Source organism: Diadema antillarum, unplaced genomic scaffold (genome assembly GCF_040938485.1).
Source record: "Diadema antillarum isolate AM-2024a unplaced genomic scaffold, OU_Dant_1.0 seq00000297_RagTag, whole genome shotgun sequence".
NCBI classification, from domain to species: Eukaryota; Metazoa; Echinodermata; class Echinoidea; order Diadematoida; family Diadematidae; genus Diadema; species Diadema antillarum.
This window is the reverse complement of record NW_027271320.1, coordinates 665,228-726,175: the sequence shown is the minus strand read 5'-3', so window position 1 is coordinate 726,175 and position 60,948 is coordinate 665,228. Positions and strand designations below refer to the sequence as shown.

The window sequence follows — 60,948 nt, the reverse complement described above, 5'->3', positions numbered from 1 at the left end:
ACGCATACATTTTCTTCCATCGGAACTTGCCATACAAACTGCTATAAAATCATAGAGCAAGTTAACCTTAGGTATTATTCTGTTGTCAGCCGCGCCGTCCGGAGGAACACTACTTCACCTACCCCGTCTCAGCTCCCGAATCAGCATCAGCCAATTTTGCCTGACACTTTTCGGATCTCGAGAAGTCCCAATTTTGCCAACATGAAGTCCATCGTCGCAGTCCTTTTCATCGTCTCCATGGCAGCTGCCGCGCCCACGCACCAGACGTCGGATGACCAGCACCAACAGCAGCAGGCAAGTCACATGGCCGAGTCCGTCCCGATGCTGCAGAGTATCGGCCACATGGCAGTGGTCGAAACGCTTTCCCCCCTCTACCTGGCCATTTCTACTCTCCAGGCAAAGGTACGTCTACCACGCACTCGTATTTTCTTTGAATGTGTATTATGACATGAACAATTTTTGCTGTAAACCACAAAGCAAAAATTGCTCCCAAGACTTCAACATTAATGAAACCTGTTTGATTTAACATGTTTCCAACATACCGTTGAATTAAAATGCATGTTCTGTTATAGAGAAAAAAAAAATCTAGACTCACAGACGTTCATTTATCCCTATTCCTAATTTGCCTTGATTTACTCAACTCCAGTTTACACTAGTTTATCATTCTATTGCTATTATAGACTATAATAACTCGTTATCTGGGACTTTCTTTTTCCTTTGGGCTTTCTTCCAAAGCTTCGGAATGTCCTTGCGACTAGAATCTAGCAGATGGAGTACATCGCTACTAATCTACGAAGTATTTACAAACTGGATTTAATTCAATCCCGATTTGTAAATTACTTCGTTGAAAGAAAAAGATGGAATTTTTAGTGAGAAACTTGAGATTAAACGTGCCATGAACGTGCCAATGCGGCGTGGAATGGGGCATTCCAATCAAAGGTATGACAATGTTCTAAACTAGTCGATCCAGTGTTAATAAATTTGGATTGATCATCAGTAAATTTATCCACAATCCATTTTTTTTTTTAATTCTGTGCAATAAAAGATTTTGATAACGTGGTATTCAGCTAAGTCTATCAAATTGAAACGGAAGTGATTTAAATTTAAAGCTTTTAGAATGTCCAGTGACAACCAAAGCGGAAGAAAACGGTACGTTCCGATTCTGTATCGTGTAATTGACATTTGTGAGTGAAAGCCGAATAAATGATAACTTAATGAAATTGATAATTGTAATGGTAATAGGGTTTCAAGACAAGACGATGATGCTGCTTTGAATTTTATCTAGGTGGGAACGTACCAGGCCCAATGAGAGAGTATCTCGAAATTTGACGCGATTTCACTTCTCCTCTTACAGATCAACATCCTACAGTCGTCCGCTGCTAAGCAACAGATCGACATCCCACAAATTGATGTACCCCAAGGTGTGTATCGATTCCTTGTGTATCGGATTCCTTGTAAGAATGTGTAAATCTAAACGCGACTCCATGATTCCCCGTTTTCAATCATTCGCATACTCAATTCTGAAATCCCCATACACTTAGACTAGTACACAGGCCACCAGTAACCCGGTTAAACTTGGTGAATTGTTTGGCCTTAAACCTTGAAGCTTCACAATAGAAGGAAACTTGTTAATATGATTTCATGGAGATTATTTCGATCTCGTCACGTCCAAATTTCAATTTTGCATCTTTAGTCACTGGAAATTACGTCAATACTGGCATATTGCTGAATACTTATGGCTCGAAATTTTGCTCACGCATAAGTTTACTGTGCGATAGGCTAGCTTGTACACTATTAATTGTCGGACGCAAACCCAAGTGTACCGATTGCACTTGCTCTTTTTACCTTGCAAGTTTAATCTAGCTATAGTTTGAAGAATTACATTGCACTTCCCATTTTTATCATCCTCCAGTTGACCTTAGCCACGTGTTCTCCTGCCAGAGCCAGGCCGTGCCAAAGTTTGCCATCGCCCTCCAGTACATTGCCCAGAAGAGCACCGACCTGCAGGCCAAGCAACAGCAGGCCATGCGTCTGGCCAACGGACTGGACTACGTCATCCAGAAGGTCAACCAGAAGGACATCGATAACGGTACGAGTTGAGAAACTTTTCATAAACGAGTACCTTTTGCAGCTAGGTTAACTTGGTTGTGGACTGATAATCTGTGATATCGTTGACCTGTGTAGTGCCTGGACAGTTATTTTGCCCAAAAATAATGTAATCCTAAGGCTGCGTTCGCATAGAAGTATTCGGTATTCGGTATTCGGGCACAGAGTACACCATCACCCGCACCGTCAACTCACCGTCCCATGCAGTGAGGATTTCTTCCTCCCACATCCCAGCAAATCTTATTAACAATTTCTAAACTGCATCAGAATGTCAGTCTATATGCTTATTTTTGCTAAAGGGCAAATCCAGACCAAAAGTGTCATTATTTCATAAACGAGAGACGGTATACGCTGCAAGGAAATCGAACAAGCTCGATTCCCACTTTGCTATACTATTCGCAGCTATTCGGTACTTTCGAATAGTGCCCTCTTATGTGAACCGGTGTGAGGAAATCCTATCGTTCGATTCAAGCTATTCGCGCGCCCTCGAAAAACGAGCCCGAATACCCGAATAGTATACTTCTATGTGAACGCAGCCTAATGTAATGATCCATTCCCACAAACTGAATCAAAATACTCACGACGGTTTGGCAATACGTGTCGACGCATAGGCATTATTCTTAGTAATGCATCAAAACAAGCACTGATCGAGCTACAAAACTAACCAGTCCAATCAAATGTACTTGATAATGATACGTTTCCTAAATCAGATCCGGAATGAAGCAAGCTTTTGAACATTCAAATCGTTAACACCTACATAATTATGGAAACTATACAGTCGGGGAGTGATAATCTTTCACATTGCCTCTTTGACCTCGTACATTGTTCGGGACATCTTTGAAAAGTGGGCAAATTTATCCACCTCAAATGCAATTGTCAAGTACAAATGCAATTTGTCTTGCAACTCAAATTAAAATTTGTCTTGCATCCCATATTAAAGTTTGTCTTGCATCCCAAATTAAAATTTGTCTTGCATCCCAAATTGAAATTTGTCTTGCATCCCAAATTGAAATTTGTCTTGCATCCCAAAATTAAAATTTGTCTTGCATCCCAAATTGAAATTTGTCTTGCATCCCAAATTGAAATTTGTCTTGCATCCCAAATTGAAATTTGTCTTGCATCCCAAATTGAAATTTGTCTTGCATCCCAAATTGAAATTTGTCTTGCATCCCAAATTGAAATTTGTCTTGCATCCCAAATTGAAATTTGTCTTGCATCCCAAATTGAAATTTGTCTTGCATCCCAAATTGAAATTTGTCTTGCATCCCAAATTGAAATTTGTCTTGCATCCCAAATTGAAATTTGTCTTGCATCCCAAATTGAAATTTGTCTTGCATCCCAAATTGAAATTTGTCTTGCATCCCAAATTGAAATTTGTCTTGCATCCCAAATTGAAATTTGTCTTGCATCCCAAATTAAAAACTGAAAATTGAAAGCCGTTTAAAACTTAGATTCTTCCCATGGGTGAATTTTTGGGTAAAGTGAGGGGTTGTGATTGGAATTTCATTTAGTACACGATGGTTTTGCTCAAAGACTGAAACCACATCTTTCACACTAAGACGAAACCATGCGAGTGGATAGGTCATGGAGAAAAGGATGGTATCTTACCCTGTCATGTTTTCTAACCACTTCTCCCTCTCCCATAGATACCTTGCAAGCCGTGGCTACCAAACTGAACCAGTTCCTCAACAGCTACGCCTCCATCCTCTCAGACGCTGTGAACGCCATCTGCAATACCAGCCAATTTCAACAAACCCAGTGAGTTGTCGTGTCGTGTCGTGTTGGAATTGACGTTAGCTAGTGGTCCGGGGCCACTAAAGATCGTGTCCGGCAAACAATTTTCCCAAATGGATTTTGGTGTCTTAAGTTTCAATCCGTATTGGATTGATACGTTAACTTTTTTTTTGCCAGAAATTTCATCATCTAATAGTTATGTCGGTAGCAACAACAAGCCAACAGGGAAGTATCGGCTTTATCTCAAATGGGCACACCTTTGCTCGTCAAATCTACCAATAAGGGTTTCATTACTTGCACACCAAAAGATGGCTTTTTGACCTATCTCCACCACTTAAACCTCTCTCACAATTATATAGCCATTTGGAACTGTTTTCTTCTTATTTAACAGGAGCGACATGGAATCGCCACTATCCGTCTTCTACAGAGGGTGAGCCCTTCCACCATTTCTTCAGAAAAGAGTTTTCTCGCAAAACAGTTCCATCGTCACAGTTGGGCATTTGAAATTACGAGGTCCCGTTGCATTACACTATATTTGGAATTGTGATTAGTAAAAAAAAAAAAATCAATTTTCTTATTTTGGATGTGAGCAGCTATGAGCACAAATATATCCAAGTCTCAGCTCGTTTTGCAATAAAATTCATTAGTTGAAACTCGGAAGACTGACACAGGCAGTGTGCGGTCGATTCAAAGTATAAGAGGTTTTCGATTGAATGGCTAAAATTGACTACTTTGCTGCGTCGACACGTTCGATATTTAGATTCATTGAAAACAGTGTAACCTAGGAAATGTACTAAAACAAAAAACACCCGACAAGAATCTGCCATTATAATTATGATCAAATTTCGACCACAAAATTTGTATTTGCAGCAACCGACATGGTCGGCATGAAAGACAAGTGGCATTTTGAAACCCGGTTTATAGCTTTACCTAAACAAACCGTGATAGAAATATTGTACAAACAGAATGTTCAGTAGTGAAAAAAGATATATAAATGCTCGACAATAACCTTGAAGGACATGCAGACTATAAAGTCCTTGAATCATTTGATTGATTAAATGCATTTTGTTTTTGTCATGTGCAGGTGCCCATGGGGAGGAGCGGTGAGTACAATTATCTTTTTCTCGCTATTTGTTCATGTCGGCTAATGGGTCAAGTGTCCAAATGGTCCTATCAAACTGCTGGTGCTACAATATTTTGTTGACGTAGAAGCAAGATGTTGTTCGATGCTGCAGCAAATCTTCAATAACTGAAATTACTGTATTTATAGGCAAAGCTATATGTTAATTTATTCTTGAATTTGATATGAAACTAATTTTTGGCGCTATCGGCACACGGGAGTGTCTGTACATTATGAAACATCTCCTCAAAGCCAATAAATCTAAACGACTGTAAATTAAAGACGATATGTATGTTGTCGAAGTATCACTGCCTAAAAATCCCCGTTTGTGTTGAACATAGCATGACTGTTTTGTGTGTGTGTGTGTGTGTGTTTGTGTGTTTGCTTCCTTCATCAACCTCCAATCAAGCTTGCATTTCATGGATCAATCCTTTGAACAATGACTTCTGTCCAAAAACCTGTCTTATCGAAATTGTTTACTTCTATTTTTTCCCGTCACTTGATGAGTGTAGGGTTCTATAAAGTTTGACGTCTCCTAAACACATTTGCCATTTCTCATTGCTTCGTAGGTCTGCTGATTTTGGTAGAATTGGCGGGGTGGTCATTCTGACGTGATGCACTCTTGGTGCCAACCGCGACATATCTGCACTCGCCACCCTGCCGAGGTCAGACCTTTGCCGGTTTGTTTTAACGGATGTCGACCACGTCGAATCGTCGCACCGGTTTTATTTGTGTTCAACATAGATTAATGAATGTCTACCAGTTTCTTACTTGAGGAGTCCCCTCCCCGTCTCTTCCACATGGAATATTTCGTTTAATAAACGAAGTTCTTGAATTTGCTCTAAATCCTTCTGTGCTCTTGTTTTGGTACTAAATACAGCAGTGGTCATGTAGTTCAGTTTTGACCCTAAAGAAGAGTTGCGTGGTGGTGTTGTGTGTGCGTGTTCGTGCGTGTGTGTGTGTGTGTGTGCGTGTGTGCGTGCGTGAGGTGAGGAATGACGACATCTTCCGGTAGTACTAATGCATGAATGGTGCACACGCAGCCTTTCGTTTCAAACGAAGAAAATTTTGACCTATCTGTACTCTTTATGTGCCCGGGCGTAACCCATCCCCCTCCCCCCGTGTGCCACATTATTCTGAAACGGTAGTCATACTTTTCGAAATCATCTGTTTTCAAGTCAAAGGAACTTTTAGATTTGTGTTACCCTGGAAATATAATTCGCATAGATTTAGAAAAGAAATGAAGCTTTGCTTTGATTTATTTTTCTTTCACTAGTTGCTTCATTATAGGGCATGACTTTTGCACACAACAGTGGAAGAAACTGGAGATTTACTTGCAATTCCAGTAGTGAACACCGCTCGATAGTCGAATCACCACATAAAATACTTTCTCTAGGCAAGAATTGAATCGCTAGAAATGTATGTTGTGGGCAATTGGCGATTTATCGATCATTTTAGTCGGGTTTGTGGTTTTCAATAGAATATGCGAACGTGACATATAAAGGTTAATGCAGGAAGTTGGTGCCTGCATCCAAGTTTGGCTGTCCCGTAAACGTTAGATAACATAAAAAACCAAATCCGTGCATGCAAAGAAAGTTTAATACAATTCGTAGGGGAAAAATGTAGACCTGTGAAACCATACAGAAGCCCCTTCAACCTGATCGGACTCGTGCTACTTAATCGCACTTAAAAAAGTGTATAAATATTTGAAGAGCTTGCTTCTGAAAGGTGACAAATCTATTAGCCCCTTTTGGAAGCAAGCTCTTCACACACAGACACAGACACACACACACACACACACACACACACACACACACACACACACGAAATATCTAGCACACTCTCATATCAACATATGCATACTATGGTTGGGCCCAACGATGTTGCTAGATCAATTGTGACCCTGCACCTCAAAACAAACAAAAAGTCGCCAGACATGAATTTTTAGTTAACACCATATTCTGAAAGAGCAGACTTTAAGCTTTAAAATAATGTATAACTCAAATCAAATGGACTCTCCTAACCTAACTAAATATTGGAAAGAAAGCACAAACTCAGGAAAAGTGTGAACTGAGAAAAGAGGCTCTGAAGTACAGTGTCTATTCAAGCGCTTAATCTTTACCAAACCGTGCTGGCTGTGCGATGAATGGGACAAAAAACAGGAAGTAAACCACCAGAGTAACAACAATGAAGAGATTATCAGATTAAACTGAAATTAAGCATGCCACAGCACATTTTGTCCATAATTAATGCCAACTTTCAAAGCAGTAGCACTATCCTTTCAAAAGTTATTAGAGTTGAAAGTGAAGAGTGTGGACAAGGTTTTTCAGAAATGAAAAAGGGGTTCTAAAGACACACCTAATCACACTATTCTACCAAAAATGTTCAAGATAAACTGCTAAAATAACACACTTTCCTGTCCGTTGTATGATACCAAATTTTAGCATAATGTAAAAGAAGACCCACTCTTTCAGAAAATATGAAAAAGTCAAGTTCGGCTAGGTTGACCCATTTCACTTATTTTCAGTCCTCACACAAAATCAGTGTGTGCGACTTTATGTTCGTTTTGAGGTGCACAGTCACAATTAAGAATAAGAAGAAAATAAGAAAGGAATAGGATACAAGAAACAAGATCGTACATAGCAAACGAGAAGAAGAAATTGTAAGAAAAATGAGGGAAGAAATAGTAACATCGAAGAAAAAAATAAATGTACATTGACCCTTTTCAGTGCCGACAAGTCAAATGTGCAGAAATTACACACACGAACTTACGGATAGAAAATAAACGTGGCATGATACAGGGTTAAAGGGATGATATAGTATTGGTGTAGATGAGAATTTTTGTTGCTGGGTGGGTTTTTTTTTCTACTTTTGTGAGATACCGAGAAACTACTTATTAAATGGTACAGAGTATGTAATTCTAAAAGGAATTCAAAGTTTGATGCAAATCGGTTTAAGAATGGCGGAGACATCCAAAAACAAAGTAAAACAAAATGTTCGTAATAAAAGTGGGTCCCACCTCATGAGGATTGCTCTATTTTGCGTATCCCAGCCATTTCGGATTCCACTTGGAATTACATGCTCTTTCGTTATTAATTCATAAGAGGTTTCTCAGTATCTCACCCAAAAATGTTAGAAACTGAAGTGAGGTCCCAAACAAAACTATACGCTCCCTTTAACGTTGAAAGGCACATGATATGAGAAAGAAAATGGATGTAATCATTTTAAAAGGTCTCGCAAGCAAGTACTTAATTTGCCTAAAGCATGTTCGATCAATGCTTGAATGGCTTGGGATAATGATAAATAGTCCATGGGCCAGGCCAGATATTGGTACCATCTGAGGTGGCAAAACCTTTTTGGTGTCATTTTGTTTGTCGGGCGTAGATATGCTTATCAAGCTATGATAGCATTTCCAAATGAGTAGCTTAGTCATAGTAAATGAATTTTTAACCAATTTGGTCTCGTTGTTATATCCCTATACTTCTGAATCGAAACTAACCGCTATACAAAGAAGAGCACTGTCTTCTGTATGTTCCATAGAGCTGTAAAATGCAGCTCTATGGTATGTTCACAGGTGTTCTGTTGTAAACGCGGTGCGCTTAGTCTTTATTCAAGGCAGCGAAGGGAATATCCAAAGGTTATGATGTCCACAGCGCTTAGTCTTTATTCTAGACGGCGAAGGGAATATCCAAAGCGTATGATACAGTGTATATCCTTTTATCTAAAACAACAACAACAACAAAAGCAATTCCTCGTGAATTTTACCGTATCTTTCAATCATTTACCATTTTCCGGCGAAAACGCTACGGTGAAAACGCTGATACCACGCCAATGTCGCTTTATTTCCCTCCAACAATATAAGATAATGCAAAAACAATGTACCGGTACACTACGATACATTATAATGAATGATATTGTAAATGAACAGAGTGATTTTTGTTTAAAACTGATGTATTTGTTGATAGCGTAGTATAAAAACAGTATAGATAATCCCTTTTATGAGGAACTTTAGATATGATAACGGTACATTAGTCTAAATAAAGACTAAGCGCACCGCGTGACAGCTGTGGACATCATAACCCTTTGGATATTCCCTTCGCTGCCTTGAATAAAGACTAAGCGCACCGCGTTTACAACAGAACACCTGTGGACATACAGAAGGCAGTGCTCTTCTTTGTACAGCGGTTTAGTTTCGATTCAGAAGTATAGGGATATAAAAACGAGACCAAATTGGTTAGAAATTCATTTATTATGACTAAGCTAGTCATTTGGGAATGCTATCATAACTTGATAAGCATATCTATGCCCGACAAACAACCTGACACCAAAAAGGTTGTGCCACCTCAGATGGTACCAACAACCCATTTTTCGGGTCTTGGCCCATGGACTAAAAGGGGAAAATGCGATCAATCATAAATTGAAGCACCATGACAAGGCCTCATTTTCCTATGAATAAGCATGGGATGAGCAAACAATGAGAGCTTTTCAATCTATCAAATGGATGCAGATATCACAAACAACTATGTCTGTATGTGGAAATTGTTGTGCCTGTGTGTGATCCTTTTTGTGTGTGCGGGGGTATTTGTTTTGGACCTCGTTCTTCTTTTCCCGAATCATCATCATAAAAGGGTAACCTGCATACTCTCATACCCATACAGGAACAAATTTCACAATAAAAAAAGACAACTTGCATATATCAGATTGCGCAGTCTTGCAATGTTACACCTGCACACACATACTCTCACATGAAGTCCACGATATCTATAGCGATTTCATCTAAAAAAACACCGAATTGAAAACACACCTCAACTGCTGCTTTACACACGTCAACAAGAAAATATCATTTCACAGTTTGTCATCGCCACTTGCTGAGGTTGATTCATAGCGCGAACGTATAAAGGACCTATTATGTAGTGGTATAGTCATGTAGTCACTACAGAAGATGGCACCCAACGAAGTCAACATCTGCTTATATGTAGCTATGATGTTTTCGCCCTTGCTATCGTATGATTACAGTATGCGCTGTCGCTTTTTTTTCATAAACTAGGAATTCTATAACGTTTTGTTTAGGGACAGTGCTGTTACTATATTTACAATTTTAACACAAAGCAACCTAAATCTTTTGCTTTTATGTTTTGCATAGTAATATTGTCCTTTCCTGATTTGAATGGTATATTTCGCAGAAAATAAAAACAAATCGACTTTTCGTATTGTAAAATCTTCATTGATCCGGCAATCATTTGTTTTTTATCTATCTATTTATCTATCTATCTATCTATCTATCTATCTATCTATCTATTTCTGTCTAATTATCTAGTCTTGCAAGTGATCATTCAATATGACCAGGACATGCCGGTTTTCCGCGTTAATGGCCAGGAATACCAATTAAGGAATGGAAAATTGCAATTACAGCAATGACCGCCGCCTTTCCTGATCATTAAGCATGAAATGAATTGTGACAACAGCATTTTAATTCTGAAAAAAGTCACAAAATTACGGACAAATGAGCGAACGTGGCACAAGAGATATGTCTGTGCATGTCTGTGCGTGTGTGTATTTGTTCGTGTGTGCGCGAGTACAGATATTCTAATTTGATTGGTCAGCTAGGCAACAGCCCAACAAAATAGATAAACAAACAAGTAGCATTATCACCAATGTCGGAATAGGTCACTGAATATGTTTTCCTCATGAAGAAAGATCTTAGTAGCTTTTGCGTGCTTGAAAGTGGAGAAAAGACCTCACAACCACGTGTGAGCACGTTCGTCTTTGTACACGACACAATCACTTCCATCATCCCGGTGAATTGTGGATTCGATGTGTCCTCAATCTCATCACAGTCAGCCGACGTGAGAAAATTCCGTTGCACCTGTTTTTTTTTTTTTCTTCTTTTTTTTCGAGCTCAGCCTCTGACAGCACGCGGTATAATTTGCCTAGTCGTTATCCAGCCTCAGTTGCAGTCGATGAGCAAAGGAAGTACAAAAGGTGAGAAAACAACAACGGGTAAAGGAGGCGAGTAATTCTTTGCCAAAGAGGAAACTGACCATGCTGACAGGCGAATCTTCTGGAAAGAACGTTCATGCCATTCAGTTCAGTAGGATTTCGTTTTATAGTTCAACTAATTTTGCAAACAACTTGCGTATGGGTTTTGTAGTGTTCTTTATTTAAATCATACATCTATGATTTACATTAACACTAAAGCTTAATGTCAGGTTATCGTGTTTATGCACAATCAAAAGCGCATCGAAAACGATTTTTTTTATCCATACAGTGACGCAAAATAGCAATGAAGTACAGCTTCAATTCAAAACGTTAGGTCAGGCGTCCGGACACTTTCTGTAACTCTTACCGCTATATTGATAATGGAGGACAGCCCTTCATAATAATTTGTACACCCTAACATGAGAGAATGAATGTTTCCGTCCATAGTTTTCTATCATTTATGCCAGTTACAAGTAATTACAGTCTCTGACTATAATGTCATGATTGCATTTCATTTCTTTAAAGTCGGTGTTAAAGCCATGTTTGGGAAAAGTAGAGAATTGCTTGCACTATATTCTCAAGATAAGAGAGTAAAAGTTCGAAATTTGGCATGGGGGTCAAATCCCCCCCCCCCGCCCCCCCCCCCAAAAAAAAGTCTTAATGTGTAAAAAAAATATATATATCAACGTTCTATGATATATAATCTTATGCTATATCTATGGATCGAATATATTGTAATGATGATACAAATATCGTGTAGCCATACCATACAAAAAAAAAAAATGTAACGCACAACATTCAGAAACACACGATGCCTTTCCTTCTGCTCCACGATAGCTCCATTGATCTGTGCAGCCTGACAGGATTAGGAAGGTCCTTTTTGGAAAGACGAAATAGACCCTGTTACTGAGTTCTCCCTGTAGCTTTTCTTTAAGTATTGTAATTCTGTTCTCTGTCTATATACGTTGTTATTTGGAAATTGTTATAACTTTTATTATCGTCCTCATCAGTATGATTCCCCTGTACTGTTGTCAATGTTATTGTATTACATGATACATGATAATACAACCCTTTCAATCCATGTTTAATTTGTGCTACAGATTATTGTCTGACTATACAGGGCCCATTCAGGGCTGTTTGCTTTGGCAACCGAGAAATTCCACAAACGGACAAATTTCTAAAATCGAGCTGGAACCCAAGGTTGCCACGGGGATGTGAAGCTCTTATGTGCTCTACCCGATCAGAGATTTGCCGTCTAATAGATATTCAATGTTCAATATTTGAATAGTTTGTTAATTTCCATCATCAAAAAAACAAGAAAAAAATACACCATTCAAAGCAGTACAAGTTGTCGATCTGTCTTTCACTCATCTGATAAAGACAGTTCTCTGTTTTTTCGAATACAATATAAAGTATATGCACGAATGATGTCATAAAAAAGGAAACATGTAAACTTTGTCATGGTAACAAAAAATAGGTGTAGGAAGCCGCTCCCTGATTGGCAACGAATACCTGTCTCACGAATAACTAGAGAGGGGCCGTCAAAGGCGGCAGACCCACGCCTTGTACAAAGTCGGGGTAAACATACTGTGCATTCGGTCATCTACCAGAATTCGGTCACTTAATTGCCAGTGTCCTTTATTACCAGCCAGTGCGTTCTACCAAAGATCGTACACTGAAGTGTACGATCTTTGGTTCTACAGTCACATCACACGCAAATCACATCATTTCACATACGGTAACACTCATTCACCACAGGAAAGTCCTTTAGTCTCCTCCAAAAATCCATCGAAAATCCCAAATTCCACCGTCAAAAGTGCAGATTCGGAACTTTTCCAAGCGCGCGCGAATTAAGTCCAGTTTTAAGAGTATTGTCTACGCGACGGGTCGCCGAAAAAGCGCTAAAAATCGAGAAATACGCCGTTTTCTTGCGGGATATTTTGCTTATAGCAAGCCGAGAGTGTGTTGATATCAAAGGTCGTATGAGTGTACGATCTTTGATGGTATCCACAAAAGCGCAAAAGAAAAACAAAATGTACGTACCCCCTAGGCAATTACCCCTATGATTAGTGTCTACGGGAATTATTCAATGCAAGGGTTAAATGCAAATGTCTACTGCACCAGTATTCGGTCACCAGCGAGCGCCGCAACATCCCCGATGCTATTTTGCACCAACAGGGTAGAGCGCGATGCATTTTCAGCGGCCTTGCGCACGCATTGACATTGAGCGCGCATATCGTGCAGTGTGACTGCGACCGAGCAAATGCTCCTCCAACGAAAAAAACAGTCAATTTTAATTTGAAAAATCATCAAAATACGGGCCAGTTTGTGACGACGGAGAACGAACTTTCATAAATCCAGAAGGACATAGTCCTTCAAATAGGCCTAAACGTAAATTTCGGAATTCTTACGAACATTTGAGCAGCGAAGTCCGATCGTTTGGGAGTTTATGTTTTCGTATGGTAGCGGAAAATCGCAAAGTGAGAAACGGGAAATTTTCGGAGTGGTCACTATACCATGGGGTCAAAACTTAAAGGTCGCACATAATTTGCAAGGGTCAACCGATTATCACCAAAATCTAATCGATTCTTTCCTGTCATTATCCAGACATCCCCTGAACATTTCGTGCAAATCCGTTTACCCGTTCTCTTGTTATCTTGTACACAAACAAACAAACAAACAAACAAACAAACAAACACACAAACAAACAAACAAACAAACAAAACAAAAAAAAACAAACAAACAAACAAACATACGGAACCCTTTACATAACCCCCTGCCGATTTTCATCGGCGTGGGTAATAATGTCTCTTATTACTAGGTCTGGGGTCGTGAGACGCGTTTTGAACTTGAGAGTTCGCATTACATCGTACGATCCATGATTCACAGGCGATCTCGACGTAATACTGCACTTAAAGTTAGAGACATGCAAACGCCAGTGGCGCAAGTTTCGAGTACTATAATTATATACGCGAGGCCGGTGAGTTGGCTCAGTCGGTATATTGCGTGTCTGCCTCACGATCCTAAGGGCCCGGGTTCGAATCCGAGTCTGGACTGAGCAATGTTGTGTGTATTTTCCCCTTTTAGCATGCCGTTCCTTTTAGCAAGAGGCAAAACACTCTGTCAATCGGATAGAACGTAAGATGGAGGTCCCGTGTATGAGAGGGTAACAACTCTTATGTAAGTAAAAGATCCCTCTTTATTCATTCATTCATTGCAAAGAGCAGGGTGTTTAACCCGGTGAAGTGGTCCAACATCACATCCAAATGGACCCCATGGAAGACCAGCTTAACGTAGCTGAATATGGGCTATCAAGCCATCTTCTGAGTTGGAATGAACAAACGAACATACAAACAACACGCCATAATTTCGCGAGATTTTCATTTTCGAGAATTTAAAAACACGCGAATTATTACACCTTATTACGGGCGGGGGGGGGGGGGTAGCCCCCCTCCAACACGACGGAGCTGTTGCATTTTTAGAATTGAAATAAAATCTTATGCACTCCTTTTGTGGAATATTCTGAAAATTGTCAATCCCCAAAGTGTACCCGAGTCCTATGTAGGGAGACCAATCAAAGGGAGGAGCGGAAGGGGCCGGAGTATCCCCTTCCCATTTGAGGGAGCTTTTGCACGAGGATAGGTTTAGAATTGAAATTTAACGATCTGGTGTCATCTATGGAGAGACCAAGCGGGGAAGACCAAGCAGACGGCTGAGCGAGGCATTTTGAGAGCAAACATGACCCAAACTCGGGTATGGTCGGTACGACGCTGGGATCAAGGGTTTTCACACCCCCGTTTTTCTTTAGACTCGGAGGTTCGATTTTGAAATAATCCAACCTTTAAGTAGGAAATTCACGCAACAGCGACAGTTTTGTTTTTCTCCGATTTTCTAATTGCATCCGTCTCGCCTGTAGATACACATGGAATTATCGTGATATCTGTCCCCACTCCATTCACAGCCGTTTATTTTGTCATTTCCGGTGAGTGCTATCCATCTTCAGAGACCTAATGCGTAGTGAAGACGCACCAAGAGGAGATAGATACACATAGATTTACCCACTCACTTATTCAGCATATATTTATCTCTTACTTTTCTGATTGAATTAATTACCCAATATTCCATGCACGGTGTGCAGCATGATAGATTATAGTCGAATTCAAATTCTATTATAATGCAAAAGCTTCCTTCTGCTGGAGGGGTATGCCCTCTCCCTCCCCAAGCCCCCTCTTGCTCCGTCGCTGCGCTTACATACAGTGTATCACATCTTCAAATAAACAGATCTAAAGTAAAAGCACGTCATAACAATAACGCTAGTTTGTTTTGGTGGGTTTTGTTTCTAGCAATTAGAATATGTAACCAATGTATCCTCTGACTTTTCTCTTTGAAAATTTTCCGAATGCTCCACCAAAGTGTGCACTAAGTCGTTGAACTTCAATTCTAAAAATTCCAATGCTCCCCCATCCCCACCCTCCCCTATCAACTCCACCCCAATAGGCCACTGCACTTAAAGCGGAGGTCACATTATCCCGGAAATGAGCAGAAATGTTCTAATGCGGCTCTGATTGTATGAACTTTATTTTATTCGTGAGAGCATTCAGCCATCGGATTATGACAGCCGATGGGAGTTTGTCAGGCAGCCTTTTCCTGCAGAAATTTCGTGAGCAGCGACAAGATTTTTGGCTAGCCAAAAACAAACAAAAAACTAGAGAGGGGCCGTCAAAGGCGGCAGACCCACGCCTGAAGTACAAAGTAGGGGTAAACATAATGTGCATTCGGTCATCTACCAGAATTCGGTCACTTAATTGCCAGTGTGCTTTATCACCAGCCAGTGAGTTCTACCAAAGATCGTACACTATGAGGTGTACGATCTTTGGTTCTACAGTCACATCACACGCAAAGTCACATCATTTCACATACGGTAACACTCATTCACAATAGGAAAGTCCTTTAGTCTCCTCCAAAAATCCATCGAATATCCCAAATTCCACCGTCAAAAGTGCAGAATCGGAACTTTTCCAAGCGCACGCGAATTAAGTCCAGTTTTAAGAGTATTGTCTACGCAACGGGTCGCCGAAAACGCGCTAAAAATCGAGAAATACGCAGTTTTCTTGCGGGATATTTTGATTATAGCAAGCCGAGAGTGTGATGATATCAAAGGTCGTATGAGTGTACGATCTTTGATGGTATCCACAAAAGCGCAAAAGAAAAACAAAATTTACGTACCACCCAGGCAATTACCCCTATGATCAGTGTCTACGGGAATTATTCAATGCAAGGGTTGAATGCAAATGTCTACTGCACCAGCATTCGGTCACTAACGAGCGCCGCAACGTCCCCGATGCAATTTTGCACCAACAGTGTAGAGCGCGATGCATTGTCAGCGGCCTTGCACACACATTGACATTGAGCGCGCATATCGTGCAGTGTGACTGCGACCGAGCAAATGCTCCTCCAACGAAAAAAACAATCAATGTTAATTTGAAAAATCATCAAAATACGGGCCAGTTTGTGACGACGGAGAACGAACTTTCATAAATCTAGAAGGACATAATCCCTCAAATAGGCCTAAACGTAAATTTCGGAATTCTTACGAACATTTGAGCAGCGAAGTCGGATCGTTTGGGAGTTTACGTTTTCGTATGGTAGCGGAAAATCGCAAAGTGAGAAACGGAAAATTTTCGGAGTGGTCACTACCATGGGGTCAAAACTTCAAGGTCACACAGAATTTCCAAGGGTCAACCGATTATCACCAAAATCTAATCGATTCTTTCCTGCCATTATCCAAACATCCCCTGAACATTTCGTGCAAATCCGTTTACCCGTTCTCTTGTTATCTTGTACACAAACAAACAAACAAACAAACAAACAAACAAACAAACAAACAAACAAACAAACATACGGAACCCTTTACATAACCCCCTGCCGATTTTCATCGGCGTGGGTAACAAACAATCAAACAACAAGTAGCCCGGAGACCTTTCAAATCGTCGGCGTTTTCACGAACCGACGCTATTTCGTTTTTGAGCGAAAATGCAGTTCTGAGAAAATCGCGTTTAAAGATCTCACAAGTTTTAGACAACGTTTTCAATGACTTTTCCTGTCTTGTGTGTGAAAATTTTGACAGGGTGATGAGAGTGGAAGTTGTTCTTCCTATCCATAGTGTAATTTTAGTGTGAATTCAAAAAATTTACGATATTTCTGTCTTCAAACTCACTGCGTCGGTTCGTAAATCCATCGTTTCTTGCGCGCACCATAGGTTATGTACTTAAGCGCGGGTCTCACGAACCGACGTAAGTTGTATTACGCCGGTTCGTGAGACCCGCGCTGTAGGGCCTGTACAATAGGTAACGTGCAATACGCGTGTATTTACGAACCGTCGCTATTTCATTTTCGTATGTGTTTACATACAAATACTATTAGGGCTATACCTGCTTATCAACAATAACCTTATTAATTGAAATTAATTGTCATGTAATGATTGTTGTGATGATTACAATACATTTAATGATAATTAAGATGATAATACAAGCCAGTTTCTCTTAATTGTTCTAAAAAGAGTGTTGTCATTGTTTTCATCTTCATTTAGTACACGCATGTATTGTTATTATAGCTGTGGTTGATCGTTCCAAAGATTTCTTTGCCCCCCCTTTTTTTTGTGGATATATTATTATTTAACACTTTTGCATTTGGACATCTATCATTTGGTAATACATGTATTCGGTATACTGTGTTTCATATTTTTTACTTTTTACTGTTTTTTTTTTTACTTAATTAACTTACTTTTTCATTTTTTCACATTATTTTTAATTCAAATTCAGTTCACTTCTTTCATAATAATTATGAATGTTTGTTCTAAGATGAAGGATACCGCTAAATCTTGGGAAAAAGACGTGCCAGTCAATAATAATTACTTGTATTTACTCATCTTTCATACTCATGCATGCACTCTGTTATTTCTTTCTCTGAAATAATATATTAATTTCTTTATTTCTTATTATTCCACATATTTGTGACATTTACTTTGTCACAATTTTTATCAGTGTCATTATTGTCATTTGGCTCGCATGCGAATTCACTCATAATTCCTCATTTTCCATCTTTCTCTTTCCTGCTCAATAGATTCTATGATAGCTGCACCTGATCATATAAAAACATAAACTCATCCTGCATGCACTCTTCGAAACTGATAAACTCCTAAAAATACATGAATATCGACACTATCAGAATTTCAAGCTTCATTTTAAATATAATATAATAATGGTCATGTTTTATTATGCCTTTTGCAGCAATATATTGAAGAGGTACATTATGTAATCGAAGAAACATAGGTCCTCAATAGAATATCAAATTTGAATTATTCAGAGATGAGTAATGACAATGGGAAGGATAACAATTGTGGAAGAGCTCCATAAATCAATACATATCTAATGGCAAATGGAGATGGAATCAAGATTCAAGAATATGTGTAATTCAAGTTCATTATTATATCAGTTCTTGTGTGTTCACAAAAAGAGAAACACAGTTCGAACATGCACACCAAATCTTACATCGTACATTTACATCTATAGAGTGCGGACGGAACATATACAAGAGAAAGAATAACATTCTCAAATTAATATATCAAGCATAACTACATGTATGTATATGACCACACAAAGATGTTGCTGCATATGCATGAAGCTTGAGAGTGCTGCAACACCCATATGCTCAGATAAAAACTTGATGTATATCATACAAAAGAGAAGAGGTACTGCATGTACATGTAGTTACACTATTCACAGGACAGTAGAGAAAAAGCACGAGAGAGAGAGGGAAATGGGTGTCTAAAATAGGTCGATGTAAGGAGTGCCAATCCAATTAAGTCTCTAATAGAAGTCATACATATATAAGGAAACAAATTAATCACAACATAAATGATCGTGCTCATGTTAACCAATAATTAGCATCTAAAAATGTGTGTAGAAAGCCCATAATATCAGCCTTTCGCCCCGAAGGCTTGTTACATATGAGAAAAGAGAAATTTTGGCCGACCCCCCCCCCCCCTCCCTGTGAATCCTTAATCCACCAGTACTATAAACACATTCTGAGAATGTGTTTTAGTACATGTACTAGCAAATTCACAAGAGGGTTGGGGAAATTCAGCCAAAATTGTGTGTGGCTAAAATAATTAAAAAGAAAGGTCATCAGCAAAACTACGGGGTGGATGCAGACGAATTTTCATGTGATGACTAAAAAATATGCAGCTAAAGGAAAAAAAAAAGACGGCGGAGAGGGGCCAAGGCTAATTTGACTCCCCTCCCTCCCCCCCCCCCACCAAAAAACAAACAAACAAACAAACACCACTGTTTTACAGCACCTTTAAAGGACTCTTAATTTTTTGTTTGTTAAAAACAAACGTCTCGAAGTAAAGAATTCCATATTGTAGGCGAAATGTAGACCGATACAGTGTATAAAGTGTACATCCCAAGCTATTAAAGAAAAAAAAACAGATTATGAATATCATTTAAAGTAAGAATTTCAGTGTGTTTAATCATCTTTAGTTGAGTTGCAAATGACATGTACATATTTAATAAGAGCAGTAAACTTCGAAGCGCCCCCAAGCCCTTCTATACTTAATTATTCATGTGTAAAGGTAGCGCCAGGGCACTCCGGTGGTCTAGTGGTTATGACGCTGGTCTAGTAATCCAGAGGTCGTGGTTCGAATCCTGCTTGGGCTGCCTGTGATTTTTTTTTTTCACAGCAGCCTACAAACTGCACACTGCAGTTGCGTGCGTTACTACGGATGGAGAAAAATGAATAATCTATTATTTTAATATACGATGTTTGACATCCTTATTGCAATCACTTTCTTTAATTGTAAATTTAGAGACATAATGAATTATTATTAAAAGAAATCAAATTTCTGTATTTTGTTGTGAGTTTGCGTGGGAACATACACGTATCATAATTTACAATTTTAGTTAGATAAAGAACATCTTATAACAGAACTGTCTAGTGATGGTTGAATAATTATGTCAATTTGTTATAAGTCCTATCATTTACATGGAGTGCATGTTCCCATGTTTATAAGAATCATACGTGACACATTCAAAGTGGGTTGAAGACAACAAAATAATAAATAAAAGAATACAGGAGAATAGAACTTAATCTGATTACAGCATCATCTAAATATTGCCAATGTGCACTTAGAAATCTATCAAGATTTATCACAAGGTTATGATTACCACACAAAACCTTCAAGATTTATTATCATGACATACATACCAATGAACACTTAAAAAAATCTAACATTCCATATCCACATGAAGCTTTCCTTGATATAAATGTCTCTCTGTAGTGTTATTAAAGTGTAGCAAAATTGTAATTACGACATCACAGAATGGAATGCCTTGTTTTCACCTTCAATCTTAGGATCTCCTTTCATGTTTCCACTTTACAATCACATTTCACTGTAGATATACCGTCCTTATGTTGTCGCCCTTCATCCCAATTTCTCCCTTCTATCCTATCTGTAGATTGTCTTCTTTCCTAAGCCATTGTATTCACATTCCTTGATGATCAGCACGATGCTGTACTTTTTTCTTCTTCTCTGAAACAGTCCAGCTCTTCGCTACTGCATGGCATCAGTCATCTGAAAGAAAAGACAGAAATTAAGAACTTTCAATTAAAATCAAACATCATGATACAAGATACAACTTTCATTTTGAGAAAAAGAAATCAGCCAACTAAACTGTAGTTGAAATTATTTTGCTCTATTTATATTAAACATAAAACAAAACGGTATACAGGATCAAAGAATGTCAAAAAAATACTGCTGTTTTTGATGCATATTCAAATTGTCTCGCCTTTTACATATTTTAATGATGCAAGATCTTATGTCTAGCACTTAGTAAGTCTCATGTAGAATTTAAATTATTATTCACATGAATAAATCTGCATGTCCTTGTAAACAAGGCATTGCTTTGAAAAAGCTGAATATTACTAATTGCATTTGGGAAAGAGTCTATGACAATCAAACTTGTTTATTATCAGAGACTTTAACATCTTAATTAGACCTAGACTCTACATTACCATTGTATTCACATCCGTTGGTGATGTACACGACCCTGTACTTTTCCTTTTCTTTTCTGAGACAGTCCAGTTCTTCGCTACTACATGGCACCAGTCATCTGAAAGAAAAGAAAGAAATTAAGAACTTTTGATTAAAATCAAACATCATGGCACAAGATACAACTTTAATTTTGAGAAGAAAAACAAAATCAGCCAACAAAACTGAAGTTGAAATTATTTTGCTCTATTTATATTAAACATAAAACAAAATGGTAGGCCTATGCAGGATCAAAGAATGTCAAAAAAATGCTGCTGTTCGTATTTGATGCATATTCAAATTGTCTCTTCATTTACACATTTTACTGATGCAAGATATTATGTTTAGCACTTGGTATGTCTCATGTAGAAATTGAATTATCATTCACATGAATATAAATCTACATGTATTTGTAAACAAGGCATTGCATTGAAATAGCTGAATATTACTACATGTACCTGCATTTGGGAAACAGTCTATGACAATCAAACCTGTTTCTTGTCAGAGACTGTAACATCTTAATTAGACCTAGACTCTACATTATCATTCAGCTTTTAAAGGTATTAACCATTCACCTATAAAACACTGGCATTGTCATGTGCATCATATTTCTTTGATACTGCACATATTTTCATGAAGTCTGCACAAGAATGCAAATGAAACACGTCTGCTGTTTGGTATTTATGAGAAAAAAAAATCACTAACCCGGAAGTCATTGGCCTTAGGAATAACACGTGGCGAGTTAGTAGGAATTGACGTTAAAATAGAATAAGAATAGATCTACTAAATAGGCCTTTGCCTCATGAATGTCTGGTCTAATTATAGACTAAGTGAAGTCTAGACCTTTCACTTTTGCAGTTACCAGTGGTTCACAAAATTTATATTATAGATCTAGACTACATCTAGATCTAGACATCTAATACTATTAGATCTTGGCAACTTTTGTCTTTGTGACACGAAATTAACACGTCACGGATGATATTGCGGCGATATCCAACAGGATGACAGTACCACTATTACTGACTCAGTAAGTTGACATAGATAACTAACATCAACTTGTTAACGTACGTTAGAGATGGCACCATATACAGTTGTACAATAACCGGTGACACTGACACTGACAGATCTAACGACTACGTTTAGACTAACGTTAAAGAGTTAGACTCGCCATCTCAGTAAGTCGGCCAAAGACAAAGTCAATACAGGGCTAAGTCAGTGTTACTGTTATGTTAGGCCTAACAAATGTTAACGGTTACTCGGTTAGGTTAGGTTTACCAGGACTCAAGAGTCCTGGTTAAATCAGTCGAGGGACATTTCTTAGAAGTCCTTCGATTCCAAGAATGAAAAGGGTGAAAGAACAAAGGGAAAAAAGGAAAGAAGAAAGGACAAAAGATTATGTATGGATGCTGTGGAAATCGACAGCGCTACTGTATCACTATCAATCACGCGTGAATATGTAAACGCCATTTGGTTGGGCCGCATTCACAAGTTTTAGGGAAAAAAAAAGCCCCACCGCTGTGCTTCAAAGGTACTCCACTCGAACTAACGTTAGACATAATGTCACATATCTACACACAGTACGGTACTAGGGCTGAATTCACAAGTATACTATAACACTGCACTGTACAGGAAAGCCTCCTAACCTGTAGAGTACTACTCGTAGTGTTTAGGTAGTATCACTAGACCACATACTGTCATAGATGACATCTACACCAACGCTGCACACTGGCACTGGTCCGATGGTCCCTGACCAGGAAAAATCACTGTTGGACACTGACCAGTAACTTTTTCAGGAATGTACAAGTAAAAATTGGGGGAAAAAATGGGTGGACTCTACCTACTATTACCACTAGTCTAGATGTAGATCTAGAGCTAGACTATAGACTCTGTGTTAATTTGACTTGGTCTTAGACTTCAGCTGATCTTAGTTTTAGTAACTGGCATTACAAGTAAAGTCTTAACTTAGACTTAATAGTTAAACTTGAAAGTTAAAGTCTAACATGTCTAACTTTATTCTTTACTCTTCCTTTGAGTTTTACTTTTAGACTTTTTACTTTTTTTTTAGTTTAGTAGGCCTACTTTGTCAATCTCATGATTTTATTTTCAACTCAAGTCAAGGCATAGCCATGAGTGTCTTCGAGACTTTGACATCTTGCATGTCTTGCACACAGACGTTACGACTACAGTACTCAGTAGTCTCAGAAGTAACGACATAAGTTGAAAAGAAACTATAAATAATATGATTTGGGATCTAATTTGAAATTGGATGGCGTTTACAGACTAGGCTTCATAAGCATCACGCGATTGAATACATGGGACTACACTCTACCGCAATTAATGGTTATGGTAGTCCAACTGAAACTGTTATTTTGAGCATGATTTTAATAGGATTATAGCTTACCATTCACTTCACTCGTGGACAGTGGGCTGGCTTAGGTCGTCATTCATCTTTCAGATGGTTTGGTTCTCACTCTGAGATCTGGATTAGGGCCAAAACCTAATTCTAGGCCAGTAAGTTGAACAAAGCTCAAAATAATGCAACTGCGACGGTTCGTAAAACCCGCATTGCTCTTCACCCTAGCAATTCGGGTTTCACGAACCGGCGTGTCTTTACTGCGTCGGTTCGTGAAACCCCTTTTTCTCAATTTATCGATATTTCGAGTACCGTCGTTTTTTTCTTTCTTTGATAAAATTAAGAATAATTAATTTTATGATCTAAAATTTTGGGATTTGGTAGAGTTTTGAAAGCACTTTCATTTGGTACCAATATCTCGATTTTGAAAATTTTGACCAAAATCGAAATAGCGTCGGTTCGTGAAAATGCCGACGAAATGTTCATTGATAAAGATTGCGTCCTTATAAGCTTTTCAGGGTGTCATGGCGTGACTTTCTGGAGGTATCCCATTTGCGTTGACTCTTGATTGGCGTTTAACCAAATTCGTGGCCAACTTCGTGCGATATCGAATATTTAATATTCGTTTGACAATCTTGTGTCCATTAAAAAAAAGAAAAAAGAATGTGACGCCATTCTCCCTGGGGGAGATGTCGCTGCGACTAGTAACGACAGGAACGACAAACACACAAACGCACACACACACTCACACACACATACACACATACACACAAACAAACAAACAAACAAACACAAACAGAAGAGAACAAAACATTTCAGTATAGGCACGAATAAGATCACATTTCTGTTCTTGCATGGCTAATGTATAGTCAAAACCAAACTATGGAATGGTAAAAGAAGGAAAAGAAAACAAAAATGTTTCTCTTTTTGTTTACGTTTGAAAACATACCCCTTTAGACCTATCGCAAAGGATGGTTTACTGGGAGGTCCCAATTCCAATCCACTTTTGTAAGATCGCTCCCATAAAACTCAAAGCTACGAGCCTGTTACAATGTGTTCATTATTTTGACAGGGTAATCTTTAAAACAACAACAGCAAAAACTACAAAAATCATGCGCTGCGGATTGTCAAAGATGGCTGCTTGTTTGCTGATTATCTTAGCAGGTAAGAGAACGAACTTTTGATGACGTTTGTTTCCCTCCTTTTATCGTTGTTCATGATTCACATGTGTCTTTTTTTCTGCGTGATAAAAAGGAGGTTATCATAGCCATTGTTCAGAAACTGTATAATCGGTCTTCATTTACGTCCATAAAGTATAATTTGTTGACCACTTGCAACAGGCTGCTTTATACTCATTACCACTTCTGCACCCATTATCACTTTTTTCAATCCCTTTTTGTCTGTCAGTATACAATTAAGTCATATTCGATCATCATCCATCTTCGAACGACTGCTACACTCACATTTAATTGATGTCACTCATTCATGAAAGTATTTCACTTTGTTCATGAGCTAGTTTTAAAGACCCAGCACGTGTGATGGTACACGTCCGTTACTCAATGAAGACCCTATTATGATTAAATGAGAAATGTTACGTTGCTGTTGATTTGCTAACGTCTTGTCAGCCACATTTATGTTTGAAGCTATTTTAATTTTTAGACTGTCACAATGATACACATGTAATCATGAGGCTGGCAAGGGATATTGGATGCCATCTAAATAAGTTGTAGCTTTCGACCTTTGTATTTTTTCAGTTAATATTGTCTGTAGGGCCTACACAAACTTAACCATAAACTGAGGTGTTTGTATGGGATAGTATATATTGACCATAACATTGCTGCTATGAAATAAGATAATATTATGAACATCATGATTTGAACGTGACTTCAACATAATGGTTTCAGAAAATATTTGGCGATTACAAAACACTGAAAATGAAAAACAGATTAGGAGGCATGGATAATTATGATGATGTTGACAAGGATGATGTGCCAGCTGTGCGATGAATAATTATGACAAAAAAAAAAAAAAACAGGATGAAAACATTTTTTTTTGCGCTCCAAAATACCTTTGTATACCGGTTTTACATTATTTTCTCTCTCTTTTTTGATGATTATTGTTAGTTAGTGTGCTTGTAGATTGGCTGCTGCTAATCAAGATTAAGGAAATATTGACTTGAATTCCGTTTGTACTTTCAAGTTAAAGTTTAAAGATTTGCTTCCTGAGATTTGTGGTACATGGAAAGTCATTAAATTCCGATCTATTCTGTACGCTTGAATGTAAGCTGATGTTTTGGTAGTGTACAGTAATGTACACCTGAATAAATCTCAACAAAATGAATCACAGGCAGGCACAATGGAACCTCTTCAACTTGGACTATAGAATATCTTTCTGTCTATTGGCAATCTAGGCAGTCTGAAATGTATTGAGTGTTGTGGACACATTCAAACATCAATGAGGGAGAAAGGTTTTGCGGTTACACCAACATGATTTATTGTTATTGATATTATCGGCACCAATGGCACTTGTTTTGCTATTTGGGGGGTTCTTTTTAACCATAAAAGAAAAATATATATCATAATGTTTATTCATATATCCATGGTCTCTTTATTAGATATCATATTATTGTAGTAGTCAGTGTGGCAACTTTGATACATTCATTGATCTTCAATTGCTCTAAGTATATTAATACTCACATTTTTTTTTCTATTTTTGTCTCTTTTTTCTTTTTTGATGTTACTAAAATACCAATATAACACGCAACAGCCAAGATTGCCAGTGATGCGTTTACTGCCAACGGGTTTCGGCAGGATAATGTGACGACCCACTTGCAGAAAACAAGTAAGCTTTGCCGCCCTATCACTGGACCGAACGGGACCCTCATTGAAACATTCCAACAAGAGATCACTCCACCGGCGTACATACGGGGCATACAGAGGCACATGGCTTGTCTCCCGATAGGACCAAACAAAACATCAGGTGAGAATTTTCGATGAAATTTTGACCTTCCCCTCTATTCAGTCTTCATTTCTCTAATCCTTATTTAAGAGAATACAATGGAGGAAATGGCCCTGCATCACAAAACCAACAATAGATGCAAGACATGGATATTTAGTTCAGGGCAGATTCTGAAAGAGCAGACCATAAGTATTAACATGATTTATAACTCAGTTGAAATGGACTTCCCTAACCTATCTTAGGTTTTCCTATCCATTTTCGCACTTTTAACATTCAATTTGAAAAGATTTTTTATTCAATTTCGTCCCGAGATGCACGTGGAACGCAAATCCTAAATTCAACATTTTCGAAGACATAGCATTCAAAATCGTCAATTGTCCTTCAAATTCATCCCTCCCGCTGACGGATCGCAGAATGTGAAGATCAAATTCGTTTCTGTTTACACAATTTCATGAATTTTTCATTCAAATTAGCCAGATGTTGTCGATTCTTTATTTTTGAGGGTGAACCAACCTTAATCCGACATATTTTTACTTTCTATCGTAAATTGTATTAAAAAGCAGCAAACATACTGTAATTATGTTTTTCCATTCTTTGACATTAAACAGGCTACAATTGTACATTTAAAATTGTGTCTTTAATCATGTTGCCCTCAATCGTTTGTCAGTGTTTTCGTATGCGAGACGGCACGTCTGTTTGTATCAGTGTGTACTTGTGTTCTTGTGTTCTGTACTTGTACTTGTGGATTGCTTGTGTGTGTGTCTGTGTCTGCTGTTCTGTGTGTGGGGCGGGGGGACTACTCAGTAGTGTGTATGTTAACTCCTGAATGTAAAGTGTGAACGGTTACAGAAAGAAATACATGGATGACTGGAAAATCACATCGGATAGAGATATGAGACGAATATGAATGAAAATTTAACGAAAATGATTGACAATAGACGAAATCGATCCCGCCGTTTTGAGAGCTGCGAGTGAGACTGACGAATTTGAATTATAAATGACGAAAATGTATGCCAAATGACTCATTTGAATGGACTTTATTTGAAAATGAACGATGAAAGATGAATTTGCAATTAAGATTGGCCTATTCCCGACATCCGGTGACGAAATTGAAGTAAAAATTTGTGAAATTGAATGAAAAAAGTTTGACAATGAATTGGAAAACCTATATTTGGAAAAAAAAAATCACACTTTTTAAAAGTATGAACCGAGAAAGAGGTTCTGAAGTGCACGGTCTATCCGTCTATTCAAGCACTTAATCTTCATCAAACCATTCTAGCTTTTCGATGAATGGGACAAAAAAAAAAACAGGATGTAAACCACTTGAGCAAGAACAATGAGGGGACTATCAGATTACGTTGACATTGAGCATGCTCTATTAACACTTTCTGTCCATTATTAATGCCAACTTTTAATGCAGTAGCGTTATCCCTTCAAAAGTTATCGGACTTGAAAGTGAAGAGTGTGCACAGGATTATCGAGAAATGAAAAGAGACCTCTAAGACATACCTCCACAAAAAAGGATAAACTGCTGCAAAGTGCACTTTCCCCGGCGAAATCGTGAAATAGGCCCCACCGCAGTGCGCGTGCACCCGTGCGTAAAGGTGCGATCACACATCGCCGGTTTAGATGGCGGTTCATGGCGGTTCTCAAACCGCCGTGAACCGTGTCCCAATGATGGCGGAAAGCACTTTGACTACGTTCTCAACACGTTCTGAACACGGAGCAAACGCGGATTGACGCGGTAGGAACACGGATCTCCCCGGATGGTGGAGGAGTCCAAACCAAGCCCATGTAGTTGGATGCAATCAGAGCCCTTTCACTTGTCCTGAATGGCTTTCAACAAGGAGCGTTTTGCTTTGTTAGTTAAACACAAGTTTAAAGAAATTATGAAACGTTGTAGCCCCCTGTGTTTTACAGATTGATATAAGTGATGCAACAAGCAATTATCTTCCAAGTTTCAACGTGCTTTTTCTCTCTTTTAATTTTTAAAATATCTGTATTAACTGTCATTAAATGACATACATATCAAAGCAGAATCCAACAAAGTTTCCAAAGATTCCTCTTCATTTGCAGGTTTATTTATCGAGTGATGTACAAGTACTTGCTTGTTTCAACATCTTTCTTTTTCTTTATTTAGTTTTCACATAATCATTTCGCGTATTGAATTTAAGATCTTGTTGCTTGTTTATCCATGTTTTCACAATATTGCTCCTTCTTACCTTTCAGAGCTCCTTGTGAAATATGAGCCTATGAGAGTTCCTAAATCGTAAGGGGAATCTGTATGTGATACCCTCGATCCATTATAACAAACTACTATGACAAACGTATTTTATGCCGCACCAGAACTGTGGAACAGCACCCCAAGTGATAAAACATGTAAGTTCCATCAATAAGTCCAAAATGTTTTTAAAAACTTCTCTGTTAAAATAGTAACATAGTGATTGTAGATGATGATTAATGCAGCATGTTGCTGTTTCTGAAATTACCTTTTCCTGTTTATCTTTTTGTTCCCCCTCTTAATCGCAAAGAGACCTTACCAAAGGTATTATGCGCTTTATAAGAACGGCAATGATTATAATATAATAATAATATCTTTAACAATAGTCAATAAAAAGACATATGTACATTACACATTATCAAAGAAACATATACAGTATGTGTGCATAGTTTCCTGTTTACTTACAGGTTCACGTAACACAGAATAATGGTGATTTTTTTTCAAGTTTCAACATTGCTTTTCCCTCTACTCTCTTGAGTTTCAACATAATATTATCTGTATCAACATAACATATTTACATAAGTCTTCTGTGTATAACTGTAAGCTGTTAAGCTTTGATAAGAATTATGAACTTACCTTTTAATGTAAATGATGGTTTTAAGGTGAATGAGGTAATTCAACATACCTAACAACTTTTTGAACATTAAACTTTATTTCTTACTGTATATGTGTTAAAGAAGTAAGGAAACTATAGCATTCAATATGTTTACCCGATCTTGGATTACGGGTTCATCTTTGCTTTTTTTTTTTCTCCATTTTTTATTGCTCCGCCACGAAGTGTCGCTGGAGCCATTATTCTCTTTTAAGTGTATTGTTTCTTTTCGCTTGAAAATTATGGCGGTGTTAACACGGTATTATCACGGATCTTGCGGTGCAAACACGGAGGATGCCGTTCTTTACACGATGAACGGCGATGTGAACACGGTCCATTTCAAACCGCCAAGAACGCCACGAAAAATTAAACATGTTTAATTTTTCTGGCGGTTCCCCGCGGTTCCCCGCGGTTCTCGGGGTTCATGGCGGATGAGTGACGGATGACCACGGTTTGTATACGGTGTAAACACGGTCTTTGGCGGAGCACGGCGATTTGCTGAACCGCCATGAACCGCCATCTAAACCGGCGATGTGTGATTGCACCTTTAGCAAGCAAGGGTAGGTCGTAGGGTTAGGGTTTAGGGTTAGTTAGGGTTCGAGCCGCCGTAGTATTTGTACGGACACGCAGTGGTGGGGACTATTTCACGAGTATGCCATTTCCCCTCTCGTTTTATGATCCCAAACTTTAAAATGTTTTAAAAGAAGGGTAGCTCTTTCAGAAAATATGAAAAACTTAGAATTCACTTGGTTGACCCATTTCACCTATTTTGAGTCCTCACGTAAAATCAAGGGGTGCGACTTCATGTTCGTTTTCTGGTGCACTGTTGACCCTGCATCACAAAACGTGCAAAAAGTCGCCATACATGGATTTCAGTTAAAGGAGACCTACGGATGATTTTCAGATGTGTACATTTGAACAACTATAAATTTGTTATACTGAGGACAGAATTTCAGAATTTGTGATAATTGGGATGAAGAATAAGAATATTTTCAAAATTTAGAAAAAATGCAATGGGCAAGGACGGTGACATGTCAGAGTCACCATAAGAAAGCATGCGTTGGGGCTCAAGGGAGGAGCATAAAAGAAGAAGACACGAATAGATTATACACAGGTGAACTCGCAAGCAAGCGGTATTGTTATGGAATTACACTGCTACATTTGTGAAATATGCGAACCTCCTATGTCATTATCCTTGTTCAGTGTAATTTGTTTATGGTCTTTTAAAGTAGTGTTTCTCTGCTCAAGAACCACAATAAATTCCACAAATCTATACATGGAGTTGTCGATCTATGTACTACATGACGTGAAATTATAAGAATCGTCTGGAATGTCCCTTTAAGAGCAGATTCTGAAAGAGCAGACTTTAAGCTTTAAAAATGGTGAATAACTCAATTCAAATGGACTCTCCTCAACTATTTTACTGTTGGAATGAAAGCACACACTACCTAAAATATTCAATTCATTTCAATTCAAAGTTTATTTCATTTTTCGACATAACATATGTTTCACTTCTTTTGATAACAGAGAACAAGGTAAATAGAACATAGTGAAATGAAAAGACTGTACAATAATTGAGGACCTATAGTAATCATACATTGTATAGTAAAAAAGAAACAGAAGTGATCGAAATGAAGTACATGTATACCGTGCGAAAAATGGAGGGACCCACTAAAAAGACAGAGCTTGTAATGTGTGGGCCCCTCTGGAAAAGAACATTGATGGAATCGAATCATCGTAGATACAAAAGATAACAAAGTGGAAGAAGTCTGGATACAAAAGATAATAAAGTGGAAGAAGTCTGGAAGCCCACTGAAAATTAGATTACCAGATATACACTTTCATAGACGCGAACAAACATGAAACAGGACTAGACAACGAGACAACTACTGAAAAAAAAAAGGTTGTACAAGACAAACGGGATGGACAAGACTGACAAACTGAAGACAAAATAGCAGACAAAAATGCACAAGAGAAACAGAAACAGAACAACAGAAACAGCGATCTTCGGCAGAAGCATGCAAAGAGAATAAGAGGATAGTTGTAGGGGAAAAGTAATATTTTGATGCCTGAAATAAGACAAGAAAATAGAAAATAGAGGGACGTATGAACAGGAGTAACATACGGAAAGTCAACTTCAAGACGCTATGGGCAAAATGGCATAGGTGACAGCATTGCGAGCATCCAGGAAAAAGATACCATTAATTCTTTGAAGAGGGGACAAAGTGAGCTGGTAAGTGTAACTGAGAAAAAAGGCCAAATGGTTAATTCGGTATTGTATATAAGAAGATATAAGAAGATATCAACAATTTCCTCAATAAACCATCACTGTAAATAGACGGTTTAGTCTGGAAACATTTGAAGAGTTTTTTTTTCGCAAAAACCGGTAAGTCCATTTTTGAAGATTTTGAAGTACGGTCTCTGTCATAAAGTACTAAATAATACCCTTTAAATGATATATTTGTCACTACACATAAAGGTACATTTTTGAAGTCATGGTCAAAAGAAGCAAAATATTTCTTATTATTCTCTTTATTTTTCTTGACCTTCAATCGCAAATATCTCCATTTGGCAAATATGGACTTATCAGTTTTTTTCGAACAAATTCTTCATTTTATTTTAACTATTGTTCACGTTTTGTGTATTTGACAATACTTAACATCGATTATATGGATTCATATTTTTACAGTGGTTGTTTCTATCCCTTTTTTATATTTTAGAACAATTTCAAAGCACTAATGCTGGGATTTTGTTTCATCTTCAAATGGTAAACTATGCCTTTAGAATCTGTTTAGAAAATCTGTAAAAACAATGTTGTTCTCTCTATGTCAATAATTTCGTTGTCATTGTGTATTATACAGAAAGTTTCCTCGGACAAATATCGCCGCATTTTATATATTGGGTAATCATGTAACCAACCATGAACTGTAACTGTTCACCTGCTTCACCTATACCTTGGTGAAAAATATTTTGTCATGCCTTAATACTGATCTGTGATTCAGGTAAAATAACTTTGTATAAACCTTTAGTGAAAGCAGACAGACCTCTCCTTTCCCTCTCTTCTTTTAACTGTCCTATCTCTACGCAAGTCATCCCTCCCTTCTATTTTTTCTATGTGTATTTTGTACGAAGGCTGCACGCAAATCAAGCCATGCTAAAACTGTAGCCCTACTGTATTATTTATTGCACGGTTGTACTGCTGATACGTCTCTGCTGTACATTGTGTAAAGGCAATGAAGAAAGCAACAACTGATGTTTATGTATATGTATGGCTCCAACTTATGATTATGTATGTTCATGTTCAATGATAATACGGGAATCAATAAATCAAAATCTTTAAAAATAAAAACTATCAAAATGACGCAAGTGTACAATAACGCTAGCATTAATCACAGGTTATTTTTATGTTTGTGTGTACGCGCCCGTGTGTGTGTGTGCGTGTGTGTGTATTTTATGTATGTATGAATGTATGAATGTAATTTTTTTTATTTGTCTAGTTATTTATTTACATATAGATCTCTTTATTTAATTATTCATTTATTTATATATATATTTATTTATTTATTCATTCATTTATTTATTTATTTATTTATTTATTTATTTATTTATTTGATAGTTGCAAGATGACTACCACTCGGCATCTGTGATCTCTGTTTTCCGAATAGCGTGTCACTATGCGCTTAAGAAAAAAAAAAAAAAATATATATATATATATATCCACTTCGGGGTGGAGATCTTTCAAAGGAACGGGTCCAGGAATCGAGAGGAGGTGTTGAATGGACCCAACGTTTTACATCTTCTATGCTTCAATAGAGTAACACAGAATCGTACGTTGAGGTTGAATATCGAACGGGGTCGAAATAATGTTAATCTCAGAGTTATGTTTGTCTGGGACGTTTCGGTTGATTCATTTTCCTGGCTGCCTCCACCTACTGCAACCTGCGGATCCTTCAAAGACATTTTTTCGCGCACTAGGAGAAGAGACGTGTATAATTGCATGCAGTTATATAAAAGGGATCGTAAAAGTATACTGGTTGCTGTGTAACTGTAAGACTAGATCTCGAAATTACAGTATCCTTACCCCACTTTCACGTGTACAGATATTTGTGAATGGCTATATCATATCTGTAAGAAGAAAAAAAAAACACACACACCAAAAACAAAGGCGAAATACGCACGCGTCAGCGATAACCTTCGGTTGACAGTATCATAGCTTTACATTGTCAAAAAGGTCGTTAGTGAGATGATTGCGATCATCAAGTCATTCAACAGCGCCATTCTAAATTCTGGCTCCGTGTGCCTTCAGGTAGTGAAAAACAGTAGTTCTGGACAACTATTAACCTGATCTTTTACAGTCGTCTCTACCAACCTACCATCTGCATTTCTATGCTGTTGTTATGATGAAAAACCAACCTGTTGTGATGACAAGGCCCAGTACTACAGATATGATTAACCAAAAAGAAAATAAAATCAAGAAAAAATGAGAAAGAATATCGTCTTTCCACAGCTTGTCTTTCCTCACCGTGCCTGAACGGAGGCGAGTGCATAACGGACAAACACGGAGGTTTCACCTGCAACTGCTCTGACCAATTCTTCGGACCAACTTGCTGTGAGTGAAGTCTTTCCTGTTTCCTTTTTGTTTCTGTCTTCATTCTCATTTGAAAGATAATTCTCTCTGCCAAAAGGTAAATGCGATACTGGCAAGAAACGTATTAAGCTGTTTTCAACGTAGGCCTATAACTTTTGTAACTCTTTAAGATTCTGTGCCATGGTAACACCCCCCCCCCCCCCCGTGTGCCACATTAGTCTTAAACACCAAGGTAGTCATGCGTTGAGAAAACATTCTGTTTTTGAAATTTATATAACCTTCATAGATTTATGTTAAATTGTAGACAAAGTGAGCAAAGTTGTAAGGAAAATGCCAAGCTTGGCATTGGTCTAAATTCTATGACAAATCTAAAATTACTTTTCATTCAAATGCCCAGTTGCTAAATTACTGTAAATGCATGACTTTTGCACACAAAGCAGTGACAGATATTTGAAATTTGCACTCAAATCCGGTATGAAACAGTGTTTGTTAGTCAAACACCACATAGAATGCAAGCTATTGACGAGAGGAACGGAATCGCGAGAAACGCTTCCGTTATACTGTGGAATTTGGCGATTTATCGATCGATTACTGAGTGGATACACACTACCAAGCTTTTAGCAACCCTTTTATGCTCCCAGTCTTTTGTCCTTGTCCGCAGCACCAAGTCATTCAAGTTATTTCATGGTACCGATACATCTTTTACTAATATAGCATTTTTGTTATTCAAACACTGCGAGATTTGTATGCAGTCTGGTTTGTGCGATATCTATGTGGTTCATTAGTTTATTACTCATCGATTTTTTGTACTTGTGTAATTTTAGTTGGTCAAGACAAACATATCCGTTCTCCGTGTAAAAGTGTATGCCTATGAACTCGGGAACCTACAGTTTGACAAGCTTTAAAGCTTTTATGTAGGTCCCATCATATTTCTTATACTTACTAATGACATTTTCTCACGATATGACCTTGTACATTTGTGTCAAGTATATTTTCTTTTTCTTTTCTTCTACAATCAAAAGACATGATTGTATATATTTTGTATTCTTGTTTTGTTGTCGATAATTTTGTAATGTCATCATTGAGAAATGGAAATATGAAATAAATTTGAACTTGAACTTTGAACTTGAACTTGATTTGGGCGGGTTTGTGCGTTTGAGCGGAATATGCGAAGTTGTCACGCCGTCGACTGAGTCGGAAGTGCGAACGTGGCACATAAAGAGTTATTGATATAAAAAAAAACACCACAAACACTTTAGGCTGAATGTGTCAGTACTTACCTGTTTTGCGTATAATTATGAATGTTTATAGATCATCTAAACATGTTGCTTTGAACAACTACCCCCCCCCCCCCCCAAAAAAAAATCGTATATTATTTTTATTTGTCATGTATGGGACATGAAATATTAAATAAATTGTGGATGTTGCTTTTTTTTTTTTTTTTGGGGGGGGGGGTCCTTGATGTACACTGTGTGACTGATAGGACTTAGGAATGGAGTGTCCGTGGCCCTGTCCACTGAGCCACCAAGTGTAAGAAAAAAAATACGGCTTAGGGGCCCACATTCTACAAGCTTTGTATTTTAAGTGGGTCCCTCCACTTTTCAAAGTTTGAGTATTGTTATTTCATTTTCAATACTTCGGTTTTCACGACAATGTATAATTACCATAAAATTTCACAATGATTGTATGCCCTTCTGAGTTTTGCTTTGCTTTGTTTGTGAAATATATTTTACCAACAAAAGTGAAATGTCTATGTTCTTTTCGAAAAATGAAATAAAATTCAAATTGAATTGATTTGAATTGGATTGAATTGAATTGAATTGAATATCCAAAAGAGAAAGACTAAATGGAGAAAGCTACTGATGGTTAATTGTGATGCTATCCAAAACAAGAAATGATGCGAATTAATTCTTTTCGTGTAATCAGGGCCTAATAAGTCATAAATATGTATTTAAACGTGTGTGAGATCACCTTCATTCTGCACTGTTTCTACTTCTATACCTCTTAGCGTGTGCGATCCTCCACACCCCGGACGTTGGCGGATCTCGGACGTACACTTTCCCTGGCTGGCACGTCACAGACAACATGACGTCACTGGATTTTGAAGTCAGTGCTAAGAACGACGTTACGTTGGGGTTGAGTAGCGTCAACCAGGAGAAGCAAGATATGTATGAAATAGGTAAGCCATTAAGAATTAATAAGTGCTATTTCTTCTGCTTTATTTTTTAAACCGTTATCAAAGGCATAACAAAATAAAAAGTCGTCTGAGATGTAGAATTTAACAATGGTTAGGAATGATCTTCATTAAAATACCACTTTCTCAGAAAAAAACCCCGACAAAGATGTAACGATTTTGACATAGTAATAGCTTTTTACAATCGTTGCACAATGGATTTTAGCTCCCGCTGTAAGTTCTCGTTTGATATATTAGACAGCTTACTTCACTTCTTGATTGTGCAGGCAGCGTATTCGCCGCGATCTGTCGCGAAGATTGAGTTTGTATCTAGCGGCGCTTCCCTTCATCCGATTTCGCTCAAATTTTTGTGAGTAATCTGAAATAAGCTATTGAGTATATCCTGCGAATGTTGGTTTAATTTTGTTTTACGGCATTCAAGATGTCTTCCGGGGAGCAGGCTAATGCTAATCATGCTGATATACAGCCGAGCTGCAAGCGGCACCACCACCTAACTTTATTTCTGCCGCTTGCACGCCGTCTTCTACATCCCCTAACTCCCCCAAATCTTAATGATATTTGACGCTGTCATCACTCCTGGTTTCAAAATCACTCTTTTCTTCATCCTCATCGACCTCAAAACTGAGGTCGAGATCGTCTTAGGCCATTTTTCGTCAATAAAATGTAGCAGATGGCTTCAACTTCATTCACCGTGAGTGAAAATGCACGCAAAGTCATATGCAAAAAGCCGTCGGTTTTACGCCAGTGGAAGACGTCGTTCATAAGATGTCATAAAGTGAGTAGCTAAATTCTAGACGAATTCCGACTAAAGAACAAAGAAGAAAAAATAACGCAGAAGATTCGTGTTCAGTATAACTTCTTGGCTTGGTATATAGCAAAATTGGCCTTTAAAAAAAAAAGTTCAATAAATAGGAGGTTTAAGCTATCCAAAAATGAATAAATCACTTTATCTATGAATATCAAGCTATTTTCGTCAACACCGTCAGCCTTGCAGCAGAATGACGATGTTTTCTACTTAGTTTGCCCTTAAATCCCTCCTTCCGGAATATGAGTGAATTGATTTTTTTTTCCATTGTTACCTTTGCTTTCCCTCTGTCAAAACCCTTAAGTCATTGGTGGTTGGCTCAACCAGGCAAGCCGTATAAGCTCGTGCTCAGGGGCAGACTTTAGAGATGACTGCCAATGGACGGTGAGCGCAAACACACCGAACATCCTTTCTGGCCATGGCACCTACGACCACTTCTGGATAACCTTCCATAACAACACGATCGCGATGGGGCGTCACGGGAATTCAGCACCTTCTATGGCGGCTACCTATCCATCACTCATGGAAATAAACTACGTCGGTGTCTTCACCGGATACGGATCAGATGGCTACTGGAAGTTTCACTCATTTTGCTAAAGAATTGTTATCTGTAAATGTGAGCGTATTTCTTGGCATTACTCTTTTTAAGATAATATAACATTCAGCATGGATAAATTGCATGCTTTATGCGTATGTTAGGAAGGCAGTTGAGCCTTTACATAAAATGCCAAGTATAGTAATCTGTTAAGCACAAGTTAAGCACAAGTACTTATACAGGAATTGAACGAATTGTATCATTCTTATAGTAGCGTCAATGGAGAATTCCATTTACTCAATGAATTTCAAGCCTGTAACACCTTTTACTGTAAAGATATCAAAAGACCAACGTAAACAAATGCTTCGATTCTGTGAGGACGTGCTTAGACATTCAGTGTCGTATTTGACTCTGTGTCCACGGATGAAAATATTTCAGTGTGGGTTTTACAGAGTAACATGTCACAAACAACCTGCTAGAGATTGGATTGAAATCGGACAAGAAACAAAAAAAGTTAGGCTGGCCGTTTGTGATGTTTCTTATTGTTATCAATTGGTCTGCATGTATAATGACATCGGTCGTAATCACATTACAATATGTCAAAGAAATGACGTCATGACCATCCGTCACGTCTAGTCTCAACAAGTCTTCAATTGTTGATGTGCAATACACTAATCATCTTAGAGAATATCATTGTTTCATTCTATACCTCTGTTTTGTTTGTTTTTTAAACGTCAAGACAATAAATCATGAAGGACTTTGGATAGGGTTTAAAAAAAGTAAGATTTGTTAGATTTGTAAGATTTTATTGACTCTATCGACCCCCTCTCGGGGTATCATATTTACAATATATGAATACAAAACTGTAAGTGATAATGTACATGTACTGTACATGTGAAAATAACAGATATAAATAGACATGTTTCCAAAACAAGGCGTAAAGGACGTTTAGGTACTCTACTACTACGTGTACACACATTCACATTTATTTTACTTTCTACAAAACTACTCTCTTTCTTCTTTGGTTTTGAAGAAAACTGAAACATGATAATTCTGACAAATTTGGCTAGTTTTTTTTTTTTTCAAATGGCAAGCATTAGCTGAATTGAATAGTTTGGCCATAATTATGTAATGCACTCGGTCTACTGGCTGTCAGAGTTTCTTGGTAAATACAATAGTCTCTCTTTGTGGAAAAGGGACAAACAAAAATAATATGATGAAATTCATCCCCTATATCTGCAGATGAACATATGAAGAGTTTGTTTGCAAAAACCGATAAGTCCATTTTTGAAGATTTTGAAGTACAGGCTCTGTCATAAAGTACAAAATAATACCTTTTAAATGATATATTGGTCATTACGTATAAAGGTACATTTTTGAAGTTATGGTCAAAAGAAGCACACATTTTCTTATTATTCTCTTTATTTTTCTTGATCTTTAATCGCAAATATCTCAATTTGGCAAATATGGACTTATCGGTTTTTGCGAACAAACACTTCATATAGTACACTGCAATTCATCTATTTTCAGTCCTCACACAAAATCAGTGGGTGCGACTTTTTGTTCGTTTTGTGAGGCACGGTCACATTTGATTAGCTCGAAACAGCAAGATTACATAAAGAATTAAATGTGTGCGATAGATTGTTACAGACTCATGTTTACACAAATTTACAGACGAGACTTAATGTATCAAGGGAGAAAAGAAGATAATCATGCATATCAAGCTACAGCTCAACTAGACGTCCTTTTTTTCCTTCTGTAAGTAGTGAAGTTGAGGTGCGTACACCCATGTGTTTCTTGGAACGGGTGTAATACGACACACACACACACACACACACTAACAAACACACACACTGTTGGTATGCCATTATGTGATTTTAAAAAATGTGGAATGAAATAGCAATAGACGTCAGATAATCAGAAAAAAATGGTCCAATGGCCTAAAAATCCTTCTTATTTTAACGTTTGGACAAAATTCAACCGATTTCCAACACAACTCGAGCAGAGTAAGCCAAAAGAAAAAGAGAGGGAGAAAAAAAAGAGATGTATAATATATATATATATATATATATATATATATATATATATATATTGTAATCAATGAAGAATTGGTAGATTAGTGTATTAGTGAGAAAACGGGTGAAAATTAGCCCGATATTGAAAGTTTCGTGGTCGAATATATAATCGATCGATTATTTTAGCAATCGATCATGAATCGATCAGTTTCAAGGAAACTGACGATTATGGATTGTTTTGTTAGGAATTTTAGAGGGGTAATAATTGTTGGAGATGCGATTATGTTCAGTAATAATATTTCATATAATTATTGCTTTGTTATCTAATCATTTTCGTATGATGAGGAAGGTTAATAAGCGTTAGTATGTGAGGAAAAGGTCAGTAAGTAAAATGCGTAACTGTTTCGGAAATATAGCGGTTGGAGAATAATAAGAGGTCGAATATGTGTTCAAACAGCTGGGTGGGCCTGGATACAGGCCGAGAGAGCTGGGTGGGCCTGGATACAATAACCGGAGGGCCAAACCCCAAAAACTCGCTTATTTAACGAGTGAGTTGCACTCTCTCTACAAACTAAGTAGACCATGCTTATTTTCAAGATTTTATTGTAACAAACAACATTCCACTGGTCTACCTCAAAAAACTTGTTGCGAAAGCCTCCAAATCCAAGATGGCGTCCAAAATGGCCGCCATATTTACTGAATTTGTTATTAGAATGATAGAATTCGACAGAAACATCAGATTTCAACAAATGTGATGTCATATGAAAGAGAATAAAATTATCTACAAGATGATACCATTTTTGTGGGTTATTGTGATAACTGGATTGAGATTTTAAGGAAAAAACAGTAATTTTTTGATATTTTTCTGAAAAAAGGAAAATCATGAAAATGCTTGATTCAGCATAAATCAGAGAATGACTGAAGGATTATCTTGAAACGTTTCAGGAATTTTGTTTGACATATAATTAATGTTTGGAGAAAATTAAGGGTCAGTACCGCTTTTTGTTCAGGAGTAATAATGTCTCAAACTTGAAAACTCACGTTGTAAAAATGGGCACTTTAGTTGTGACAAGACATTGCTGGTCATAAAAAACGTCTGCGCGCGTTAAGACTACTACACGCACCACTGGCACTGGCGCGTGTAGCAGTGCCAGTGGTTCGTGTAGTAGTCTTAGCAAACGCAGACTCTTGCTTTGATAAACAAGGGTTTGTGCCTGCAAACTAACTTTTCATACCAAGTGGTAGCTTAGGTGACGCTGATCGCTATTATTTCAAAGTGGATTGTTCTGAAGCAGATGAGATGAAGCAAAAATATCTTTCAAATAGAGGTAGAAGCTTGAAACAACCTGGCTTTAGAAAGTTTCTAACAAAATTTGGATCAATCACTCAAAAAAAAAATCAAGATTGCAGGCCATCAAAGCTGAAATGGTGTGTTTCGCCAGAGTAAATGTATCGTTTCGATTTTGATATAATTTTGTCTGTTTTGCTTATATGGTTTGTTTATATGGTTTTTATATAAATTTGAAAATTGTAATGCTTTTTCAAACCATCTAAGGTTTTATGGAGACATTGTTCAGAATGCACCGTAAATATTTCTCTAAAAAGTAAAAAAAAAAATAAATTAAATTAAAAATGTTTATGAAAACCATGTGGAAATTAACATATTTCCCATATAATCAATATTTGGAGAAAATTAGAGGTCAGTATTGTATTTGGTTCAGGAGTTGTAATGTCTCAAACTTTAAATCTCATTTTACATAATATAATGTTTTTACACGCATCTGTTTCCAAAGATGTCACAGAGGGTCAAATCCAAGTTTGTGCTTACTTTTCGAGTTCCACTCTCTCTATAAATAAGACCATACATAAAATTACTAAACGTACTAAGCAATGTTTCGTAAGTACACCTCAGTAGATTTGTTACAAAAACCTCCAAAGTACAGATGCGGTCCAATAGGGTCGCCATTTTTATTGAATTTAACATTTCTATTGATAGAGACATCGGATTGCAGAAACTTTGATGTCATGTGAAGGAGAGTAAAACTTCCTAACAGTTGATACCACTTTAGCTGTGTATTGTGATAAATGGGGGGAGAGGGAGGAAATTCATATTTTTATATTGTTTTGAAGAAAGAATGAAATGTAAAAATGCATGATTTAGTATTTATCAAAGAAGAACCGAATAATTATTTTGAAACATGCGATTGTGATTGAGATTTACTGAGAGGAGACATAATTCATATTAATATGGAATTACAAGCAATATCATACACTGTTGACAAGTTAATATCTAAAACTTGAAAAAAGATATATCTATGCATTATAAATTTTGCATACAATGTGTTTACACGGTCACATGTATACATGGTCACATGTAATACTGTAATGGTCTATTGACTTACAAGTGCCTGCAAACTATCTTTTCATGCCAAGTGGACAGGTAGGTGACACTGGTCGCTATTACTGTAGCATTTCATGGTAGATTGTTCTGAGGCAGGTAAGATTGAACATTGAACAAAAAGTATTTTCCAAAAAGAGATAGGAGCTTGGAATTTGGCACAAATTTTGCCAATGTGTCATATTTAGCGACAAAAATAGTATCCGCACAAAATTCAAGATGACAGTAATTGATTGAGGTTGTCGTTCAAGGCATTATTTACCATAAGTGCACGTAAAACCAAAACCCACCTATAGTTAATTCCTCAAACTAGTTCTAAACTGTGAGTTAGGGATAGAACAACTAATGTACAAACTTAAATCAGTATAATCAATGCAAATATATACTAAATAGATCTGATAAGAACGGGGTGTTTTATACTTAGCTGTCAACAGTTATCATGGTTATGGTTTCTTGTGAAGAAATGGTGATATCTTCGTATGTTTTAGTCTTTTTTATACATGGTAGAATGTTTTGCGATACAACCAACCTGCACATATAAATCGAATGTGATATCTGTCCCAATGGTAAACAATACATTATGTGTGTTGCGTCAAAGTTAAATCTCAATTTATGATTTCATATATTTTTAAATCATCGTATGTTGGTTATATATGTTTCTATACATCCGAACGATATTGTATAGTGTAAACCACATTGAGGGTCTTTTTTTTTGGGGGGGGGGGGTGGAACTCATTCCAGTGGAACTCATTTTGGGGTAAGGCCCAATCTTTGATGAAAAAGAAATGCTTCTGTATCAAAGATATGCTTTTTTTACTTGTATGCTACTCTGCTGTTGTAGAAACGTGAATAATGATGGTACTATGTGTAATAATGTCCGTAGATCCGTATATAGTAGATGTCCTTGAAAGCCCTTCTGATCCCCCCCCCCCCCCGAAAATCCGACATGGCGGCAATTTCTCAAATTTGCTTTTAAATGTCTTGTGCGAAATCATTTTTCAGTATATTTTTCGAATAAAACTGTCCAAATTTATTTTTCGTGGTGTATATTCACATTTACAAATAAGCATGCTGAAACTGTATACTGTTATTAGATTTTTCTTACATTTTTTTAGGCTGATTTCATGTTGGTTATAGTGTCACAATTGATCTGAACTTAGGCCACTGTTCAGATGCTTTCTCATAGTAGATATCAGAATCACTCGAGAGTGAAAATGTTCATTTTCATTCATTTTAGAGTGACCTCAGGGATCACTCGAAGAATGACGAGTGGTCCCTAAGGTCACTCTAAAATGAGTGAAAATGAACATTTGCACTCAAAATTCACTGTTTTCTGTTATTCACTCCTTCAAAAGTGAATACTTCCACTCGATTTTTTCTCTTTTTTGGAGAGTAGAATATCACTGGTCTTAAAAATGTCTCCATAAAAACCTAAGACGGTTTGAAATAGCATGACAATGTTTGAAATATGTAAAAACATATAAATAGATAGCACAACAGACAAAATTATATGAAAATCATGATAATACATTTAATTTGGCGCAATAAACTATGTCAGCTTTGATGGCTGTCATCTTGATTTTTTTTTGTGTGTGTGGTTGATCTGAATTCTGCCTTAAAGGACAAGTCCACCTTCATATACATAAGGATTGAGAGAATGCAGCAATATTAGTCGAACACATCAGTGAAAGTTTGAGGAAAATTGGACAATCCGTTCGAAAGTAGTGAATATTTTAAGAATCTGCGAAGTCACTGCTGGAAGAGAAGACTACTACAGTGTATGATGTCACATGCGTACAACTAAAGGAAAATAAAAAGAGAATTTCACAAAACTTTACTTTTTAAATAAAGTGCACATTTCTTCGACTTGCGACTGACGTATGTTAATGGTAATACTATTCCCCCTGCCTTCTGAAAGAGAGAAGTCGTGTGTTCTTTTGTTATGCGAGAAAAATGGAAATATGTTGAATTTTCTTTATTCTTTCTTTATATCGTTGTACTCATGTGACATCACAAGCTATAATAGTCTTTCCATCTAGCCATGGCTAAGAAGAAACTTCAAAAATTCATAATTTTTTAACAGATTGTCTGATTTTGCTCAAACTCTCACTGATGTGTTCTACTAATATTGCTGCATTCACTCAACCCGCATGTCTATGAGGGTGAACTTGTCCTTTAAACTATCTATAACAAAATTGGTGCCAAGTTTCAAGCTACTACCTCTATTTGAAAAAACAATATTTTTTCTTTGCTTCATCTCATCTGTTTCTGAACAATCTACTTTGAAATAATAGCAACCAGCGTCACCTGAGCTACCACTTGGTACGAAAAGTTAGTTTGCAGGCACAAACCCTTGTTTGTCAAAGCAAGAGTCTGCGCTTGCCAAGACTACTACACGCACCACTGGCACTGCTACACGCGCCAGTGCCAGTGGTGCGTGTAGTAGTCTTGACGCGCGCAGACGTTTTTTATGACCAGCAATGTCTTGTCACAACTAAAGTGCCCATTTTTACAAAGTGAGTTTTCAAGTTTGAGACATTATTACTCCTGAACAAAAAGCGGTACTGCCCCCTAATTTTCTCCAAATATTAATTATATGTCAAACAAAATTCCTGAAACGTTTCAAGATAATCCTTCAGTCATTCTCTGATTTATGCTGAATCAAGCATTTTCATGATTTTCCTTTTTTCAGAAAAATATCAAAAAATTACTGTTTTTTCCTTAAATTATCAATCCAGTTATCACAATAACCCACAAAAATGGTATCAACTTGTAGAAAATTTTATTTTCTTTCATATGACATCACATTTGTTGAAATCTGATGTTTCTGTCGAATTCTATCATTCAAATAACAAATTCAGTAAATATGGCGGCCATTTTGGACGCCATCTTGGATTTGGAGGCTTTCGCAACAAATTTTTCGAGGTAGACCAGTGGAATGTTGTTTGTTACAATAAAAACTTGAAAATAAGCATGGTCTACTTAGTTTGTAGAGAGAGTGCAACTCGACCTCTGTTTTAAGGTTTTGGCCCCCCGGTTACAAGCCAAGGTGTGGATGATTAGTGTTGTTGAGTGTTAATAAAGCGTTGATTGAAGTGGACACTACTGCCTGGACCGTTTCCTTTGAAGTCTGCTGCAGTATAACATAAGTATCGGTGAGTAGTGCAATGCAATTACGGAACTGATGAAATGATATGCGAGTGAACTGGTGGTATCTGATATTGGTATCTGCATTGGATGAGCTGCACTCGTATTGGTATCTGCGATTGGATGAGCTGCACTGGTACTGGTATCTTCGTTGGATGAATTGTGACTGGTAGTCTGGTAGTAAGCAAGTAATGGGAATAGACTGGTAGTAAGTAACCCAGCAATATGGTACATTTCAACGCCGTTCTCCACGCCTGGTTGTATATTTCAACCAAACGGACCCCAGCCTAGCTCGGACCATCCTGACCCTTCTCCAGCTAGTTGCCGGGGCCGGATGGCACACAGCGTATAACAACATATACACTAGCGACACAAGGAGAGAAGGCTACAATATATATATATGTGTGTGTGTGTGTGTGTGCGTGTGTGTGTGTGTGCGTGCTTAACTGTATGTAGTAGATTGTAATCATATCTCTATCTAACGCTTTATCCTTCTTGGGAAGGATGATGTAATTGTGACAATGAAAACAATAGATGCTGCACGACAACATTATGGCCACAATACCAATGCAACACTTCGAAAATAAAGCATAAAATAATAAAAAAAATCAGAAGTAGCCTTTAGTTTACCACCCAACCATGAAGTGGTACAACACTCAAAGAGACGGACTTCGAATGTGACCGTACATCACATCACATTTTTGATAACTGAAAAAAAAAAGACTGGGCATCTAAAACATACCAGTCACATTGTTCGTACCCCCCCCCCCCCCCAAAAAAAAAAGAAGTCTTCAAAAAATCCCATCCTATCCCATCCGTATTATGATTCCAAAAGTAAGAGGTAATACAGACAAGGAACTACTATTCAGTAAATATGAAAGGACTCAGATTGAAATAATTTGCCTATTTTGAGTCCTCGCATAAAATCAGGGCTTGCGACATTTTTTTATGATTTTGTTTTATACAGTCACAGCTGGATATAAAATATATTTATTTTGATCGAGTCTATCGTATATACGTATAAAATCATATTACAAATATATAATCATATATTTCATATACATATATATATTGTTTGTACGATCTATTTTCCTTTATTACATTAGCTATATTACATACATACACATATTTATATACTAAGAGCAATAGATGGCTCACCTCTGGTCAGTGCAGCTTTGATGATAATTTTAAAAGAGCCATCTTAATCCGGACACAAATATCTTGAGCGAGAAAAGAGATAAATCGCGTGTGTTAACAGGGCCAGCAGAGCGTTTCCAAAAATGTGGGGGCCCACTTCCGGGTTTCATGAGCTAACAAGCAAAAAAAAAAAAAAAAAAAGAAAAAAGAAAAAGAAAGAAAATAAGGTCCTCAGCTCATCTCCCCTTCCATTTCTAGGTTTTTTCAGCTGAAAAGGTCTTCAGTGGAAAAACAAAACTTTACCGCGCTCACACTTCAAGATGTCTATCTATTTCTATTTAGTGCCACTTACGTACTTCCGGGTTAAAAAAGGAAAGTGTGGGTGCCCAAAGTGATGACACCTTATGTATTCCTTTGTATGGTGCACAAAAAGTGTGGGGGCCCGAGCCCCCACGGCCCCCACGGTTCCGCCGGCCATGAATATTACACTTACACACTAAAAAAAAAAAAAAAATGTATGTTCGTGCATTTTAGAGGCATTGTATGTGTGTATGTGTGTATGTGTTCATGTGTGTATGTATTCATATTTGTGTGTGTGTGTGTGTGTGCGTGTGCTTATCTTTATATTTTAAACTTCTTATGCAAGCTGATACTAATTCCTTATAGACAGGTTTTATCTTGCGACTGCAATGACGCTGTTCAAAGTACATGTATCTAGGAGTTAACTTTACATGGCTCTTCTTACGAAACACATTCAATGAGATGGTAATGTAAGACTAGTTCTCGGTTCACATCAATTTAATCCAGTTTGGTTAAATGCAACACGCACACAATGCACTTATGATACGTACAACGAATCTTTTGACTATTATACGTAAAACAGAGCGTTGTTCTTTATATAATAATATTGAAATGAAGATACCCTCTTGAATTCTGAGTTTCTTCAACTCTCTATGTACCATGATGGAAACGCTTCATGTGCCACATTAGTTTGAAACACCAACAAATTCATGCGTCGAGAAAACATTCTATATTTCAAATCTATATAATTTAAACAGATTTCTGTTAAATTGTAGACGAAGTAAGCAAAGCTGTAGGGAGGATGTAAAGCTTTGCATTGATGTATAAATTCTATGAAAATCTACAACAGCTTTTCTTTCAAATGCCCAGTAGCCTCATTTAAATGTATGACTTCTGCACACAAAGCAGTCACAGAAGCTTTGAATTTGCATCCAAATCCAGTATGGAACACTGCTTGTTAGTCAATCATCACATAAAATGCGAGCTATAGACGAGCGGAACGGGATCGCGAGAAGCGCTTTTATTGCACTGTGGCAATTGGCGATTTATCGATTGGTTTGGGCGGATTTTTGCGTTTGAGAGGAATATGCGAAGTGGGCACGCCGTCGACTGAGTCGGGAGTGCGAACGAGGCACATAAAGAGCTGAAATTCTTCCTTTCAAAATATGTACAAAGTATAAACTTTTTTCCAACTCTTTACACATCACTGGGGCTTGTTTTTAAAGCACAAATATCAAAATGTCAAATTTTCAGGAGAGACGAAACAGGAGAGATAAAACATGGCAGCCAAAGCACTATAGCAAATTCGATCACCTGTCCTTTGGTGTTTCTCGTTGCCCCCCCCCCCCCTTTTTTTTTTTTGGGGGGGGGGATTAAGACTGATATGAATTGAATAGGACATCACTTAACCAATTATCGGAAATTTGATCCAAAAAGTTATTTTCACCAAAATTTGAGATACAAGGTCGTGTCACCCCAGCAACGGAATGTGCATCTAAAGATGGTTTCTGAATGAAAAAGAAATTCTAATTCAAATCCTTATCTATGTTCCATTATGCAGTGACTGTTATGTCATAAAACGTATCTACACAAAACTTTTCTCCTTTACATTGTATCTGGCTGTGGCTTTTGCAGTTAACACACAATACATTATGAGGCTTGGTTCAGCTGCATAGCCAAAACCTGCCGGGTGGTTGTACATCAGTTTACATTTGGCAAAAGTTTGTCATGCTTTATGTGATAATACATAGACATGGTGGGGGTTGGAGGGGGTTGTTGAAGCAAGTCTATTATTACAATGCTCCTTTTGCACTGCTCACATCATGTTGAGGTTTAACCATATTTGTATTTTGACAATAGGGTTAGGACATATCAGTCTGTATGCAATAAGAATAGGAAAGCGCTCCAAGTTTGTAATCATACATTGTAAGCGTCATGTCATTCAATCATTATCATACACATGGAAGGTACTACAATTATAAACAACTTACTGTTTCTACACACGAAACATGCTAACGGAATCAAAAAGCTAAGATATTTCACATTAAAAGGGGAAATCACAACACATTGCTCAATCAATCCATTTTTATGCATCAGGATATATGCCAGCTTCTTCTTTTTTTTTTCTTTGTGGCCAGGGGGGGGGGGGGGGGGGGCTAATTTCACGAATGTTCATTTCACTAAACATCTAAAAAAAAAAAACGCACATGGGAAAGCGCAAAATTAGAATTTATATTTATCTGAAATTGTCAAGTAAGGCTACAGCTAAGTAACAATGAATCATACATAGTCACATGCGTCATATCAAGTTATTGCTTCAAAATAATTAATTCAGATACGATCACACTGTTCAAGAACATGACGTTACAATCAATAAGCAATTGCACCGTAGTGCAAGCCTCGTGTCTGATCGTTGTTAAATGCTTGCAACATCGTCATGATCCAGAATGCACAGGAAAACCACAATATTTGTGTATGATTCAACATATCTCATACCGAGTAATTGGTATAAGACGACTCAGGCTCATTATTATTAACTGTATAAAATTTAGGCAACTATAAAAGGGCGAGATGTGATAGATAACCATCACCCCCAAACAAACATTATATTTTTATTGTTATTTTTTGAAATCTATTGTACTCTTCATTTCTATTGATAATTCAAATCCTGAAAGTATAAGACTCTTTACATGATAAAGGGGACAAGGGTATGGCTGCACAATCATCAAATAAAACATATCTTTATAATTGTGACGTAATTGTTCTCACACCGGGTATTGTTTGCATTAACGTATCAAACTGGCCTAAGCTGGCCTCACTTTCATCTCGACAAAAGTAATTATTTTATTATTCCAGGACATGACAGGGCCACCCTGTGGGTCTCCGGGGTAGATGCCGTTGAGATTGGACTGGCCACACCCATTATACCACCATCCACCTGACGGGCAGCACGAACGGCAAGGAATGGCCATGTTCGGGTCGTTTATCCGCTCATTCGTGCTGAATGGAGAGCCGTTAGAATGGAAGAGACCATCCCCTGGTAAAATACGAAAAATAAAAGAAACTTTTTTTATGCAACAAATTCTTTCAGAGGAAGTGTACAATCACTACACTAAGACAAAAGTTATTCTTGTTACTCAGGACAGATCATAATAGATGGCATTTAAACTGTGACGTTCGAATTCACATGAAATATTCAATTCGTCATCAGGAGTCTTGATTTTATCCTTATCAAAATCATGTTGTATTTTCCGGCTTAAACAAATTAACTTTACCATTGTATTATAGTAGTGTATATATTATGATACATCTCTACTTTCCAATGAACCCTACATCAAAACCCAATAAATACAACAATGTAAGTCGAAAACTACAAAATTAATGGACAAACTTTGTTATTCGCAATCTCTTACGCACTCTGAGCTTCTCAAGGGTATACAGTTTGCTCAGCTTTTACGAAAAGATAGCAAATATCAGAAGTTAATTATATACCTGCGGAAGGATGGTTACCAGGCAACAGACCAAGAACTAACCTGCATTCCCGCCATATCCGGAAACTGTTAATCGGTAGTTGCTATCTGCACTGCCTATAGAAAATGTGTTGTATTTGGCAAATGTCCTGGCCCCATTATCCTCTACCATGTCGACACGGAGTTGGAATACCCTTTGACCGACTATCCGGAGTATTTGTTCGAGACCCAGCCAGTGACCACCGCCGACATCACCGAAACCGTGGGCGTAATCATTCCAAGGAACGTTAAAATCAGTGTTTTTGTCCATACGGCGCTGCAAAAGCTACAGAACAAAATCATTACTCGGCATTACATTTTATCAGTTTGGACACATGTATAAGCCCCTCAAAAACAAACAACCAATTAAAAACTGATACACATAAGATACACATAAGTCAATGTTGACCAATCTTAAGTTTTTTTCATAATTTATTTTATGAAGGAGCAGCTTTTCTTCTTCGTTAGTTTTGGATCAAAAAATAAACAAGAAATAGTGTTTTTAGTATTTTCTTTCTTGAACACGTTCTGTTATAATAGTGTCATTAGGTGTTGTCTTAATAGAGTCCCATTTTCTTTAAGACCATGCACCCACTTTTCACTTTCAACTCTTATAACTTAGAAAAAGATGATCATACTGTTTTTAACGTTGGCATTAATCGTGGAAATAACGTGATAATAAAGCATGCTTAATTGTCACTTAATCTTGTAATTCCTTCATTGCTATTGCTCCAGAGGGTTACATCCTGTTTTGTTTTGTTTTGTTTCCCCCCCCCCTTCTTTGCGCAGCTAGCACTACTTGGGAAAGATTTAAAGGGGCATTCTGGACGATTTTCATAATTTCACATCATGTAGTACATAAATCAACAGCTCCATGTATAGATCCATGGAATTTATTGTGGTCCTTGAGCAGAGAAACCAATAAATTGAAAATCTTAAACAAATTACACTGAACAGTGATGATGACATCAGAGCCTCATATATTTCAGAAATGTAGCAGTGTAATTCCATTACAATACCGCTTGCTCAACAAGTTCACCTGCGAAAAATCCATGCATACCTTCTTCTTTTGTTCTGCTTCCTTGAGCCCAAACTCATGCATTCTTATGGTGAGGCTGTCATGTCATCATCCTTGTTCATTGCAATTCATAATAAATTTTGAAAACATTCTCATTACTTATCCCAATCACTATAAATTCTGAAACTCTGTACTCAGTTTGACTAATTTACAGTTGTTCAAATGTAAAAGTCTGAAAATCATCCGGAGGTCCCCTTTAATGCTTGAATAGACACTTTATACTTCAGAGCCTCTATTCTCACTTCACACTTTCCAGGGTGGGTGCTTTCTTTCCAATGTTTACATAGGCTAGAAGAATTCATTTCCATTGAGTTATACATCATGTTATAGTATAATGTCTGCTTTTGTAGAATCTTCCCTCATCTTAAAAGCCATCTCTGGCGACATTCTGTTGGTGTATGATCCAATGCCATTTCAACAAATTATTTTCCTATAACAGCAACACTTTTTCTTCATTTATTTGTAACACTTTTTCAGCCGTCCTGTCAATAACATGTATATTGAAGTTTGACACACACCATCCACCCGCCTCCATCAGTGTCCATATCACAGTACACCCGAATGGGTTTGTCAGAATCCAGGGCCCTCACGTCGTAAATACCACTGGCTTCAAATCCATTTTGGTAGATATCCCAGCAATCAGTATCACGGAAACCTGAGAAAAATAAAAGATACTGATAGTGACAATCAAGGACAAGACATAGCTAAAAAAAAACATGAATGTGAGGGCTAATAATTTTGTGTGGAATTATGTTGGCAGTTTACAAATTGAGTTTGCTTATACAGCGCCTACGTCTTACAAATGTGACCCTGCACCTCAAAACAAACAAAAAGTCGCCAGACATGAATTTTTAGTTAAGACCATATTCTGAAAGAGCAGACTTTAAGCTTTAAAATGATGTATAACTCAAAGCAAATGGACTCTCCTAACCTATCTAAATATTGGAAAGAAAGCACAAACTCAGGAAAAGTGTGAACTGAGAAAAGAGGCTCTGAAGTACAGTGTCTATTCAAGCGCTTAATCTTAACCAAACCGTGCTGGCTGTGCTATGAATGGGACAAAAACAGGAAGTAAACCACCAGAGTAACAACAATGAAGGGATTATCAGATTAAACTGAAATTAAACATGCCTTATTAACACATTCTGTCTATAATTAATGCCAACTTTCAAAGCAGTAGCACTACCTTTCAAAAGTTATTAGAGTTGAAAGTGAAGAGTGTGGACAAGGTGTTTCAGAAATGAAAAAGGGATTCTAAAGACACATCTAATCACACTATTCTACCAAAAATGTTCGAGATAAACTGCTGAAAAAAACACACTTTCCTGCCCGTTTTATGATACCAAATTTTAGCATAATGTAAAAGAAGACCCGCTCTTTCAGAAAATATGAAAAAGTCAAGTTCGGCTAGGTTGACCCGTTTCACTTATTTTCAGTCCTCACGCAAAATCAGTGTGTGCGACTTTATGTTCGTTTTGAGGTGCACGGTCACAAATAATGTATTGCAATTAGCATATTTAATGTATGCACAAAGATCAAAACATCAACATCAATTAACGCGTTAGAGATGAATACTTCAAAACAAATATGCCTAATTTGATAAAGTGATATCATAGTTAAAGGGGAAGGCTACTAACTGATCAGTGGGAATCAGTGGAAATGCTGGGAGATGATTGTTCCAACCCTTATGGGATTCATTCAAGAGTTCATTGTTATCTATTGTTGTGTGAAAATGATTTGCTTCAGAACGGTCTCATATTCAAGTAATGTGCAGATTAATGCTCCGTCACTGACCAGGGACGCTAACCTGGAAGCATTACACTGCACATTACTTGAATATGAGACCATTCTAAAGCAAATCATTTTCACACAACGATAGATATACAATGAACTCTTGAATGAATCCCATAAGGATTGGAACAATCATCTCCCAGCATTTCCACTGATTCCCACTGATCAGTTACTAGCCTTCCCCTTTAAGTATCGACTACCTATCAAAACGTTTTTCCTTTTAAGTAAAGTGAAACTAAAGTCACCCAGTAACCATCCCCAAGCTCTTCACACACACACACACACATACACACACACACACCCATATAGATATATATGTGTGTGTGTGTGTGTGTGTGAGTGTGTATGTGTGTTTAGAACTCTGGATCCAGCTTTTTGGAGACATTGTACGGATTAAGCATTGTCAGCAGTGAAACATTGATTGAATGGGCCATATTATGTCCCATTCAAAACTATATTATAGTTTAAAACAATAAGGAGGACAAATGGCCAACTGAAGATGTAATGTTTCCATAAAGCTGGGTCCATAGTACTCGAATTATGCATTGTACACGTTGTGTGTATATATATATATATATATATATATATATATATATATGTATATATATATATATATATGTGTGTGTGTGTGTGTGTGTGTGTGTGTGACCGTGCACCTCAAAACGAACATTAAGTCGCACATACTGATTTTGCGTGAGGACTGAAAATATTCAGTGAAATGGGTCAACCTAGCCGAACTTGACTTTTGTATATTTTCTGAAAGAGCAGGTCTTCTTTTACATTATGCTAACATTTGGTATTATAAAACGGGCAGGAAAGTGTGTTTTTTTTAGCAGTTTATCTCGAACATCTTTGGTAGAATAGTGTGATTAGGTGTGTCTTTAGAATCCCTTTTTCATTTCTGAAAAACCTTGTCCACACTCTTCACTTTCAACTCTAATAACTTTTGAAAGGTAGTGCTACTGCTTTGAAAGTTGGCTTTAATTATGGACGGAATGTGTTAATGAGGCATGCTTAATTTCAGTTTAATCTGATAATCTCTTCATTGCTGTTACTCTGGTGGTTTACTTCCTGTTTTTAGTCCCATTCATCCCACAGCCAGCACGGTTTGGTAAAGATTAAGCGCTTGAATAGACACAGTACTTCAGAGCCTCTTTTCTCAGTTCACACTTTTCCTGAGTTTGTGCTTTATTTCCAATATTTAGATAGGTTAGGGGAGTCCATTTGATTTGAGTTATACATCATTTTACAGCTTAAAGTCTGCTCTTTCAGAATATTGTCTTAACTAAAAATTCATGTCAGGTGACTTTTTGTTTGTTTTGAGGTGCAGGGTCACATATATACATATATATATTACTACTGATATGTCTTCTAATAATCACGTTAGTGCCTTACCAAGTATTTCTGTGCGAAGATAACCACTGGCATATGAGCTTACGACAGTAAATTTCACGTAACGTGCAAGGTGTGGTTTCGAGAATAGTGTCGTCACAATGGTATCACCACTGAAACAAACAGGGTAAGCCTGTGAAGTAAACAACATCTTAATTACTTATCTCCGAAGTTGTTTCCATTAACATGCTCATTACAAAGAAACGTTTGAAATTATTTTCTTTTATTGTATTCATGCTCCTTATATGAGTTGGCATTCTTAGCTAATTTTCCAACAAAAAGTCGCACCCCTTGATTTTACGTGACGGCTCAAAAAGGGTAAATGGGTAAACCGAGTCATTCTTGAGTTTTTCATAATTATTTTCTCAAACAGCTTTCCTTCTACATATTATTCTTTAGCTTGGGATCATAACATAAATGAGAAAGTTTGTTTTCAACCGTTTTATTCACTCTTCAATTTCAAGTCTAATTACTTTTGAAAGGATAACGTTACTGCTTTGACATCATGGACAGAATGTGTTTATAGAACCGCTCAATTACAGCTTAATCTAATAATCCTTTCATTGTTGTTGCTCCTGTGGTTTACATCCGACCTGTATTTTGCTCCTGTAATCGCACAGCTGGCACGGCTTGGTTAGGATTAAGCGCTTGAACATTCTCTTGACCTCAAAGCCTCTTTTCTCAGTTCACACCTTTTCAGAGTGTGTGCTTTCTTTCCAGTCTTGAAATAGGTTAGTTGGGGCCATTTGAATTGAGCTACACATCATTTTAAAGCTAAGCGTTTGCTATTTCAGAATACGCTTTTAAGTAAAAAACATGTCTGGCGATTTTTTGTTAGTTTTGTGACACAGAGTCACATAATAGATAACATTTTTATTTCACAGAACCTAAGGAAAAAAAACACGATATTCCTAAATGTTTACTCGAAATCAAATACTTTCAGACCATCCGAAAACAAATATCTGATTTAAACAGTTCTCTGCATCTTAGCATATTTTTTTACTCTATGATGGATGGGCAAATTTCAATTTCAATTTCAATTTATTTTCATATTTCTCGGTGAAAAATTACATCAAATATAACAACATTAAGTGAAATACATGACATACATAGAATATTGCAAATATATAAAACATAATAGTGGTCGATCTGTTAAGTTTGGAATCTGTGAATGAATGCTAAAGAAATATGAAGGAACCTACTTGAAACCGAGCTTGTTGAGCGTAGGTCCCAGTTAAAAACGAGTTTAAGATTGAGAAGGGGAGCACGGGTACAACAATGACCGGAACATAAGAGAAAAACAAAATTAGAAAGTACAATTATACAGCTATATAGCAAATTCTTGTCTAGTGCAGGTTAGGGATGGAGAAGCCACATGCTGTAGGCGGATGAATCATTGTCGTTCTGGCAATACAATATGACAATTTGAATTTTCAAAGAGCAGAAAACACGACGAGAGAATATAGCGGAAAATTCAGAGTAGATGGAAAAAAATATCTGCAAATCGAAAGATTCACTACCTCAGATGAGCCGCAACGTGAACCAGGAAGTTCATCCCACGAGATACCGTCGTTCGAGAGTGACACAGTTACCTCTTTGGCACCGGTAATATATCCATACGCTCCCTGCGTCTCAACACCGGTAAGCCAACGTTGAATTCCGATATCCACCTTTATAAAAAGAATACGATATATATATACATATATATATATATATATATATATATATAAGCAAGATGATACCATTTTTGTTACCTGTAGGCACCAACAAAAAAAAAAGGCACGGTAACCCTTTCAAATGAAATTTCAACTTGCCCATGTCCTTAAAAATGTTTGAAACGAGGAAACGTGTAAAGCATGCCTGCTGTTCTGTATTGATCCAAATAGATCAAAAATACTGGTCTCCAAATGATGAGTTAGGTCACTTTCGAAAATAAGGATCCTACCTCTGGACAAAGGACAAACTGGATGCAGTTTTTAGGAAGTTCTACAACGCGCATGATGTGGGAGGAAATAGTGTCTTCAGAGAAAAGAAAACCTCGAAATCACTGTTCGATTTGCAATTGCGTTCTCAACATTAAAGAAGAAACAAATCAAAGTAGTGCAACGAGTTTTCACATATTAATGTTTCTGTAGCCAACGTGATCACGGACAAGCAATCAATCAGAAATGCAGTGTGAGACGCCAGCCTGAGTAAGCTGAGGTAGTGGCAGCCAGGATCCATCTGTCTAGCTGAAAAGGTCTACAATTGTCATGAACATAGCCTGTAATATCTCTTTAAATAAAAATGAATGTCTCTTGACATCTTTAAAATCTGATAATAGCCAAGCTTTTGCTGCTCGAGTGTGTAGAACGAATTCTGGTGGGTGTCATAACGGTTGTTTGTTTGGGTTTTTTTTTCTTTTTTTTTCTTAACTCTTTATGTGCCATGTTCGCACGTCCCACTCAGTCGACGGCGTGCCAACTTCGCATATTCCGCTCAAACGCACTTATCCACTTAAACCGATCGATAAATCGCCCAATCCCACGGTACTATAAAAGCTTTTATCGCGCTTTTGTTCCTTTTACATACAGCTTGCATTCTATGTGGTAATGACTATCAAGTGGTGCTCCCAACTAAATTTGCGTGTAAATTCTAAGTTTCCCTCACGGTTTCATATACGAAAGTCATACCTTTACAGTAATGTAGCAATTGGTCATTTGAAAATAAATAGAAATAGATTTTTCATACTATTTATAAAAAAGCAAAGAGTGGCATTCCTCTTCAAAAAAAAAACACAATGTTACACTCTCCCTGCTTCATGTTGGCATCCCTGACAACATATCAATAAACATAATTATCTAATATCAATTAGCTCAAAAGTAATACTTAACGTCTACCCGAGAGTAGAGAAAGGAGTAGCAAGTGCGACTTGCTAACATCCGCCAAAATCTCTTCAGTGACGGTTGGCGGCTTTCCCAGCAGCCTAGCCGAGCGCCTCAGGGATGGAGCTGACTCCGATCCATCTTCCGGGTGCTCCCCTGCTTTTTCCAAAGCAGGGAGGTCGTCCTCCCTCGCGGTGGCTGCTTCGCCGTCATCCGCCACAGGCACGCGGTCGCTGTCGCCTTTTTGGTTGTCGTCCCTGTCGTCGCTGGTGCCTTCGCGATCGTTCTCGCCTCCTTCATGCTGCACCTGCGTGGCGTCGACTGACGTTTCTGGTCCCGCTGTCAATTGCACGTGGACTACCATCGGGCTGCTGTCGTCGCTCTCCTGTTGTGGCACATCTGGACTCTTAGCTGGAGATGCCTCTGCCTCCGTTGGGACGTCAGGTGCAATGTCGGGGACGAGTTGCCGACTGTCCAGGATGTTACGGCGATGTATAGCCTTTCCCTCCTGTGCCTTATCACCATGTAGGGGAGCCACAATGTAGACATTGCCTGTCGGGTCTGGTCTAGCGACAACCTTATAGGGGATGTCGCTCCAGACATCTTGGATCTTGTTTCTTCCCAACACTCGGTTCCTAAGGAAGACTCTGGCTCCTATGCGCAGCCCCTCGTCCGTCGCCTTGGCGTTCGCCCGTGCCTGTCGTCGTAGAGCTTGCTTCTCCGTCATCTTAGCAGCGGTGGTGAAAGCGGTCTTCAAACGATGGTGGTGTGAAGACAACCAGTCGTCTGAATCCTCATCGTGCTGAGTGGCTGCTCCCAACACATGGTCAATCGGTAATGTCGGCTCCCGACCATAGAAAAGATAGAAGGGCGAATACCCTGTGCTAGAGTGCGGTGTACAGTTGTAAGAATACACAATCTCTGGCAGGAATTCAGTCCATTTCTTCTTCTGCTGTGGTTGGAGAGTGCGAAGACGATCGTGGAGCGGGCGGTGGAATCGCTCACACTGACCATTACCTTCTGGGTGATATGGTGTTGTCCTGGTTTTCTGGATACCGTAGAGGGCACAGAGTTCTCGGATGAGGTGACTTTCGAAGTTCCTTCCTTGATCACTGTGGATCCTCTTTGGCACTCCGAATCGGACAAACCAGTGGTTAACAAGGAGCTTTGCCACAGTTGAGGCCTTCTGGTCCCGAGATGGTACGGCTTGGGTAAATTTAGTGAAGATGTCTGTCATCACCAGGACACTCTCGATCTTCCCACTTGGCTCGAGCGAGGTGAAGTCGATCGCCAGGATCTCGAGTGGCTTCTTGGCAATGAGCGCTCCCATTGTAGTCTTCACTCTGGGGTTACTGGACTTTGACAGCAGGCACATTTGGCAGTTTTCACAGTATTTCTTCACATCGTCAGCCATGGAGGGCCAGTAGCATCTTTGACGGGCGAGAGCAGTTGTCTTCTCTGAGGCTGGATGCCCAACTTGGTCATGGACAGCCTGAAGCACCCGTTCCTTCAAGGTCTCTGGAACTAGCAACTGGTAACATTCTGAATCAGCAATCAGGACCTTGCGATAAAGGATGTCATCTCTGAAGGTAAGGCGATCCCACTCACGGAGAATCTTTCGGACAGCTTTTGATTCGGCCATCAACTGCCGTGGTGAAGGTTGAACTTCTTTGGATTTGTAAGCCAAAACCTTAGAGAGAGTTGTGTCGCCATGTTGCATCCTTGCAAGATCTTCCTTGGGGATGGACGGTAGAGTGAATGATGAACCCACCTTCTTGTCAGGAACTTGATCATGACACTGCAACTCTGCCACCTCTTCGATTGTCGTTCTTAGTGCAGCCGGCAAAACGGTACCTCTTTCCGGGGTAATGGTCTCAGGGCAGCATTCCATCTCTTCCAGTCTCCCACGCTGACATCCATGGTCAGTCTTCCGGCTGAGAGAATCAGCATTGGTGTTGATCCTCCCTGGCCTGTACTTTATCTGGAACTGGAATTGCGCTAGTTCTGCCTGCCAGCGCATCTCTGTGGCCCCAAGCTTTGCAGTAGAGTTGAGGTAACTAAGTGGATTATTGTCCGTGTACACCGTAAAGCTAGCTCCAATCAGGTAGTCCCTAAACTTTTCGGTTACGGCCCACTTCAATGCCAGCAACTCCGGCTTCATTGAGCTGTAGTTCTGCATGTTCCTCTCATTCGGCCTCAGTGCTCTACTCGCATAAGCAATGACCACCTTCTTACCATCCTTCTGCTGGGACAGCACAGCTCCCAGTCCAAGATGGCTGGCATCTATCTCCAGGATGAACGGCTCCCTGAAGTCTGGATACCCCAGTATAGGTGCTGACGTCAAATGACGCTTCATGTCCTCCATCGCCTTTGAACAGTCTGCATTCCACGCCTCAGACAGTGGAGTCCTAGCCTTGGCCTCTGCAGTCCTCTTTGACCTTTTCTTCTTTGATGTCGACCCCAGTAGGGCATGCAGGGGTGCTGCTACTTCAGCATACTTTGGTACAAAGCGCCGGTAGTAACTGCATAGACCAAGGAATCCACGAAGCTCAGTCTCAGTTTGAGGGGTGTTCCACTCTTGTACTGCTCTGACTTTCTCTGGATCAGGTGATATTCCTCCTGCAGAGACTACATGGCCCAGGTAACGCAGCTCCTTCTTGAAGAGGTTGCATTTCTCTGGCTTTACCTTGAGATTGAAGTCCGCCAGTCTCCCTAGCACCATGTCAAGACGTTGAAGGGTCTCCTCAAACGTTGATCCGAACACGAGGATGTCGTCCATGTAGATAAGGACAGTCTGGAAGTTCTGATCGCCGAATGCCAGGTCCATCAGCCGCATGAAGGTCGCAGGAGCGTTGCAGAGTCCAAACGGCATTCGTAAGAACTCATACAAACCTCCTGTCCCCACTCGGAATGCTGTCTTCTCCCTGTCTTCTTTTGCCATGGGAACTTGGTGGAAGCCATGTGCCAAGTCTAGACTGCAGAAGTACTTAGCACCCTTCAGAGCATCCAGGGCTTCCTCGATGCGGGGGAGGGGATAGGCATCTCTATGAGTCTTGGCATTCAAGGCCCTGTAGTCAATACAAAGTCGTAGCTTACCATCACGTTTCCGAACAAGAACCACTGCAGATGCATATGGACTCGATGACCTTTTGATGATGCCTTGCTTTAGGGACTTTTCAAGGTACTCCCTCACCTCGTTCCTTTGATGTGGGGGAATCCTCCTGTGGGGTAGGCGTACAGGGCGGTCGTCATCAAGGATGATCTTGTGCTCTACCTTGTCGCAGTACCCAATGTCCATGTCATCTCTGCTAAACCTGTCAAAGTGCTTCTGGATTAGCTTTTCAACTGCCTGAAGCTGCTCTGGTGACGTCTTGGTCTCCTCGTCTACCTCCATCCTCTCCATCATTTCCTTGATATCTCCAGTCGAGGAGGGTGAACTGTATGCTTCCTCCAGACCAACAGTGTGCTCTTCAGATGACGACTCTAGGTTGCCTGGTGACAGCTCCAGCAGACCAACTGGCGTCCTAGGATGAAGATAGATGTCGCTGTTGCTGAAGTTTACCATCTGGACAGGAACTCTTCCCGAGGAGGGCACCCTTACGAGAGTAGGTAGGAGGACGAGTCCATTTGGTAATGTTGAGGCATCCCTCTCCTCAACAACTGCGACACAAGGTTGTCTAGGCTTATGTGTAGTGCAGTCTACCGTAACACTACACCTTGCTGGTAGAAGAATGGGCTTCTTTCCACCAGACCGGACTTGATAACGTTTTTCCGTAGTCGTTTGGGGTTTCCGGGCCATCACCTCTTCATATAGGGCAAGGACATGGACCCACGCAGTTCCCTCACTGGACTCTGCTAGTGTCTGCTGAAACCGGCTCTCTGACGTGGACTTCAGTGCCTTGTTGACATCTCGAAGGACGTTAGATCCGATGACAGCAGGAACAAGCTTCTTGCGCTCGGCCATGGGTGGGTGAACAGGATC

At 38.4% G+C, this 60,948-nt stretch overlaps 2 protein-coding genes across 2 annotated transcripts; one reads left to right on the top strand and one right to left on the bottom strand.

Moving 5' to 3' along the window:
- Positions 1 to 201: 201 nt before the first annotated feature.
- LOC139730167 (uncharacterized) lies at positions 202 to 37,397 on the top strand. Its single transcript, XM_071641063.1, has 9 exons — positions 202 to 402; positions 1,355 to 1,421; positions 1,913 to 2,089; positions 3,753 to 3,864; positions 4,232 to 4,270; positions 4,925 to 4,943; positions 26,193 to 26,361; positions 35,810 to 35,980; positions 37,105 to 37,397. Exons 1-9 carry the CDS (start codon positions 202 to 204, stop codon positions 37,395 to 37,397), a joined length of 1,248 nt encoding a protein of 415 aa, XP_071497164.1.
- An 11,739-nt stretch (positions 37,398 to 49,136) lies between these two features.
- LOC139730166 (fibrinogen-like protein A) lies at positions 49,137 to 49,974 on the bottom strand. The gene is made up of 2 exons (XM_071641062.1): positions 49,866 to 49,974; positions 49,137 to 49,369 (listed from the first exon to the last, which is right to left on the bottom strand). Exons 1-2 carry the CDS (start codon positions 49,972 to 49,974, stop codon positions 49,137 to 49,139), a joined length of 342 nt encoding a protein of 113 aa, XP_071497163.1.
- Between the last annotated feature and the right edge of the window lie 10,974 nt (positions 49,975 to 60,948).

What these genes read in the sequence shown, in the direction of transcription:
- LOC139730167 (XM_071641063.1), top strand. Translation starts at nt 202, where the DNA reads ATGAAGTCCATCGTCGCAGTCCTTTTCATCGTCTCCATGGCAGCTGCC. An exon ending in ACAAATTGATGTACCCCAAG is followed by an intron (nt 1,422 to 1,912) that starts GTGTGTATCGAT and finishes ATCATCCTCCAG; the next exon opens with TTGACCTTAGCCACGTGTTC. An exon ending in GCAAGATATGTATGAAATAG is followed by an intron (nt 35,981 to 37,104) that starts GTAAGCCATTAA and finishes AAAACCCTTAAG; the next exon opens with TCATTGGTGGTTGGCTCAAC.
- LOC139730166 (XM_071641062.1), bottom strand. Translation starts at nt 49,974, where the DNA reads ATGGTAGAGGATAATGGGGCCAGGACATTTGCCAAATACAACACATTT. An exon ending in CGGATATGGCGGGAATGCAG is followed by an intron (nt 49,370 to 49,865) that starts GTTAGTTCTTGG and finishes GTATTTTACCAG; the next exon opens with GGGATGGTCTCTTCCATTCT.